Source organism: Lissotriton vulgaris, unplaced genomic scaffold (assembly GCF_964263255.1).
Source record: "Lissotriton vulgaris unplaced genomic scaffold, aLisVul1.2 SCAFFOLD_2196, whole genome shotgun sequence".
NCBI classification, from domain to species: Eukaryota; Metazoa; Chordata; class Amphibia; order Caudata; family Salamandridae; genus Lissotriton; species Lissotriton vulgaris.
The window spans coordinates 307,033-379,121 of record NW_028240745.1 but is presented as its reverse complement, the minus strand read 5'-3'; the positions used below and the strand labels follow the sequence as shown (position 1 = coordinate 379,121).

Genomic DNA, 72,089 nt, shown 5'->3' with positions numbered 1-72,089 from the left:
AGGAGACATAATAATGATGGGAGACTTCAACTGCGTAATGAACTACAAAAGGGACACTACCAAGACGAATCCATCTCAGCGTATGCGTAAAACCAGGGCAGCTATTTTTGAGCTATCGCGCATTCATAACTTAAAAGACGTATGGAGGAACCTACACCCGACACTTGCAGGTTATACATACTATTCTGCCCCTCACCAAATGTGCTCCTGTATTGATATGGCCTGGACGACAGATCAGGTTCTAGAGGGCAGTAAAATGGAGATCTGCCCAAAAGTAACATCGGACCATAATCCCATCATACAACGGTTTAACGTACTATCTCCCAAATCGGCTGCCAGGCTATTTTCTTTTCCAAGGTACCTGCTAATAGATACTTTCTTTGTTTCTCAACTGAAGAAACATATTAAAGAATTCTTAGAATTTAATTTAGACTCAGCACACCTTATCTATGTATGGGACGCATGCAAAGCGAGTATCAGAGGGTTTGCACAACAATTTATTATGAGGCAAAACAAAGAACGAAAAGATGAGACTTTGGAAATGACCTCTAGAATACGTGCACTGGAAGAACACTTGGCCGAGGCTATTTTACAAGAGAACTCAGGGGGGCGCACTTCGAAAAATAAACCTTTATTGGAAGTAAAACTAACCACCCTTCGGTCTAAAATTGAAACTTTCTTAAGAGGAAAAGTGAGTTTAAAACTACACAAATACAAACAGTCTCAATACGAAAGTGGCGATAGAGTTGGCAAAATTCTAGCTTATAAGGTTGCTGAAGACAGGGCTAATTCTACAATAAAAAATATTACTGGGGCGGATGGGATTAGCTACAATCAACCAGAACAGATACTACAACAGTTTGTAACATACTACAGCAAACTATACACACCTGAAACTACCCCTACAGAAGAGAACATGCAAAGATACTTAACTAAGAACTGGTCACTAGATAGGGAACCTGTCCTGATGGAACCACTTGAGGGACATTTTTCACTATCCGAAATGGCTATTTCTTCTCTCCCACAGGGGAAATCTGCTGGGGATGACACACTTCCAATGGAAATTTATAAATGCTGCAGCGAGGAACTTCTACCTATACTTTGCTTAGTGATCAACCAAATTGGAAACTCAGGCAAAATCCCTAAATCCTGGAAAACCGCTAAAATAATATTTTTTTTAAAGAAGGGTAAATCACCTGTAGAGTGCGGGTTTTACCGGCCCCTCCTTGATAAACGCTGACGCCAAGGTTTATTCAAAACTACTAGCTATGAGATTAGCCCCGCTAATGCCTAAATTAGTTAGCCAACACCTGCACGGCTTTGTGATGGGTAGAGACACAACAGCACATGTCAACACTGCCATTACTGCATTCGACGTTGCCAATACTAACACCTCCCCACTCGGTATGGTGCTATTAGATGCAGAAAAAGCCTTCGAACGAGTGGGGTGGGATTATCTCTGGGCTTTACTAAGGAGGATGGGCTTTGGGAAACGGTTTCTTACCAGCATTCAAGCCCTGTATGATTCACCTAATGCAAAAATAGGGTATGCTAATCTAATCTCCAATAGTTTCCTGGTTTTAAGAGGCACACGTCAAGGGTGCCCCTTGTCGCCCCTCTTGTTTGCTCTCGCAATGGAGCCTTTTATTAATTCAATACTGACCCAAAAATGCATTATTCCAATCACGCATGGCAATAACTCCCTCAAAATCACTGCTTAAGCAGACGATCTTGCAATCTATACTACTGATGTGCCTAAAGCCATAGCTGGGATCATCAAGGAAGCTGATGATTTCGGCTTGGTCTCGGGGTACAAACTAAATTTAAACAAAACGCAAATCGTTGTTAACCATAAGCTACCGGCTCCAGTTTTGGGGGTTTGCCACACTGCAAACTATTTGGGCATTAAAATAACATCCAACTTAAAAGAAATCATGACCCTAAACTGTGATACTCTATTGAAGGAGACAATAAGGACCCTCAAAAAATGGCATACGGTTCCCTTAAACTTAATAGGACGAATCAACCTTATAAAAATGAATATTTTGCCAACATTTTTGTATTTGTTCAGGTCCATCCCGCTATACGTCAACAACGTATTTTTTTAAAAACTGGATGGTACTCTAGGAAGCTACATATGGGGCTACAAGAAAAATCGCAAAGCTCTGTCTCTTCTCAAATTAACAGTTACTAAAGGTGGCCTAGATTTCCCTGAATTTAAATTCTATTTTTACGCTTCTTTCCTGGGTCGGATACGCAGCCTTTTTTCTTCTAACTATCCTTATTTTTATCACCAATTCATGTTAGGTGCAAATTCTGTACAATTTTTAGCTAGAAGCAACGACCCGAACTACTTTAAACAAGTGAAGTTTAAGACCGCGAAAGATGTAGTACATATTTGGTATACTATTATGGCTATTAATAAAACTACGTTCTTCCACCCAAATCTAAGCATATGGTATAATCCGGGTTTACCTGAGATTTTTAGCGATCCGACAGCTAGAGTATGGGCTAACCACTGTATCAACCACCTCTCCGATTTATACGGATCATCAGGCTTTTTAACATTTGATACCTTAAGAACACTTTATAAACTACCTGTAAATGCTTTCTTTAAATACACACAGATACGTGACTTCTTCATGAATAAAATGAAACTAAGGGAAATTTTAGACTCAGAAATATGGATTTACATTTACGGGGAAACAAATAGAGAACTAATTAGCTTGGGGTACAAATGTCTCTGTCTGTCTAAATCTGATGACTGTGTCAAAAGCGCACAGAAGTGGACAACTACTTTAGGACTGCCCATTTCTTCAAATAATATTTCCACTTTTCTTTATAACAGTAACTTTTTAACTAATTCTTCTAGTTTAAAACTTCAATCCTACAAGACTGTATGCCAGCTATACTATACGCCGTTTCACTTCTCTAAATGGTCAGGGAACAACTCATTACCCGAACGTATAAAATGCCCAAAATGTGATCTACTAGCAGCAGATATAGTACACATAATTCTTTCATGCCCTGCTCTACAAACATTATGAGATGAAATAGAAAAAGTGTTGAAACTGTATAAATAGTTTTTTGGTAAAATCTCCGCCGAGATGATAATTCTGGGAATACAACCAAATACTGTTACTTATAAGGACCTAATGTTTATTCTATTTTCTTGGGCAAGATTGATAATTGCTAGGGCTTGGATCTCTGATAAACCACCAGTGGTAGCCGAATGGTGGCTACTGGTAAACAAGATATGTGATATGGAACTTTCAACTGCAAAAATTCGAGGGATTGGTTCTTTGAAGAAAGTTGATAAAATTTGGGGCAACATGCTCCCTATTCACGATTTGTGAATAGCTCCGGATTTATTCTTTTCTTCGTATACTGTAGATTTCCGTGCCTATTCTTTATTTGACTAAGCTTTCAAGGAATTCATGTACCTTAATTTTCTTTTTTATTTTTACTATCGCTGTAAAATATTTTATTTTTGAAATGCAAGTTTGCTTGTGCTGCCAATAAAAATTTATTTAAAAAAAATAAAAAAAAATGTTTTTACAATGATTGAATTTTTAACACTCGGATTCATCCTAGAAACGATATTAACTGTTATAGTGTGTTCTCTATGTTTATGGATTGGTAACGCCCTTTTTTGTCAAATGTGCACAGTATTTAAACACTAGTATTGGTTCCTCGAGTCATGTCATCAAGGCTACTGTGACGTAGCTGAAACGCGTCATGCTGGCGACAAGGGGTCAATAAACCACCTTTGAATTTAATCAGAGCGCTGTGGAGTGGTCTGTACCTGTTTTTCTTCGTTGGAACCTATATCCGAGAGGGAGGTGCAGCAGGAGTTTGGATCGTATAAATATATATATGTATATGTATATATATATATATATCTATACTACTATAATAAAGGAAGAACTTTCAGCCTTTGAGGCGGGTAAGCTCGGAAACCACAGCACCAATCCACCCACCCGATACAACGTTGGAATCGTCAGGGTGTGTAGATGGTTATAGGCTATATACATTTTTAAAAAAACGTTATTTAAAAAATTTTCAGTAAAAAAAAGGTAGTCCTTCCAAAGTAGCTCTGGCCGCGACGTGCGTGCTCACGTCAGGAGCGCGGGGAGGAGCGGCGTCCAGGAGCGCGACAAGGAGCGGCGGACATGGCGCTGGGAGGAGCGGTGACGTGAGGAGCAGCGGACAGGCCAGCGGCGGTGCGAGCAGTGGACAGGCTGGAGGAGCGGCGGCTGAGGTAAGGGAGCGGCGGACATGGCACGGGGGAGGAGCGGTGACGTGAGGAGCAGCGGACAGGCCAGCGGCGGTGCGAGCAGCGGACAGGCAAGAGGAGCAACGGCTGAGGTAAGGGGACCCATGTCGGGGCAGGCGGGGGACGGGCTGGGCGGGGGCCCGGGCTGCTAGATAATGTCGGGGCGGGCGGGGGTCGGGGAAGCCTGTTGCTCCCGGACAAGGTCGGGACAGGCTGCTAGTATATATATATATATATATATATATATATATATAGATTAATCAAGCTTAATTGCTCTCGCAAAGGGCCAGATTATGAGAATCTGGCCCTTTGCAAGTGCAATTTTTGCATTTGGGATTCATCATCCCAAATGCAAAATGCGCTATTAAGGAATTCGCACATTTGCGAGGAATTGCATTTAAGAAATCTCTATTTGAGATTCCTTAAATGCAATTCATGAACCATTTTCAAATTGCTAAATCACAATTTTGGGTCGCTATTTACCGCGAGGTCAAACCTCGTGGTAAATAGCGAAACTTAGAAAAATGCATTTAAATGCATTTTTCTAAGTTGCATGTTACACACACATGTCCTTTGGACATGTGTGTGTGTAACACCAATGTAGATTACATTTCAGGGGTGCTACAGGGTGTCCTTTGGACACCCCTGGCACCCTTGAAATCACTTCCTACTTTGCGATTAGCTAATTGCTAATCGCAAATAAGGATTGACACCCCATTCATTCCTATGGGCCTAAGGCCCATAGGAATGAATGGGGAGTTATTCCTTATTTGCGATTAGCAATTAGCTAATCGCAAATAAGGAATCAGTGGGAATCGCAAATTCAATTGCGATTCCTACATGAATCCCGTTTTGCGAGTCCTTAATAGCGAATCCTTAAAATTCATTATTAAGGACTCGCAATTCCTTACCTTGATGAATCTGTCTCATATTTGCAGCCTGGAACATTTCCAAACTGGCAAATCTGCTGCAAAATTACATGAATTAGCGTACACACAGTTGTACTCTCCCAACCCCTAAGGAAGAGAGAGCGCAGTAAACATTTGCATACAACAATGTTTTATTGCCATAGGAAAACCTGTAATTGCAGGCATTCCCAGTAGGCTGCAGTAGAGTATAAATTATATATATATATATATTGCCACAGTATTTTAGGCCTTTTGGCTTAGGCTTATTCCTTTTATGATATATAACTTTTTATCGTATTTATTGGTTGTAATCTGAATATATTGATTTTATCTTTTGTCTTATGAACGGTAATGTATTTACTTTGATGATAAATTTTATCGAATAAAGTATTACAACAACAAGTATAAAGAAACAAAGAAAAACTGACACCTTGCCTTTAAGGCATTAGAGTAGGGGCACCGTGCCTGTAAGACCTGAAGGCGACCCCCTGCTCCCATGGTGCACCACAGGTGGCAGTTGGGTCAGTTCTTTTTTCCGGCTCCTTCTGTGAGGATCCTGGAGCTTGAGCTCTTCAGTCTTTAACTGAAATTGTGATTTTGTGAGATTTTTTCTCAGAAAATTCGAATTTTTCTGTTTGTTAAGACTTCTGCTACTGTTTCTGTGGAGATCCACTGAATTTTTAAGTCAGTATACCAGCTTTATTCAGAAAGTGTCCTTCTTGTGACAAGAAAATGGCCCTGGCAGATCCACACTCGGTGTGTATTGTGTGCCTTCCATCTTCACACAATCCTGACCAATGCCACTGTTGTCAGAAGTTCTCCAAACGGACCTTGCGTGATAGAGAACAAATAAAACTCCATGCTGTGCTGGAAAAGGATAAGAGACATCAGGTGGGTGGCCATGGTGGCCCCAGAACATCGTCTTCCAGAAAGCAAGGCCAAAAACGGCGACGCTCCACTTCTCCTGACGTCGCGGTGGTGTTCTTGAAGAGTGTCTGGGTCTCTTCGACAGCGACGTCCACGGTGAATCTCTTCTTCCTTTCCTCTTCCTGGAGTCAGGAGAAGTGGAGCCTCCAGACATTTTCAGTTTAATTCGCCAGGTAACAAGGGGAGGAAGTGTGCAAGGCTTTATGGGTGATACAAGCAGTTTTGTAAATAGATCTTGCCTCGATGGGAAGCCATCGAAGAGAAGACAGGATAGGAGTGATGTGGTCACTTCGTTTGGACCTTGAAATAATGCGAGCTGCTGAATGGAGGACGTATTTGAGGGGGAAGAGGTGGGATTTGGGAAGACCAGTCAGAAGAGAATTGCAGTAATCCAGTCTAGAGACAACTAGAGATTGGACCAAGGTTTTTTGGTCTTTCTCCGGGAAGAACCGACGAATCCCCCACAAAAGGTGCAGCTGATAACATGCGTTCTTAGCAATAGAGTTGATGTGGGCGTTAGGTTGAGTCTTTTGTCAAGTATGACACCCAGGGATTGGGCGCTGTCGGCAATGATGGGTTTGTTGTTGTGTAAGTTCAGCTGATCCATCCAGGATTGAACCGGAGGCGGGGAGAGAGAGGTAGAGAGGAGGAGGAATTCAGTTTTGGCGGGGTTGAGAATGAGTTGGTGAGCTATCATCCAGTTGTGAATAGAGTTGAGAGTAGAGTTGAGTAGTGAGAGATCGTGTGCGGAAGACTCCTTGAGGTAGATTTGGGTGTCATCCGATAGAGATGGGAGTGGATGCCAGATTTACTTAGGAGGTTCGCTTGTTCCTCCACCCAGGGGCTTGTGAATGAAGTTCAGTTCTTAGCTTTAAAAGCAATGGTTATAGACACACGTTTTGTCACTAGTGAAGGAAAGATAGAGTTCTGTGTTTGTGGGAATTGGAAAGGATTTGAGAGATTAAGGCAAGAGTGACATCTAGCGGTTACGTTTAGAAGTTCAGCTGCCTGCACACCTTGCTTCTACGTCACAGAGCAGAGTTCAGCAGATGCAGCTGCACCCTCTCACACATCTGGGGGGCTGTCAGGCTTGGCTGCTGTTGGCCGCTGTGCTGGGCTTCTGATGAGTGTGCCGTGTGCGATGCAGTGGAGATGCTTTGCCAGACAGCACAGAAGGCGCCTGCGGCCTGGGCTCGCTCCTGGAGCTGCCGCAATGAATCCCCCCCTGGACACATGTCAGAAGGACCCACACACTGCACTTCAGCACACATGCAGTGCACGAATCCATATAGAAATGAACACATTCCCCCTTGGTACTGGCAGCTTCAAGGAGCTGGGAAAACGTCCCTTTCCACACAAAACAGCTTTGTGCTGATAACTCAATATCAGTGTTTCGTGTTGCTTTGTGAAGACACAGTGTTCGTAAACCTGGGCGGTTATGTGTACCTGCATGACGCAGACTCGGTACTGCCTCCCGTCCCCTGCGCAGCGGCGTTCCATGCGAAGCCTGTGAGGATGACAACATACATGTTACTCTGAGGAGTCAGGCTTGTTTCGATGGATCTGTACAAGAGAGAAAACACCCTTTAGGTACATTCTGAAGCCCTGCTGCTTGTCACAGTGTTATACATCCCTCACTGCCAGAATCACACAGTTAGGGCTCCCGGTTTTATGGTATTTTAACATTTCCGTCTGTATTATCCATATTTATTTTTATGTCATTTTATCTGTATATATCCGCATTTATTTTTGTCGCAAGCAAAAAAAGGCGTTGCAGCTAGTATTTTTCAACATTTATTTAAATAGACTGGCAACACAGTTGTTATAGGTTTAGCCAGGCGCGCAACACCCATTGAACTCACCTAGCTTCAAACCCCCCCTCCCCCCCCATCCCCCACCCTCCCCCCTGTTGTGTGTGTCAGCCCGGGATGAGACAGATCCCAGGCACACACAGAGCCGCACCCGAACGTTTCACAGGTCTTTAAAAGACCATTTGAATGTTAATTAGGCCTTGCAGTTGTTTCACCCCTTCTAAGAGCCCCTGCTGCTCCACTCTGCCTACTGATTAAAAGGTTCAGCCCCCCCCCCCCCGAAATTTTTTCTCCCCCCCCCCCGAAATTTGGCTCTAGTTGCGTCTCTGGGTTTAGCTATATGTTTATATGCTCCAAATTAAGTAAACACAATACAGTCATCAGAATACTTTGCCATTGTAATACAAGTCATAGTGGTGTCAGAGATTACTTGCAGTAATACATGTGAGCTGTGTTACAATATTGAAAACACTGTCACTAGCAATGAATATTAGATGTAAAAACAATTTGAATGTATACGAGTGCATCTGAGCACTTTCAGTGATCTGGCCAAGACTGCATGAAAGAGCTGTCTGATTTCATGATAAATTAGAGATATTGGATGCCTCGTTCTCCTTATTGTCAGTTCCATCTCCTCCCTGCAGCATGCTCTGTAGTGCATTAGTCCTGCCGTGCACTATTTCCCTCGCATTTCTGAGGCCTAAAATATCCAACATCAACGTGAGCTGAAGCTTTTAATTCACACTTTTTGAAACTAAGACCTTTGCTAATGTAAAACACATTCGCGCAATAAACAGACCACGCAGTGTCAGCGTAAAAGGCCATTTTATTAGACCAGAACTGCGCATAACAATAAATCAACAATAACAGTAACAGCAAACCCCCATTCACACTTCCCCCCCCATTCGTTTCATTCACCCATGTCATCACTAAGCCCTAGCGGCTCCACACACCCTTCTCTTGTACGTCAATCACCGTCTTCCAGCCCCCAGTCATTGCAAACTTCCAATCAAACTTCGGTCCATCCTGTGCCAACTCCTCCCCCAAGGGATGGGTATGCCCGCTCTTGACCCCCTGTCCCTTCGAAACCTGCCTACCGCAGCTCTGGCCTAAACTGGCAACGCAACAGACCAACCCAAGAACCACCTCCAATTGCCGGGTGGGTGGCCGGCCTTTCGAGCTCCCTCCTGATGGTGCCAGGCGCAGAAAAGAGGAAGATCCCTTCCTCCCCCGCGCTTAAGTACCCACCCCCTAACTCCTCCCCTTCCCCTACCTGGCCTATCCCCTGTGCGAAAGACCCCGGGGAAAGACTAGTCTGCGACTCTGCTTTCCCCGGGGCCCGGCATTGTAGAGTAGAATAATCCTAGTTTCTCAAATCTCGGCCAAAGTGAAATACTTCAGGTTACCGAGGCTGGGAGTTTCAAACCCCCTCTGAACCTTTGCTCAGTTCCAGTTGACACGATACTTTTAACTTTTTTGTTTTTGAGTTATTGTACTTTTTATTTAATATTCTTTTTCATCATTTTCCTGGATAATGTTAACTTTTCGCTTTTTATAATTGGTACAGTTTAAAGAATGAAGTTGAAGCTAAATGGCACGATGATTTGAGAAAGCTTGAGCTTTGTGATAAAGGAACCGCTGGTCTTTCTGACCTTTTGGGTTCACACTCATTTTCACGCGCCTACCAAAGATTAATGGCCCAGCAGGTGTTAAAGTGACCCGGCATACACTGCAATTAGGAAGAGGGGCGAGGCGAGGCAACCACGGGCTGGAGCACAGATTGACAAATAATTCTGGAAATCTGATTAGGTCGTATTTTTCCGTTTCTATTTATAAATACAGACGGAAGAAAAATATTTTTCCGTCTGTATTTATATGTAAAAATCCGTTTAAACGGAAAACCGGGAGCCTTACACACAGTGTAACCCATGGGTACTCCAGATATGTTCCCAGGGGCCCCAACTATGGTCAATGGTGTCACTGAGGGCCGCATTGATGCCAGCGGGGTAGGAGTGATGCTTAGCGGGACCCAGGGTGTCGGTAAAGTGAGTGTTGGGAAAGCGAAGCCTGTACATGGTGTGGTCAGTGAGTTGCGAAGGTATTTTGAAGGTTTCATTCCATTCGACCTTACATAAACCCCTAGGCTCAAGAAGATTCATAGATTTGACAGTCGTGTGTTGTGTAGTATCTGAATCTCTGTCCCTCTCCCACACCTCGGGGGAAGCCGCCTTTACTTGCTATTACTACTACAAGAGAGAGTCAAGTGTGGAAAAAGGAAGTAACCTCATTGCTGAACTAGAAAGAAATAGAATTGCAGAATGAGAAACCAGGAAACATATGATCAGTCCCGGCTTCCCCACTTTAACAAATTGTGTGATGCCACGCAATTGTTTTTTTGACTTTGTTTCCCTTTTCTTCTTTATCACATGTTAACCCCTTGCATGCTTATGACGAGCTCAGCGGAGTGGAGCTGTACTCATGACGAGCTGAGCTCGTCATAACTGCCGCGGCCGGGCCACGCGCGGCTAATTCCCCGCCGGTGCAGGCGTTCTATTAGAGTGGGTGGAGTCATGACGAGCCCAGCTCGTCACGAGCACCACAGCGCCCTATGTGGAAGGGGTTAAAGAACCTTGAACTGTATGTGTTCGGGATATGCACTGTACAAAACCTTCTCTTGTGTTTGATTTAAAAAGCTATAATTTTGCTCACATTTAATAACCGCCCAGGCCACCCCGGAGGGGCCCACATGACTGCTGACTTGCCCCTTAGTTTACTACTGGCATTGTTGTCTGGGTGGGAGAAAGCATAAGTGTTTTTACGTACAGTTTTTGAAAACTATCACTTAACCACATCGCTGCTGTGGTTATTTTTCTCCTGTGCTGGATCTTCCCATTTCCCATTGTTCATGACGAGCTGGGCTCGTCATCAGTGTTTGAGGAGGCTACACCATGACGAGCCCAGCTCGTCATCAGCCTCGAAGGGGTTAATAAAAATACTTCTCAATGTAGTGATATTTGATGTACTAAAGTGAAACGCTTGTGCGTGTTAATTAAATACATGTTTTTGAATTTTGAAGAGATGTTGTCATTTTTGTACACGTTTTTTGCAAGAGATCTTAAAAAATGAATGAGTTCCTAAAGTCAGGTGGTGCTGGATACCTTTTTTGCTTCTTTTCCTTCAGTTGTCTTGTAAACAAATGCTTTCCCCTTTATTGAACATCTTTCTGAAAGTTAGATCTCTCTTAATTAAACAGCAACCCAATGCAGTTCTTCAGCCGAGGGCCACATGTGAAGGTCAGGAGGGCCGCAGGCGGCCGCCGGGCCATACTTTGAGCATCACTGGGATGAACTCCGGCCCTACTCCAAAGTGAAGGGGCAGGAACGCACCATATTTATGCAATACGGCGCAAGCCTGTCCTTTTCGCGGCACTGGCAGGGTTTCGTCAGCGTGGCGCCAATGCAGGCCCCCTTGCAGCTTGGTGCGAGGGTACCTCCATTGCATGCAGAATTGTTTCTGTGCAGGAAGGGGCTCCTTCCAGCACACAAAGAATCCTAAAAGGTTTTTTCTTCTCTCTAGGTGTGCTGCAGAAAACTGCACACTTAGAAAGAGGAAAAACAAGGAGAAATAAGAGTATTCCTTGCCTCACCTCGAGTGGCGTACGGATTCGGCACTTCCCCATGTTTACATGATTTTGTAAATCTGAGGCATCAAAAATTCAAGGGTGTTGCGTGGGAACATTCACCGCCACGCGGGATCTCTTTTGCAGGGCTGCAGCGCGCGTTCCGTGCTGCTGCTCGCTATCTTGCTGCCCACACCCCCTTCTCTCCATTTGTCAATGGCGTGCAGGCGTCATGCATCTTCCTGTGTTTAGCCCCCCGAGAGCAGGGACCAAAGTCTACTATCCACCCCCAGCCCCCATTTTAGAAAATGTTTTCAGAAGTACTTTTTGCTTTGTTTTGGAGCACTTTAAACATGTGCTCGTTTTTTCGCTAGTTCTGAGCTCCATTTCTGTAAATAGGGCTGTAAATATTGTTCTTATCTCGTCATAAATGTTGCACTAAATAATAAATATGTCCTAGTGTTTGTGGGTTTTTTTGTTTTTTTTAGCCAGGATTTGAACTTGTTTGTTTATAAACTTCCAACTAGAAACATCTTGAAGGTTCCGCTTGATGAAACGGAACGGACCGGTCTGAAAGCTATTCTGCATACCAGTGTATGCAAGGACTGTAGGAAGGTGGAATCTGAATACATGGTTGCCCCCACTTTTTCCCAGTGTTTTGATGGTTTTTGTCTTAGTCTGGCTGGGATCCTGCTATTCAGGGCCCCAGCCCGTCTGCTTTCTCTCTAAATTGATTCCAAGTACTTTCGGTACAATACAGTTTGGTTACTTAGGTACCCTTATAAGTCCCTAGTATATGGTATCCTATGTACCCAGGGCATAGGTGCCCCAGAGGCCTACTAGGGGCTGAAGCAAGTATTATTCCACCCCTGGGCAGCCTTCCAAAATGACACCACAGGTCAGCTACAGCAGCCTGGGTAAGGTGGTGCATGCACCCCTTACTTAGATATAGGTTCCCTATATCTACCTTATATCACTGCACACATAAATCTATCAGTAACCCCTATGGCAGGCCTTATCAATCTTGAAGGCAGGGTGCTGGGTTTTGTGTGAGAGGGAGCCCATGCATGACCAGTGCCCCTCTGCAGCCTTCGGAATCTATTCTCTGGGGCTGTTCTGTGATGCAGCCAGACCATATACTCCTAAGTGCATTATAACCTCGCGGTAAATGCTATATTTGAGATGGCTGCAAGGAAACATGTTGTGTTTGGTGTCAAACACCTTGGAATCATACTCCCCGCCAGTCCTGGCGGCAGGTGTAGAATTCCACCCTCCTAGAGGGAGAAATATGACTACACCAGTACACCCGGTACCAGCTTAACAGAACCCTGGCATCACAAAATGGATGCTGCCAGCCTCAGACACGTGTCTGCCCTCCTGCTGCTGGACCAAACTGTGGCAGGGAAGGCCTGGACAATAGGTTTCCTGTCACAGGGAGGTGTAACCACCTCCCAGACAGTCTTTAGTGTATTGGGGCTGGGCGGGTGCACTCTGAGAGTGCTTTGAAGTCAGTACTGCGGGCACATCTGGTGTCCCTGTGCATAGCCCAGTTCAAACCGGTTGCCGGGGCTACCAGCCCCTGCTCTAGTGCAAAACTGGACAAAGGAAATGGTTGTAGCCACCCCTCTTTCCAAACCCTCCTATAGGTGGGTCCCCAGAGTTTGTCCCACCCCTTACTTGGCTATAAGATAGGAACCCCGGACTACAGTACTTTAGATTACACCCGGATGAAACTCTGATACTGAATCCTGGAACTTTGACGATCTGCACAACGCTGGATAACTGAAGAATATCCCTTGGAGTAAAGGAGTTACTCCCCTGCGTGGCAGGCATCTAAGACACCTGACTGGTATACATCCTTGAAGCTCCCGCCAGTCTCCGAAGTATTTGCAACACAAAAGGTGGATTTCCAGACTTTCCAGAGGGCAACCCGAGTCCCCAGCAAAGCTGAGAACCGTAGACCTCGGGGGTACCGTGGAACCAGAACCCCTGGAAACCGTGCACATTTGCAAGTGCATTAGCTTCTCGACGTCCCTTGAGGCTGTGCATTGGGTTACTTGTATCCCAGAGTCCGAGCACCTTTTCCACCGAAGATTGCTGGCTTACACTCCACGAGGGTTCCATGAGCCGCCCCTTTGTGTTTTCACTCGAGGTAACTTCGCAATCCCTGGTCCGTCAACTGGTGGGTCCCTGAGAAGGAAACTTTGACTTTCCTTGGGCTTCCCTGGTTGCTCCAGATGTGCCCTGACTTTCCACCACTTGGGGAGTCCCCTTGATCTTGTTGGTACACAACAAAACATTTTTTCTCTTTCTGCGTGGGTTGCTGTTGCCAAGGCTTGTTGGGTCCAATCCGGGCACCGTCACTGCAGCACTCGACATCCTTTGTGGGATAGCTCCAATCCAGCTCCTGTTTCATCATCGACACCTCCTGGTTCTCGTGGCTGCAGAGTCAAGCTTCACCTCTTTGCACCTGAAACATCCGACATTGGTTGCCATTCGTCCACCGAGCCCCTGGTCACTGGCAAGTGATCCAGACTCTGTCCCCTCTGCTTTCAGATTCTTCACATCTTTGATCCAGGCTTGGATCCACCCGGACACTTTTCCTCTTCGTGGCAGCAGCACTTTGCAGCAGATCGCCATTGAAAACAACGACGATTCCCGACACCATTTACCACCTTTGCACCCAGCTTCCCTGGGTGAGGTAACTCGAGTACTCCGGTGCTCCCGTGGGTGATGATCCTAGAACCCCCTAAGTCTAAAGGGGTTTGCTCAAAGCCTTTTCCTAAGTGTCCTAAATCTTCAAAATTCCAACCGCGACTTTCCCCATAAAGCTAACGGCGTCTCGCAGCTGTGTTCTCACACTGCACGTGTCTCCCGTTGGTCCCCTCTGTCACTACCTTGGGTGGTTCCTTGGGGTCCCAGCGATTCTACGTGCTCTAGGCACTGTGTCTAGTCAAGTCGTGGTTCTTATACCACTTTCTTAATATATGGTTTGGTTCCCCCCCTGGGGCCCAGTGTATATTGTGCTATTTACTGAAGTCCTATTACATTTTAATTGTGTACTTTGCTCTGTATATATACACCTGGTGTGGTTCTGCTTTCATTTGGCCATTCACAAGATTATAGACTGGTAAAACAAGCTGCTTTACACTCCTTCAAGACTTAGCCTGAAGGCTGCTCTCCGCAGCTATCGCTAGGATAGCTTTCTATAAAGTTTGTCTTAAACCTATCATCAATAAGGGTCGTTTGGACTGGTGCAAGGTGCCTACTATAACTAGTGGACAGCATATGCCAGGCCAACTTCTCACAAGGACATCCCGTAGAAAATCGCAAAGCGTGTATTTAAAAATGCAATATCAGTTGTAATGTATGTCATGTTAATGCATTAATAGAATTGTTGGAACTCTGAAAACGCCCACTTAATGTTGCTGCTTGTAATCCTCTTTGTTTCTGCGGCAGGAGAAAGATGTGCGTGCATTTTTAATGTGGGCCTCCTTGGAGCTGTTTCACGTAGCAGGAGTTGCACAGATGAGGCTGGTTGGGTAATTCACGTTTCCAGACCTGGTGATTTGCATACAGTATCGGGAAAACGTTGCTGCTTCCGGGTGAGGCTGTTCGATTCTTATTGATTCTATTCTTAACGTTAGTGAAGGTGTTAGATTGCCATTTACCCTTAAGTAACGAGGAGAAATGTTTCCTTTCTTCTTGTTTTTGCTGTTTTCATGTGTGCTGTGACGTGCAGCAAAAAGGCAGTGTCTTGTTTATGTGCAGGAAGGTTCCCCTTCTTGCACACAAACAAGATTTTTTTTCAAATACTGTCTTGCAACTTCCATGTGTGCTGCATTAAGCATCACACATAGAAGTTACAAAACGGCATTTAAAGACTGTTTATGTGAAGGAAGGGGGACCTTCCTGCACATAAACAACCCTTCCCTGCACGCAGACATCCTTGCACTAGGGTGGGCTAGATTTTTATTATACATGGAGCTAACATTTCGTCTGTTAATTCAAACCAACGGGGCATATCAGCAAGGGCCGGAGTTAAAATTATCTCCGCTTTAGCATCCGTTTTCGGACGAAAAGCGGCGATAATTTTAACACCCTATTAGCAAGGACACGCTAACGCGTGAATCCATGCTTCTTCGCACTTTACTTTAACGCCCAGCTTTGCATCTCTAATGAGATGCAAAGTGGGCGTTCTTTCCCAGAATAACGGGAGAAATGTCGCTAAGCGACATTTCTCCTATCATCAAGCCTCACTCAAAGCAGCAGAGCCACAAGAAAAGTAGCGATAACCTCCGTTATCGCTAAGTTCCTTACACCTGCTTTGAAACTGACTTAGCCATGATATCCTATGTAAGGTGAATATCATGGCTAAGTATGTGTGGCCCTATCAGCAAGCTATCGCCAAAAGTTGTGCGACTATCGCTGGGTTTCCAGCGATAATCGCACAGTTGGCAGCTTGCGCTCTGAATTTTAGTCTGAACACGATGTGCAAGGTCGATAATCAATGTAAATGTAAATGTAAATGTATAGGCATTTATATAGCGCACTACTTACCCGTAGGGTCCCAAGGCGCTTCGACCGCTGTGAAACCCTTCCTGGCTTCCCTGAGAGATGGTCCCTTAATGGGTATCTCCAGGGTGAGACCAGGCATCCCCGGCGGTCTGGTGGGGCCGTTAGTGAAGATGAGGCAAGCTAATGCCCAGAGTTGCCGAGTGTGATCGCTGATCAGAGTGGGCACCGAGGCGAGAGAATTATCGAGTCCGCTGACCCTGGTCCAGAAACCTGCCGCGCCGGGAATCGAACCCTGGTCCCGGGCCGTCCTCTGCTCTCGGGTCTGCCGCCTCTAACCAGTGAGCCACACTACTTCACATGCCCCTTGTTATTCTGTTCTGGTCAGTCCCTAGCACCTAGACATACCATGCTAGACACAGCTGCAGTACTGAAGACTCGTGCTTTGATATCACGGGTTGCATGTTGTTTTAACTAGCTTGGAGAGAGCCCTTTCCATGGAGAAGAGCTATGCTGTTCCTATGATGTAAACCTTATTTATTTATTTTATTTATAAAGTTCCAGGCTTTAAGGTATGGCGTCTGCTGTCAAAGCCCAGAGATTGTCCTTTATATAAATTAACTTCATCCAGGCAAGGGGAGGGTGGTTAGGCCTTATAGTCCTTTTTTTACTGTATTTATAAAATGATGCCCCCTTTGTACTCTATGGAATTGTAACAATGCTAATTGTTCTGAGTTTATGCATTTTGCTGCTGGTAGTGGCTCGTATACTGTGTTGTAGAGCACAATAGTTGAAAGAAACATTTTAAACTATTAGAGTGACTCTCCCAAATCTTTTTGTGGACAAGTACGAGTGAGTGAGCGAAAGAGTATGTCTTGCTACTGCGATTCCTAAGAGAGTCGGAAATGTTGGGTTGTCTAATCATTTGTAGCTTTGTGATTTTTGGAGGAGAACGAATGAGACACTATAGCTAGTCGGTTTGGGGATTTTGGGTACTAAAGTGATTGATTGGTAGACCTGCACATAATTCTCTGTAGCTACAGAATCCCTGCAACAGCAACTCCTCCCACTACTCTGTAGCTACAGAATCCCTGCAACAGCAACTCCTCCCACTACTCTGAATGCAGCCCAGGTCTATTCAGCCCAATCAGGACACACTTCAACACCCCTCGTCCTCCCCCCCCCCGGTAGCCGACTGATGTCTGAGTTAATGCACCTTCCCAGCCCCTGTTACTCAAAAGCCAGACAGTCAATAGACAAACCAGCAGAGGCACATGGAAGGCTAAGCAAGAAAATACCTACTTTCTAAAATTGGTATTTTCAAACACACAATATAAAAATCCTCTTTACTACAATGTGCATCTTTATGTTCTGAGTTCAGGCATACTAAACTTTACTTTCCTATCTAGTCCCAATGGGAAGTTATATTTATAAGATGTTATAAATAAACTCCCATTCTACCATAATGGACAGATATCCTTTCCATATTGAAAAACGAAATGCACTGTAATTCACTACCAGGGTATGTCAAACACACCAGTACATGTCCTAACTTTAACATGCACATCACCCTGCCCACAGAGGTACCTTAGGGGTGACTTATATGTAAGAAAAGGGAAGATGAGGGCCTGGAAAGTGGGTGCACTTGCTAAGTGGACATGGCAGTCACAAACTGCGCACAGACACTGCAGTGGCAGGTCTGAGCTACCTTTACTGGGCTACTTCTCTGGGTGGCACAATCAGTGCTGCAGGCCCACTAGCAGCATTTGATTTACAGGCACTGGCACTCTCAGTGTACTTTAATAGGGACTTACTAGTAAATCAAATATGACAATCATTGAAACACCAATCCATAACACAATTCACACAGAGAGCATATGCACTTTAGCACTGATCAGCAGTGGTAGAGTGTCCTGATTCCTAAAACCAACAAAGCCAGGATAAAACAGGAGGAAGAAGCAAAAACTTTAGGAATAACCCTGCAAAAAAGAGCCATTTCCAACACTCTCATATTTGATAATGAAGAAAAAGGCAACTCGATGAAATGAAAAATGTGTCTAGGATCAAACAATTTGAAACCAGTGCATGGATCAAACGCATTACAGTTAGGTCAAGTTGATTATTCAAGCCACTAGACGTGCAGCTCGGGTAACTTTTTTATGATTTTTCAAATCCTGACTCACCACTGGCTCATGACCTATAGTTCGGGAAACTCTGCTTAGACAAAAGTCCCTCCGTCTATTCTCCTCCCCCCAGGGCTGCAGAACAGGCTCTTCCAAGGAGATGGGATTAATTCAGCCACTCACCAGTGTTCATAATGTTGATTCCTGCACATTGCACAAGAGCCCTTGATGGTGTGAGTGCTTGACTCTGAGCCTGAAAGTGACACTTCATTCACCTTCCCTCTGTGGGGCTGTAAGCTTCTAATCGGTTTGAAGCCAGCCTTGACTGCTTGCAGAATGTCTTTGAAGCTAGACTAGAAGTACTTTGAGGATGTGTGTGAGACCAGCCATGCACTGCATGGATGATGCTTTATGAGACCAGCCATGCCCTGCTCTGAGGATACATTTGAGGCCAGACTTGCCCCACTTTGAGGAGGTCTTTGAGGCCAGCGTGCAGTGCTTGACACCAGCTTGGCACTCTGTGAGTGTTGCGCTGAGCCGGACCTGCCATCTTCTGGCATCCGGCTTGAGGCTCTCCGTGGAGGAGGCCAGCCCAGCATCTTTCACAGTCTCCCCTTCTCAGGAGATCTGCTGTGCAGTGTGAGACTCACCTAATGCACCTCCGTGTCCTCAAAGAGGCGCCTTCACCGCACTCACTGGAGCAGGCACTCCAGCTGCCCCAGGTGGCCCACTGCCCAGGTGCCGCAGGACGCAGGGGGTGTTGAGAAACGAGTCCGAGCCCTGGTGGGTGCGGGTTACGCAATAGAGACAGTCCTTGGGTCCTGCCATCGGTCCCCTGTTAAAAAAGAGAGAGAGGGGAGACAAGCATTAGGGCTGCCTTAGCCTTACTGGGGGCTTGTTGAGTTCCCAAAAACTGTGATGTATTCTCTTACCAAGTATTTCACTGCATTAGCTTACACCGACCTCTGCCATGTCACAAATAGCCTTACACCAACATGCGTACGGCCACACAGAGCATAAGACCAGTGCCAGCACACATAGGTACTTAACCAACCTTGACAGGGCTTACAGACCTTCCTCAACCACATCCACAAGGCCACAGAGAGCCTCTGAACCCACCTCTGCCACAGAGAGACTCTGAGCCCACCTCTGCCAGGACACAGAGAGCCTCTGAACCCACCTCTGCCACAGAGAGCCTCTGAGCCCACCTCTGCCAGGACACAGAGAGCCTCTGAACCCACCTCTGCCAGGACACAGAGAGCCCCTGAGCCCACCTCTGCCAGGCCACAGAGAGCCTCTGAGCCCACCTCTGCCAGGACACAGAGAGCCTCTGAGCCCACCTCTGCCAGGACACAGAGAGCCTCTGAGCCCACCTCTGCCACAGAGAGCCTCTGAACCCACCTCTGCCACAGAGAGCCTCTGAACTCACCTCTGCCACAGAGAGCCTCTGAGCCCACCTCTGCCAGGCCACAGAGGGCCTCTGAGCCCACCTCTGCCACAGAGAGCCTCTGAGCCCACCTCTGCCACAGAGAGCCTCTGAACCCACCTCTGCCACAGAGAGCCTCTTAACCCACCTCTGCCACAGAGAGCCTCTGAGCCCACCTCTGCCAGGCCACAGAGGGCCTCTGAGCCCACCTCTGCCACAGAGATCCTCTGAGCCCACCTCTGCCAGGACACAGAGAGCCTCTGAGCCCACCTCTGCCAGGACACAGAGAGCCTCTGAGCCCACCTCTGCCAGGACACAGAGAGCCCCTGAGCCCACCTCTGCCAGGCCACAGAGAGCCTCTGAGCCCACCTCTGCCAGGCCACAGGGAGCATCTGAACCCACCTCTGCCAGGCCACAGAGAGCCTCTGAGCCCACCTCTGCCACAGAGAGCCTCTGAGCCCACCTCTGCCACAGAGAGCCTCTGAACCCACCTCTGCCAGGACACAGAGAGCCTCTGAGCCCACCTCTGCCAGGCCACAGAGAGCCTCTGAACCCACCTTTGCCAGGCCACAGAGAGCCTCTGAGCCCACCTCTGCCAGGACTCAGAGAGCCTCTGAGCCCACCTCTGCCAGGACACAGAGAGCCTCTGAACCCACCTCTGCCAGGACACAGAGAGCCCCTGAGCCCACCTCTGCCAGGCCACAGAGAGCCTCTGAGCCCACCTCTGCCAGGCCACAGGGAGCATCTGAACCCACCTCTGCCAGGCCACAGAGAGCCTCTGAGCCCACCTCTGCCAGGACACAGAGAGCCTCTGAGCCCACCTCTGCCAGGACACAGAGAGCCTCTGAGCCCACCTCTGCCAGGACACAGAGAGCCTCTGAGCCCACCTCTGCCAGGCCACAGGGAGCATCTGAACCCACCTCTGCCAGGCCACAGAGAGCCTCTGAGCCCACCTCTGCCAGGACACAGAGAGCCTCTGAACCCACCTCTGCCACAGAGAGCCTCTGAACCCACCTCTGCCACAGAGAGCCTCCGAGCCCACCTCTGCCAGGCCACAGAGAGCCTCCGAGCCCACCTCTGCCAGGACACAGAGAGCCTCTGAGCCCACCTCTGCCACAGAGAGCCTCCGAGCCCACCTCTGCCAGGCCACAGAGAGCCTCCGAGCCCACCTCTGCCAGGCCACCGAGAGCCTCTGAGCCCACCTCTGCCAGGACACAGGGAGCATCTGAGCCCACCTCGGCCAGGCCACAGAGAGGCTTACATTAACCACTAAGGCCTTACAGTCTGACCGCTATTCGGCCACACAGACCATTCTAGACCACCCTTGCCATGTCATACACAGCCTTACACTGACCCCTGACAGGCCACACAGATCCTTAAACCGGCCCCTGCCTGGTCACGTAGACTCCTATGCAGACCTTTGCCTGGCAGCACAGAGTTTTAGACATGCCCCTGCCAGGGCCAACCGATCATTAAACGGACCCCTGCCAGGGTGCACAGAGTGTTAGACATATCCTTGCCAGGCCGCATAGTGATAGACTGACCCCTGCAGGGCCACTCATGGTGCTAGACTGACCCCTGCCTGGCGGCATAGAGTGTTAAACACAACCCTTATGAAACAAAAAGTGTCAGAGGGTCTAAAATAACATGAATAAGAATGCTAGATGTGCGTCTCCGGAGATTTACACAACCATGTTGGATATGGAAATAGTGAAAAAAGGGGTCACCCTTACATGACAACCCTGCCAGGGTGAACTGACCCTTAGACCGACCCCTGTCAGGTCATGCAGACTCCAACGCTGACCCCTGCCAGGGTGCACAAATCCTTGGACTGACCCCTGCCAGGGCGCACAGAGTGTTAGAGTGACTCCAGCCTGGCCGCACAGAGGGGCATATTAGCAAGAACCTCGTTAAAATTATCGCCGTTTTATCGGCAGGAAACTGCTGCTAAAACGGCAATAATGGGCTTGATAATATGCTTTATAGAATTCCAATAGACCCCAGGTTAGATGCGCAGGACATCTAACCTGGGCTTCTATTGGAAAAATGGCGATAATTTTAACGAAGTTCTTTCTAATATGCCCCAAGATCTGCTCATCTCAAATATCTGCTTTTCTAAGTCTTTAAGCATAGGACTAGCACAGTGCTGTTCATGCTGAGCTGTAAAATGACAAAAGCCATTTACCACTCCAGGCACAGTATTACAGCTTTAAATCGGTAAAATACCAACTCAAGCCAACCTGAAATGAATAAAAGCAACCCCTGACAAAGTATTTAGCTCTAGTTAGAACTCTTCAGAGAGGTGTAGCGTTGCCCAGACACCAGGCAGCACCCAGTATAAGTCAAAACAATACCCTTTCAGGAATAGAGTGACGCAAAAATTGTGCAAAAAGAAGCAAAGAACTCTGGGTAGTTCTCAAGTTTAGATGGAAATCTCCTCCTTTATAAAGCACTCTCAACACCAGCGACACTCTAGATTTGCTCACCTCAAATGTCAGCTTTTCTATCAAAGCCTTTAAGCGTAGGATTAGCACAGTGCCATCCATGCCAAGCCATTTACCACTCCAGGCACAATATTACAGCTTTGAATTGGTAAAATAACAACCAAGTCAACCTGAGATGAATAAAATCAACCCCTGACACAGGGTTTCTCTCTACTTAGAGCTCTACCGAGAAGTATAGCTTTGTCCAGACACAAGGGAGCACCCAGTATAAGTCAAAACAACACCCTTTCAGGGATGGAGTGACGCATAAATTATGCAACAAAGAAGCAAAGCACTCTGGGTAGTTCTCACGTTTAGGTGGAAGGCAGCTCCAAGATAGAGCACTCTCAACACCAGCGACACTCTAGATCTGCTCACCACAAATTTCTGCTTTTCTATCAAAGTCTTTAAGCGTAGGACTAGCACAGTGCCATCCACGCCGAGATAGAAAGGGACAAAGTCTTTTGCCATTTCTACAGCAAAGTCTTCAAGCATAGGACTAGCACAGAGCTGTCCACACAGAGCTGTAAAATGACAAAACTCAATTACCACTCCAAGCACAATATTACAGCTTTGAATCGGTAAAATGCCAACCAAGCCAACCTGAAATGAATAAAAGCAACCCCTGACACAGGGTTTCTCTCTACTTAGAGCCTTTCAAAGCAGTATAGCTTTGTCCAGACACAAGGGATCACCCAGTATAAGTCTAAACAACACCCTTTCAGGCATAGAGTGACGCATAAATTATGCAAAAAAGAAGCAAACAACTCTGGGTAGTTCTCAAGTTTAAGTGGAAAGCAGCTCCTTTATAGAGCACTCTCAACACCAGCGACACTCTAGATCTGCTCATCTCAAATGTCTGCTTTTCTATCAAAGTCTTTAAGCGGCACCTCAAGTCACTTCTTGACTCCGTTTTTGTGACTTTTGTCAATCGACTCCTGGTGCACGGAGGGATCGGACCGGTTTCAAAGCTTGTGACTCCTGTCACAAATTGATGTTGGTCACGGACCCGCACCTCCTGTGCTTTTGGTGCCTGGAGCACGACCCGAAGTGGTGCTCCGACTGCCGGGCCATGAACCCGAAGTCTTTGCAGGGGCGGTCCTGAAAGCCCAACAGTCGGCCTGATCGAGAGGGAGGTCGCGGGACCGGTCGTGGAGCCACGACCACCACTTGTCATTGAAGTCTTCATCTTCGAAGCACAAGAAGAAGGCGAAGAAGCATCGTCGCTTTTCGCGTTCTCACCGTCCGTCGGCTGACGCGACATGGAAAGTGGAAGGTAGTCATCCGGCCCGCCTGCGGAGCCTGTTGGGTCGACTCCGGCCTTCCCTCCCTTTCCGGGAGCCGGGGAGACCCCTGCCCAGCTTTGAAACTTTTACAAAGTGTGGCACTCCATCTTCAGGCAGCCTGATTCCGCCGGCGCGCCCTCAGGCTCCGCAGACTCGGCTGGGGGCTCTGGTCCTTCGATGCCCTCGACTTCGTGGCACCTCCTCCGGCGCCGAATCCAGTGACGACACCCTCACTGCCTCAGACACCGGTTGTGTCCCCAGCCTCCCCCTCGTTGAGGTCACGGAGTCGGGACCGACGCCGACCCATACTTTCGTACCCCTGTTCTCGCCTGATATTTCCTACCACCAGGAGAGGGGGAGGAGGACTGGGAGGGGTCTGTGGACCCTTTTGCAGACCAGTTAGAAGAACAGGACAGGAGAGAGGAGCTGGGTGACATCTGTGGTCTGGACACCTCCCCAGACCGTAACATGCTTTCTCCCCCTACTGTGACTATGGAAGAGGGTGCGTCTTACGCAGTGGTGTTGCATGGGACAGCCAAGGCCTTAAACCTCGAGCTTCCTATGGTGGTGGTCAGGACTATCCTCCTGAAGGAGGTGCTGCAGACGGTAGCTGCCTCTTCGGAGCCCCTGCTGCCGCTCAATGAGGCCCTTCCGGACATCCTTTTAGGCACTTGGTCCAAGCCCAACACAGGGGCTCCTGTGGACAGGATGATTGCCCGACGCCACTGCCCGACTCCAGGTGACCCCATTTTCCTCTCTTCCCATCCCACCCCAGAGAGCTTGGTAGTCCAAGCCTCAACCTCCAAAGGCGCATTCCCTAATGCACCACCTGATAGGGAATCCAAGAAGCTGGACCACCTTGGGAAGAAGATGTTTTTTTCCTACAGCGTGGGACTGTTGTCGGTAAACGCTGTATGTCTATTGGGCCGTTACTCCCACTCAGTGTAGGACATAGTTGCGCAGGTGCTGCAGGGAGGCCCGGGCCATGCAGACGCTGAGAAGTTTGCCATCCGTTGTGGGCTGGACACCGCCTACTCACTGGGCAGCACGATTTCCACGTCGGTAGCACTGAAACGCTACGCCTCGTGGAGGTTCACTGGCTTCTCGGGTGATGTTCAAGCAACGCTTTTGGACATGCCCTTTGATGGCCGTCCCCTCTTTGGCGACAAGGCAGACAACTCGCACGAGTGCTTTAAGGATTCTAGAGCTATGGCCAGATCCTTAGGTCTCGCTTCCACCTCCCACCCAGCGCAGTCTGCTTTTCGCCCCTTTCGTGGCTAAGGATGGAGTGCCCCGCCACGTTCCGCCCAGAGCCACAGGCCTGCGCAAGCTGTACAGCCTCTACGTGGCCGGGGACGTGGATACCCCCGCCGTGGGTCAGGGGTCCAACGGGCGGGCCAGTCCACCAGCACCTACTCTGCAGCAGCCTCTAAACCCTTCTAGTCGAGCCTTTCAGGCTCATCAATCGCCACTAGTGGCTAGACATCACATTGGACAAGTGGGTTTTGCAGATAGTCCGAAGTGGTTACTCCCTCCCCTTCGAGACTACCTCTCTGTTCATGCCGCCTCAATTCCATCGCATGTCGGAGGATCACCTGGCCCTTCTTCAACAGGAAGTTACGGCACTCTTGGCCAAGGGGACCATCAAGCGAGTTCCTGTCCCAGAAGCAGGTCGTGGTTGCTATTCCCACTACTTTCTGGTGCCCAAGAAGGACAAAGGCCTGCATCTTATCTTGGATCTCAGGAACGTCAACCGCTTCCTCCGGAAGTAGAAGTTCAAAATGTTGACACTGGCTCAGGTCCGGTCTGCCCTCGACCCCGGAGACTGGATGGTAATGTTGGACATGCAGGACGCCTATTTTCACATGCCCGTCCTGCCGTAACACCAGCGATACCTACGGTTCACAGTGGGCCATAACCACTTTCAGTTTACCGTGCTCCCCTTTGGCATTACCAGCTCGGGTGTTCACGAAAGTGATGGTGGTGGTAGCAGCAAATCTGAGCAGATCTGGGGTTACAGTCTTCCCCTATCTCGACGACTTTTGAAGGTGGGCTCGCCCCAGGTGCTGAAGTCACACCTGATTCCCTCTCAGAAGCTCATTTTCATCAGTGCAGTTCTGGACACGACACAGTTTTGGGTTTATCCTCCCAAACAGCGAGTATGGGATATTCGGGCTATGATTCCGATCTTTCATCCTCTATCCCGGGTGTCGGTCAGAATGACCCTGAGGCTGCTGGGCAATTTGGCCTCCTGCATCCTGCTGATCGATCATGCCAGGTGACATATGTGGGCTCTGCAGTGGGACCTGAAGTTCCAATGGGCGCAGCATCATGGGAATCTGTCCGATTGCATCCAGATCTTCGAGGGCACTGCACGACAATTGCAGTGGTGGCTCAGGAACCAGGATTGGTTCAACGGCAGATCCCTCTCCCTTACCCAACCAGAAAACACAGTGGTGACGGGCGCATCCCCTTAGGGATAGGGCGGCCACATGGGAGAGGCGGAGATCAGAGGCCTCTGGTCTCTGGTGGAGTCCGAGCTCCATATCACCCTTCTGGAGCTCAGGGCGATTCGTCTGGCACTCAAGGCATTACTTCCGTCTGTCCGTAGAAGAGTAGTGCAGGTATTTACAGACAACACCAATGCCATGTGGTACTGCAACAAACAGGGCAGGTGGTGTCCTATGTCAGGAGGCCTTCCGCCTCTGGACATGGCTGGAACTTCAAGGCATATCCCTGGTGGTTCAACACCTGGCAGGTTCACTGAACGCCAGGGCCGACAAACTCAGCCGCAGGTGCATGATGGATCACAAATGGCGTCTTCACTCTGAGGTGGTGCAAGGTATCAGTCAGTCAAGAGGTCTTTATTCGATTTGCATCATAAAAGACAAAATACATTAAAAAAACAGTTCATACAATTTTACATATAAGATAATAAATAGGTTACATTTTAAAACCATGTTAAAAAAGTATTAAATTTAGACAATGATGTACAAAGGACCCTGTGGTGATCTGTAATGTGTACTGCTTGTTATCATTCCATAATTGAACCCTGTGATGTCATCCATGGGGTTTCCATGTACTGAAGATTCCTCCCCAGTGTTCCCTGTTTGGCAGTTGCAGCTGCTGTGTCTTCCCTTCAAGCTGGACGGCTCTCTTCTCCTGAATAAATCCCCAACTACAATCTCCTGCCTCCGCCTCATCTTTACATTGGCGACGAGGATGGTCAGCTGCTCTTCAGCTGTCTTTTCAACCTTCACAACAACTTCTTCACGCAAAGCGTTTTGAATTTCAGGACATTTTCTTTCTTTACGAACAACATTCATGTGAGTACCTTTACAAACTGTTTTATCCGCTGTACATATTGAGAGCCGTCGCAGCCACAGGACTTCCGTCCGTTTTTTTTTAACCTGTTTTGTTACAATTCCTGCCGATTAAGCCCCCACTGCGCGTTACCAATTTGCGCGTTACCAAGCTGCATGTGACTTTTCCCTGTGCCAGCCCACATTACTTCAACAAGGACCAGGAAGTATTTGGAAGTGTTGGGAAGAACATGAAATGGACCTAGAATGTCCAGACCAATTTTTTGCCAAGCTCTAACAGGTGGAGGAACAACGGAATCACAAACACCTTCTAAGATAAGGACTTTGTCACTGGTGTTGCAACGTGTACAAAGTTTGATGGCTTCCACAATTTGATTGTCCATTTTTGGCCACCAAAAATTCGATCTGACATTTCTCTTGGTGATGGTGGCTCCTAGATGTCCAGAATGGGCATCAGCAATAATTTTCGCTCGATAAACAGAAGTGGGAATGAATTTATCACCCCTAACAATTTTGCCATTTTCCAAAGAAAGCTCTGAGTTAATTTTCCAATAGATCTGAAGTTCGGGAGAAAGAGATTTTTCTTTGGGCCAACCTTTTTGTATGAAGGAAGTTACATCCTTGAGAACAGCATCATTTTCAACTGCTTTAATCCAATCACTTTCAGCGAAAGAAATGGAATTTTGGGAAATGTTGGCCACAAAACATTCCTCAATCTCAGTTTCCCAATCATTTTCGTCAGGTTCTTGTATGGGTAACCTGGACAAACAGTCTGCCCGTTTGTTTTTACCACCAGGGATGTAGATAACTTTGAAGTTGAATTCCAATAATTTGGTGGAAAGTCTAGCCAACCGTGCGGTTGTGCGCTTGATATTTCTACCTGACAAAATGTCGACAAGAGGTCGGTGGTCGGTTTGAAGAATGAACGGTCTACCCCATAAGTAAGATTTGAATTTCTCAACACTCCAAGCGCAAGCTAGCAGTTCTTTCTCTATGACTGAATATTTCCTTTCAACAGGACGGAGAGTCCTGGAGGCAAACCCCAAGGTAAATTCCTTACCGTAAGCCAATTGTGAGAGAACAGCTCCTAAGCCATATTCACAGGCATCAACAGTGACTACAGTTTCTCTATTACCATTAAAAGGCTGAAGAGCAGGAGCATTAGTGATGTGCTCTTTAATGAGCTGAAAGCCCTTTTCACACTCATCAGACCAGCTGAAGGTGGCACCCTTTTTTAGTAAAAGTCTAAAACATTCAGTGGTCTTGGCATAGTCTCTCATGAATTTTGAGTAAAACTCACAAAGACCAAGAAAGGACAAAAGTTGTTCTTTGTTAGAAGTGGCAGGAGCTTCAATGATGCTTTTGACCAGACCTGGTCTGGGCTTGATGCCACTCTCAGAAATGGTATGACCAAGATATTCTACCTCTCTGGTTTTGAAAACACACTTACTCTTCTGTAGAGTTACAATGATCACCTTTCTAGGTGGGTTCAAGTTGAACCTATCAATGTTCCCAACTCTAAGAGTGTCATTGATTGCTTAAGCAAAATCTTCCTGAGGGAGGGTTGTCCGGAAGAAATCCTCACCGACAACGGGGTACAATTCATCTCTAAAGAAATGGGTGTTTTTTTGAATAATTGCTGTATTAAACATACCAGAACTCCGTTGTACCATCCCCAGAGCAATGGCAAAACCGAGAGGTTTAATAGAGTTATTGTTGAATGTGTGCAAGCTGCTTTCAGGTCAAATAACTGTATCTTCCAAGCTGTAAAAGATCTTATATGGTCTTATCGGATTTCCCCCCATGTTGCCACGGGCTTCTCTCCTTTCGAACTGATGAGAGGAAGGAAAGCTTGCCCCCAGGCTTTTCCCTTTTGGATGGTCAAAAGTCTCCACCGGGGCTGTGACTTGGAAGAGGTGTGGGAATGTGCTAATAAAAAATCTTCCAGTTCACTGCCTTGCAATGTGGAATTAGGAAAGAAGTCTTTTCACAGTATTCATGCTGGCGATTGGGTCAGAATTAAGAATCCTGTCACTGTTAAGAAAGGTTTTTCAAAATTTCTTGATTCTCAGCAAGTTGTGGAAGTTCGCAAGAATGCTGTCAAATTGTCAAATGGCAATTGTTGGAGCACTTCTCGTGTTGCTAAAGATCCTTCCCGTGCAACTGCTCCTTCACCCAATGTCAATGTTGGTAATGACTTAAGGAAAAGCTCAAGAGCAACTGTTAGGCCTAACAAATTTCGTGATTATATCTGATTTGCTTTTCATTGTGATTTTACTGTTTTTAGGACTGTTTTTTTTTTCTTCCTGTTTTTTTTTCTCTTTAAAAAAAGGGGGGAGGTGTGTGGTGATCTGTAATGTGTACTGCTTGTTATCATTCCATCACTCAACCCTGTGATGTCATCCATGGGGTTTCCATGTACTGAAGATTCCTCCCCAGTGTTCCCTGTTTGGCAGTTGCAGCTGCTGTGTCTTCCCTTCAAGCTGGACGGCTCTCTTCTCCTGAATAAATCCCCAACTACAATCTCCTGCCTCCGCCTCATCTTTACAGACCCCTGACTACATAAGAGCAATACTAAGTTGCAACTAAAAACTCATAAAAACATATGCAATGGGAACTTCATTTACCAAGGTCGCGAATGCGGAGTGACCAAGCCCAACTCACAAATTTTGCTACACCAATGGCGATAGGGGCAGAAGTATCAGTTTTTAGAATACTAGTCGCTGCAACAGCAGATCTAGTACCTAATAAGCGGCAAACTGGTAAAAGCCAAACTTTTCTGGGTAACGAATACATAGGGCAGCAGAAGAAAAAGTGTTCAATATTCTCTTCTGCTGTTACACAGAAAGGACACTGATCGCTGCCACCAGTCGACCAGGAGTGCGTAAGCCCCCGCACGGGTAACGAGCCTACTCGTAATTGATGATACAGTTTACGATCATTTGGCTTGGTTATTAAGTCCCAGTAAGCTTCGTATTTAGGGACATCCTTAACAACCAAAAATTCCAGTGACATAGAAGGACCAACAACCGTGGTAGATCTCCTCTCAGCGATCCAGTGCCAATAAATATCTTTGAGTGCCTTTTTTGATAGAAAGGTAGCACATGCTGGATCAACCCAAAGTGCCTCCAGGCTCAGATTTTTCAAAAGCATCCTGAGACGAGAGAACCAGGGTACCCTATGGGCCCCTTCAAGCCCCCTCACCTCAACGATGGCCTCAGCAAACAGGGTTAATTCGGGAGCAAACAGGGTTAATTCGGGAGCAAACAGGGTTAATTCGGGGATCTTTCGTCAGTGGGGAGAGCCTTGGTTAGATCTATTCGTCACAGAAGAGAACTTGCAGTGTCAGCAATTCAGCACGTTGCAATTTCCAAGGCGGCCCTCGCTAGGCGATGCTCTGCTCTGGGCATATCAAGGCCTATATCTCACTCATTTCTGCCTTCCTTCGGCTTCCAGATCAGCCTTCTCTTTTCAAGTCCCCATGTTATCAATTGTTTCTTGAAAGGCATAACTCATCTCTTTCCTCCTATTCCTTTCGTTATTCCTCAGTGGGACTTGAATCTGGTTTTATCTTATTTAATGTGCGCTCCCTTCAAGCCGCTTCACAACTGTCCTTTGAGACTTCTGACACTTAAAACTACATTCCTGGTTGCCATTACATCTGCCAGAAGAGTGAGTGGCGGGAAGAATGGACGAGTCCTGAGAACAACCTTGTCCAGATGGAGAGACAGGAAAGGAGGCTTAGAGGAAAGAGCCTGGAGCTCCTTCAAAAGAGGAAGAGAAGCTCCACGGTCTGGCCCTGAAACGTGCGCTTTCTTTTATCTGTATCGCACCAAACAGTTCCGGGTGGATGACCAGCTCTTTTTTGGGTACGGGGCACCAAGAAAGGTTGGGCCGTACACAAGCGGACTATCTCCTGATCGGTCGTTTTGTATATCAAAGCCTGCTATTCTCTGGCGAAGAAGGAGCCTCCAGTGGGGTTGCGCACCCATTCCACAAGGGCGACGGCAGCAACCAATGCTTTGGGTCGAGGCGTTCCTCTGAATGGCATCTGTCAGGCAGCTACATGGGCTTCATTGCACACATTTACGAAACACTACTGTCTTGACAGTCAAGTCCGGAGAGATGGCTTCTTTGGGCGTTCTGCTCTCCAGGACTTTCTGGTGTGATCTTGGTTTGCAGACCCTCCACCGGGGTTGGTATTGCTGGGATATATATTCTAAGGTAAGGAATCTATAACTAACGTGTTTCTTTCAGATGAACAATATACTTACCTTCGGTAACGATATATCTGTAATAGACATTATTTATAGATTCCTTACCGCACCACCCATCCTCCACGTTTTGTGAACTGATTTCTATGGTTAAGGATATTCTTTCAGGGCCCTAGTTTTGTGCACCAGTGATCAGTGTCTTGCATGGCTCTGTGTTTCTGGCGCAGAAAGTCGTGTACAGAACTAACGTCAGCACGCGAGGGCGGCCTCTAAGTAGCTACTGCGACGTCATCCCGGCGACACAACGCCAATGATGAACGAGGAGCTGACCGACGCCACCTTGCGACGCGCAGAGGTACTGCTGACGAAAAACTTTCCAGATCCAGTCTGACGGCTGGGGATATTCTAGGGTAAGGAATCTATTACTAACTAATGTCTCTAACAGATATATCGTTTCAGAAGGTAAGTAACTTGTTCAGCAGGACCATGGCGGTCCCGCCAAGCATATTGCAGCCTTTGACCATGGCTCCTACGCCAGGGAATGGCGGTTCCCTCACAGAGCCGGCTGACCGACTGCCTGAGTGTAATAGGGCGGTCAGACCTCCGGTGTGGCGATGGCTGAATCCGCCACTGCCGCACCAATACGAGTCTGGCGTTCCTCGGACCACCAGACTCGTAGGAGGGCCCATAAAGATAATTGTGGGTTTTTTTACTACTATATTAGTGGAAATTATATTAACAGCAACAATATATTTAACAGCGATATTACTTACTTGAATAAAAATCTATATTCTTGACAATATTTCTGCATCACAATATCTTTGTATCACAATGTTTTTTTCCGATATTTCTATCTCCCATATTTACAACTCAATTTTGTCTAAATACCCATCTATTCTGCTCTCCCCTGACACCTGTGTGCTGCTCTCCCCTGACACCCGTGTGCTGCTCTTCCTGGCTGTACCCGTGTGCTGCTCTTCCTGGCTCTACCCGTGTGCTGCTCTTCCTGGCTGTACCCGTGTGCTGCTCTTCCTGGCTGTACCCGTGTGCTGCTCTTCCTGGCTGTACCCGTGTGCTGCTCTTCCTGGCTGTACCTGTGTGCTGCTCTCCCCTGACACCCGTGTGCTGCTCTTCCTGGCTGTACCCGTGTGCTGCTCTTCCTGGCTGTACCTGTGTGCTGCTCTCCCCTGACACCTGTGTGCTGCTCTCCCCTGACACCTGTGTGCTGCTCTCCCCTGACACCCGTGTGCTGCTCTCCCCTGACACCCGTGTGCTGCTCTTCCTGGCTGTACCCGTGTGCTGCTCTTCCTGGCTGTACCCGTGTGCTGCTCTTCCTGGCTGTACCCGTGTGCTGCTCTCCCCTGACACCTGTGTGCTGCTCTTCCTGGCTGTACCCGTGTGCTGCTCTTCCTGGCTGTACCTGTGTGCTGCTCTCCCCTGACACTTGTGTGCTGCTCTCCCCTGACACCTGTGTGCTGCTCTCCCCTGACACCCGTGTGCTGCTCTCCTCTGACACCCGTGTGCTGCTCTTCCTGGCTGTACCCATGTGCTGCTCTTCCTGGCTGTACCCGTGTGCTGCTCTTCCTGGCTGTACCCGTGTGCTGCTCTTCCTGGCTGTACCCTTGTGCTGCTCTTCCTGGCTGTACCTGTGTGCTTCTCTCCCCTGACACCCGTGTGCTGCTCTTCCTGGCTGTACCCGTGTGCTGCTCTTCCTGGCTGTACCCGTGTGCTGCTCTTCCTGGCTGTACCCGTGTGCTGCTCTTCCTAGCTGTACCCGTGTGCTGCTCTTCCTGGCTGTACCCGTGTGCTGCTCTTCCTGGCTGTACCTGTGTGCTGCTCTCCCCTGACACCTGTGTGCTGCTCTCCCCTGACACCTGTGTGCTGCTCTCCCCTGACACCCGTGTGCTGCTCTCCCCTGACACCCGTGTGCTGCTCTTCCTGGCTGTACCCGTGTGCTGCTCTTCCTGGCTGTACCCGTGTGCTGCTCTTCCTGGCTGTACCCGTGTGCTGCTCTTCCTGGCTGTACCCGTGTGCTGCTCTTCCTGGCTGTACCTGTGTGCTGCTCTCCCCTGACACCTGTGTGCTGCTCTCCCCTGACACCTGTGTGCTGCTCTCCCCTGACACCCGTGTGCTGCTCTCCCCTGACACCCGTGTGCTGCTCTTCCTGGCTGTACCCGTGTGCTGCTCTTCCTGGCTGTACCCGTGTGCTGCTCTTCCTGGCTGTACCCGTGTGCTGCTCTTCCTGGCTGTACCTGTGTGCTGCTCTTCCTGGCTGTACCTGTGTGCTGCTCTCCCCTGACACCCGTGTGCTGCTCTTCCTGGCTGTACCCATGTGCTGCTCTTCCTGGCTGTACCCGTGTGCTGCTCTTCCTGGCTGTACCCGTGTGCTGCTCTTCCTGGTTGTGCCTGTGTGCTGCTCTCCCCTGACACCTGTGTGCTGCTCTTCCTGGCTGTACCCGTGTGCTGCTCTTCCTGGCTGTACCCGTGTGCTGCTCTTCCTGGCTGTACCCGTGTGCTGCTCTTCCTGGTTGTACCTGTGTGCTGCTCTCCCCTGACACCTGTGTGCTGCTCTTCCTGGCTGTACCCGTGTGCTGCTCTTCCTGGCTGTACCTGTGTGCTGCTCTCCCCTGACACCTGTGTGCTGCTCTCCCCTGACACCCGTGTGCTGCTCTCCCCAGCCACCCGTGTGCTGCTCTTCCTGGCTGTACCCGTGTGCTGCTCTTCCTGGCTGTACCCGTGTGCTGCTCTTCCTGGCTGTAGCCGTGTGCTGCTCTTCCTGGCTGTACTCGTGTGCTGCTCTTCCTGGCTGTACCCGTGTGCTGCTCTTCTTGGCTGTACCCGTGTGCTGCTCTTCCTGGCTGTACCTGTGTGCTGCTCTCCCCTGACACCCGTGTGCTACTCTTCCTGGCTGTACCCGTGTGCTGCTCTTCCTGGCTGTACCCGTGTGCTGCTCTTCCTGGCTGTACCTGTGTGCTCCTCTCCCCTGACACCCGTGTGCTGCTCTTCCTGGCTGTACCTGTGTGCTGCTCTTCCTGGCTGTACCTGTGTGCTGCTCTCCCCTGACACCTATGTGCTGCTCTCCCCTGACACCTGTGCGCTGCTCTCCCCTGACACCCGTGTGCTGCTCTCCCCTGACACCTGTGTGCTGCTCTCCCCTGGCACCTGTGTGCTGCTCTCCCCTGACACCTGTGTGCTGCTCTCCCCTGACACCCGTGTGCTGCTCTTCCTGGCTGTACCCGTGTGCTGCTCTTCCTGGCTGTACCCGTGTGCTGCTCTTCCTGGCTGTACCTGTGTGCTGCTCTCCCCTGACACCCGTGTGCTGCTCTTCCTGGCTGTACCCGTGTGCTGCTCTTCCTGGCTGTACCCGTGTGCTGCTCTTCCTGGCTGTACCCGTGTGCTGCTCTTCCTGGCTGTACCTGTGTGCTGCTCTTCCTGGCTGTACCTGTGTGCTGCTCTCCCCTGACACCCGTGTGCTGCTCTTCCTGGCTGTACCCGTGTGCTGCTCTTCCTGGCTGTACCCGTGTGCTGCTCTTCCTGGCTGTACCTGTGTGCTGCTCTCCCCAGACACCTGTGTGCTGCTCTCCCCTGGCTGTACCTGTGTGCTGCTCTCCCCAGACACCTGTGTGCTGCTCTCCCCTGGCACCTGTGTGCTGCTCTCCCCTGACACCTGTGTGCTGCCCTCCCCTGACACCTGTGTGCTGCTTTTCCTGGCTGTACCCGTGTGCTGCTCTTCCTGGCTGTACCCGTGTGCTGCTCTTCCTGGCTGTACCTGTGTGCTGCTCTCCCCTGACACCCGTGTGCTGCTCTCCCCGACACCCGTGTGCTGCTCTTCCTGGCTGTACCTGTGTGCTGCTCTCCCCTGACACCTGTGTGCTGCTCTCCCCAGACACCTGTGTGCTGCTCTCCCCTGTGCTGCTCTTCCTGGCTGTACCCGTGTGCTGCTCTTCCTGGCTGTACCTGTGTGCTGCTCTCCCCTGACACCTGTGTGCTGCTCTCCCCAGACACCTGTGTGCTGCTCTCCCCAGACACCTGTGTGCTGCTCTCCCCTGACACCTGTGTGCTGCTCTCCCCAGACACCTGTGTGCTGCTCTCCCCTGACACCTGTGTGCTGCTCTCCCCTGACACCTGTGTGCTGCTCTCCCCTGACACCTGTGTGCTGCTCTCCCCAGACACCTGTGTGCTGCTCTCCCCAGACACCTGTGTGCTGCTCTCCCCTGACACCTGTGTGCTGCTCTCCCCAGACACCTGTGTGCTGCTCTCCCCTGACACCTGTGTGCTGCTCTCCCCAGACACCTGTGTGCTGCTCTCCCCTGGCTGTACCTGTGTGCTGCTCTCCCCTGGCTGTACCTGTGTGCTGCTCTCCCCTGGCACCTGTGTGCTGCTCTCCCCTGACACATGTGTGCTGCTCTCCCCTGACACCTGTGTGCTGCTCTCCCCAGACACCTGTGTGCTGCTCTCCCCAGACACCTGTGTGCTGCTCTCCCCTGACACCTGTGTGCTGCTCTCCCCAGACACCTGTGTGCTGCTCTCCCCTGACACCTGTGTGCTGCTCTCCCCAGACACCTGTGTGCTGCTCTCCCCTGGCTGTACCTGTGTGCTGCTCTCCCCTGGCTGTACCTGTGTGCTGCTCTCCCCTGGCACCTGTGTGCTGCTCTCCCCTGACACATGTGTGCTGCTCTCCCCTGACACCTGTGTGCTGCTCTCCCCAGACACCCGTGTGCTGCTCTCCCCTGACACCTGTGTGCTGCTCTCCCCTGGCACCCGTGTGCTGCTCTCCCCTGACACCTGTGTGCTGCTCTCCCCTGACACCTGTGTGCTGCTCTCCCCTGGTTGTACCTGTGCACTGTTCACTTCTCCAACACTAACACTCCAGCAGACCAGAAGCAGGATTCTCCCATGGTGACTCGACCTGCATGGAAGCACAAAGAGGAAAGTTAGTAATGGGGCGTTGTGATGCCTGCCCTGGTATTTCCTTACCGTGCTCCCTCCTTATATGTCCCGCCCCAAAACAGACCCGTTGGTTCTATGATTCAAAGCAGATATGTTTCCACAGGCTTGGTCTCCACTCACTATCAGAGAAGACCTCAGTAACTCTCTCACTACAGGCGCCGCTACAACCAGCACATGCTTGAAAGCCCGCCACTATGAAACCTTTAATAACGCAGCAATGACCAGCGGCAATGGAGCAGCAGCTCGGCCCGCAGCGCCTCTTTTAGTGACGTGTTCTCTAGCGCCGCCAATACAGCAGCAGCGCAGTCTATCAGGGCGGTGCCACCGACACCAATAACAGATCCATATTCAATACCTCGGCTGCTTCCAGTGAAATACTGTAGTAACTCAGCCCCTCTCGCTGTCAGCGTTACCGCTGAAAGTCTTAGGCGCTCATTACGAGCCGGCGGTCCACAGACCCTCAGACTCCTGGGGGCGTGGGGGCGGTGGTCTTCTGACCGCCCTATTATGACTAGGGCGGTTGGGTCACCCTTAGACCACCGCAACGGCCACGGACCAGAGATCCCAGGGGCGTAACAAACACCCCCGCAGCCCCCGCAGTGCGGGGGGGCACTCTCTTCAGTAAATGAAGGGGGCCCGGGCCACTCAGCACCTCAGAGAGCTGTGAGATCTCTCCCTCTAAAGCAGGTGCATCCTGTCTGCAGCCCCCTCCGAGCCCCTCGCCCCCTCCCTCTGACTGAAGAGAAACAAAGTAACAAGTTGCAATGTTTCTCTTCAGTCAGAGCTAGCCAGGCCCGAATGGAGGATGGGGTGGGTGGGGGCCCCGAGCAGGAGGCAGCGCAGAGCAATTAGGACGCAGAACAAGTCACGAGGTCAGGTCTACCTAGTTGTGAGAGGGGAAATGGAGATGGGGTTCTTCTGGCAGGCACATACCACACTCATGACCAGAGTATGGATGCAAATATGCATGCTATTCATGAACTGTTTGCCATTTCCTAAGGAAGAATGGGTGGATGGGTAACACGCTGTCCCACACACTTGCAAGACTATGTTTGAATTCGTGGTTTCAAGATCCCATCTTCTCAATGTTGTCAAATATTGTAGTACTATTTCACATCTTTGGCTCTCATGTAACACCGCACCTTTAGCTGCAGCTCTCCACTGTGAAGTATTTTAAACAATAGCTTCATTCCTATTGGAAATCTTTGGGTTGGATATTTTCGAGCTTTCTGGTGAGGGTGGTGTGGAAAGTTTGTCTTCTTTAGTGAATTTGCCTCTGTAACATCAGTCTATTGTTTCTCTGAATTGAAACTGTGAGAAAGATGGAGCATGTCTTGAGTCGGTATCCCCTTTGGGAGTGGGGGCCCTCAGAGTCAGACTGTCAGCATTCTCCAGGGCAAAGTTCATATGTGAAGGGAAGAGGCAGCAAAATGGTGCCCTCAGGTAAGCACTCTTGTTAGAAGCACCATGTGGGCGTCCGCAGGGGGGTTCGTAAGGGGGGGGGCCGAGAAGGGTGCAAGGTAGAGAGGAGATGAGTGCAAGGCAGAGAGGAGATGGGTGCAAGGCGGAGGGGAGAAGGGTGCAAGGCAGAGAGGAGAAGGGTGCAACGGGGAGGCGGAGAAGGGTGTAAGGCAGAAGGAGAAGGGTGCAAGGTAGATGGGAGAAGGGTGCAAGGGGAGGGGAGAAGGGTGCAAGGCAGAGGGGAGAAGGGTGCAAGGTAGAGGGGAGAAGGGTGCAAGGCAAAGGGGAGAAGGGTGCAAGGCAGAGAGAGAAGGGTGCAAGGTAGATGGGAGAAGGGTGCAAGGGGAGGGGAGAAGGCTGCAAGGCAGAGGGAGAAGGGTGCAAGGTAGAGAGGAGATGAGTGCAAGGCAGAGAGGAGATGGGTGCAAGGCGGAGGGGAGAAGGGTGCAAGGCAGATGGGAGAAGGGTGCAAGGCAGATGGGAGAAGGGTGCAAGGCAGATGGGAGAAGGCTGCAAGGCAGAGAGGAGAAGGGTGCAAGGCAGAGGGGAGAAGAGTGCAAGGGGAGGGGAGAAGGGTGAAAGGCATAGGGGAGAAGGGTGCAAGGTCGAGAGGAGAAGGGTGCAAGGCAGAGGAGAGAAGAGTGCAAGGAGGAGGGGAGAAGGGTGCAAGGCAGATGGGAGAAGGGTGCAAGGCAGATGGGAGAAGGGTGCAAGGCAGATGGGAGAAGGGTGCAAGGCAGAGGGGAGAAGGGTGCAAGGCAGATGGGAGAAGGGTGCAAGGCAGATTGGAGAAGGGTGCAAGGCAGAGGGGAGAAGGGTGCAAGGCAGATGGGAGAAGGGTGCAAGGCAGATGGGAGAAGGGTGCAAGGCAGAGAGGAGAAGGGTGCAAGGCAGCGGGGAAAACGGTGCAAGGCAGCGGGGAAAAGGGTGCAAAGCAGAGAGGAGAAGGGCACAAGGCAGAGAGGAGAAGGGTGCAAGGTAGAGAGGAGAAGGGTGCAAGGCAGAGGGGAGAAGGGTGCAAGGCAGAGGGAGAAGGGTGCAAGGTAGAGAGGAGAAGGATGCAAGGCAGAGGGGAGAAGGGTGCAAGGCAGAGGGAGAAGGGTGCAAGGTAGATGGGAGAAGGGTGCAAGGTAGAGAGGAGAAGGGTGCAAGGCAGAGGGGAGAAGAGTGCAAGGGGAGGGGAGAAGGGTACAAGGCAGGGGGGAGAAGTGTGCAAGGCAGAGAGGAGAAGGGTGCAAGGCAGAGGGGAGAAGGGTGCAAGGCAGAGGGAGAAGGGTGCAAGGTAGATGGGAGAAGGGTGCAAGGTAGAGAGGAGAAGGGTGCAAGGCAGAGGGGAGAAGAGTGCAAGGGGAGGGGAGAAGGGTACAAGGCAGGGGGGAGAAGTGTGCAAGGCAGAGAGGAGAAGGGTGCAAGGCAGAGGGGAGAAGGGTGCAAGGCAGAGGGAGAAGGGTGCAAGGTAGAGAGGAGAAGGGTGCAAGGCAGAGGGGAGAAGAGTGCAAGGGGAGGGGAGAAGGGTACAAGGCAGGGGGGAGAAGTGTGCATGGCAGAGGGGAGAATGGTGCAAGGCAGAGGGGAGAATGGTGCAAGGTTGAAAAGGGTTCAAGGCGGAGGGGGAAAAGGGTGCAAGGGGAAGGGGGAGAAGGGTGCAAGGCAGAGGGGAGAAGTGTGCAAGGGGGATGGTGATGAAGTTAAAAATGTGCCCCCCCCCCCCCAGAAATATTTCTGCGTACGCCCATGGCAACACACACTACTTTGTGAGATAGAGTGGGAGAGAGAGTGGAGTGAGAGAGATGGTTGAGAGAGAGTGGAGAGAGAGAGTGTGGAGAGAGATAGGGTGTAGAGAGAGTGGAGAGAGACAGTGGAGAGAGAGACAGTGGAGAGAGAGAGTGTAGGGAGACAGTGGAGAGAGAGTGGAAAGAGAGAGAGTAGAGAGAGAGTAGAGAAAGATACAGTGGAGAGAGAGTGGTGAGAGAGTAGAAAGAGAGTGGAGGGAGAGAGTGGAGAGAGTGTGGGGAGAGTAGAGAGAGACAGTGGAGAGAGAGAGTGGAGGGAGAGAGAGTGAATAGAGAGTGGAGAGATAGAGTGGAGGGAGACAGTGGAGAGAGAGAATAGAGAGTGGAGAGAGAGTGAGGGGAGACAGTGGAGAGAGAGTGGAGAGAGGGAGAGTGAGAGAGTGGAGAGAGAATAGAGAGAGATAAAGTGGAGAGAGAGAGAGTGGAGAGAGGTAGAGACTGACTGACTCAGAGACTGAAGACTGACTGACTGAGAGACTGACTGGCTGAGAAACTGACAGAGAGAGAGAGAGAGAGAGAGAGAGAGACTGACTGGCTGACAGACTGACAGAAAGAGAAAGAGACTGGCAGACTGACTGACTGACAGACTGACTGACTGAGAGAGACTGACTGACTGAGAGACTGACTGACTGAGAGAGAGAGACTGACTCACAGAGAGAGACTGTGATGGAATTGGGGTCACAGTGAGTATGAAGCTATGCAATGCCTCTTCAGATTGCTATGCTCTACTAATAAAAATGTATTATCAACATGTGCTCTTTGTAGTTACATCTACTTTTGAAATACTGCATTGTCACTTTGTCTAATGTTTTAAAACGGAAATGAAAAGGAGTAGTGGATGCACTTTTGTCAAAACTGAACGATGAGTGGGCCCGACGTTGTATATCATGACAGGAGTCTGCATCAGGAAACCCACCTAAACTTGGGCAAACTTCCCCGGCGTACTGATGGCAGAGACCCTGTAAGAAGTGGACCACCACCTATGATAGCCTGCTGGCAGACTAAGCCCAACCTTTAACTCCACCATCCAGTGTCGCTTATAACGGCTGGATTAGTTACAGTGGTGTAACAATAACCCCGCATCCCCCGCAGTATGGCGGGTCGCTGGCCTGAGAGCTCTAGACTGGCACGGAGGATGGGAGGGGCCATGTAGTTTGCAGGGGGGACCCTCATGTTTCGTTACGCCACTGGATGACGCTGCGGCCCCGCCAAGCATAATACAAGTTTCCTCACACTGGACTAAAAGCGCAACTGTGAGGAAACAGCCCCTTGGTGCCTCTGCGCCATGGGGTGAATGCAGGGGGCACATAGTGTGCCCCCCTGTGTGCATGTACCCCCATGTTCCTACATGAAACAGAATGCACAACATTGTGCATTCCAGGCCATGCAGGAACATGCTTTGGCGCTCCCATTGTGGCGCCTGTTTCAAGGCACTGCTGAGGGAACGCCAACGAACTGCCCCCAGCAACTTAAAAAGTCATATCTGGCGGGTGTTCTGTCGTGGCTTTGGCGATGTGAGAGCGGGCAGCAGCGTGGTGGCCCCGCCCCCACACAGCCAAAGTCATAATAAAGCCCTAAGTAACGGAGGGCCTCCTTCATGAGAGGCTTGTGTGATGTTTGCACCACACACAGTGGTACATACGTGACGCAAACTCGATGTCAGATTTTTCAAACCGTGCAAAGCCGCTTTGTGAGGCTTCAAAAATCTTCAATAACTCAATGTAGCAGAAATGGCTGCACTGCGTTACCCGCTCTTGGAAGGCGTTCCCTGGGCGGGGTGTGGGTGTCCCCATGCCACTCCCATGGATTTAGACGCATCGCCAGATGTACAAGAACGTGTAAACCTAAGGATGTGCCAAACACATCCACCTCCCCAAGGGAGGCAAAAGGAGGAGAAATATCTCCAGCTGTCATTGTTTCTTCCTCTTTCGATGCGCGCTGCACTCCCAGGAGGTGCCCCTTCCTGCACAAAAACAATCCCGCACCCTTGGACCATGCGAAGGGACAGGAATGTGCGCACTGCTTAAAATACGGCACTTGCCTGCCCTTTGCTTCGCACGCAGTGCAGCTCAGCAAAGGAACGTACTGTGCTTCACTGCGTGACTTCCTCATGAATGAGGCTTTCAGTCACTATCAGTGTGAACGCAAACAGGGAATGTTTCGGTCAGTGCCGGCTACTAACGTAACTCAGCACCATCCGTGGAAGCATCGCTGATATCAGATCGACAGTACAAGCCTTCATACCATAGCAAAAAACAACTAGGGGCTGGCTCCAATCAGTAAGGCTGAGCCTAAATCATTATAGAACCAAGAGAAGCGCCAGTACTGATATGAGTGGATTTAAGTGAACCAATGATCATCCGGAACTCGAAGAGACGTTCAAGAACGGGGATTGCTAGTTAATAGCTTTTTCTTTTAACAAAATTTTGGAAAAGAACATTTCAAGCAGTTTTTTCAATTCATCATACAAAAGGGAATTATCTCAAAAAGGACACATAAGACATTAGAAAAATAACTATACATCAATCATTCATTCATAGTTACATGCATATCACAACCAAACAATACCACTCAACCAATTGAAGAAAAAACACAAAGCATATAATACAATATACAATACAATACAGAAAATTGGAAAGGGAGAATGCCACAGTCTGCAAAAGATTTTTCAATGATATTAGGAAAAATAATTTATGCTTAGTACATTCGTATATATCAAACCAAGTGATCAAAACTCATTGGAATTATTAATCCTAGGTAATGTACAACATGGAGCTGCAGGGGAAGTTCATTCAATAGCCAGCGGCTCTCATCCCATGGTCTTTGACACATTTCCAGATTTAGAAAACCAAGTAAACCTGGGCTTGGGTCTGGAAGAAGGAGTCAGGACCCAGCAGTGACCCTGCAGTCAACCCCGGCGGGCTGACGGTCGCTGGGATTGCAGAAGTGAACAGGGTCGGCCTCTGGCCCTCACCGTGAGCTCAGCTTGATTCGTGGTCGGGACGGAGGACAGTCCGGTAGCAAGGAAGCGGCGGGCGCTGCTCCCTCAAGCTTCTCAGAGGGGTCTGGAGAGGTAAGTTGAGTTGGCGTTGCTGCGGTAGGGCATCGTAGGACAGCTTTTGCAGGGATTTTCAGTGAAAGGTGATCCCAAGCCCGGGAGCCTCTTCCGTGTGTGACCTTCCGACGGCCATTTTAAGAATCAGTCAGAATCAGGTGTTAAGGTGAGTGAAGTTAGTAGCCAATGGGTTACTTACCCTTGGGGTCACTACAACCCCTATATGGCCACTTCCTGTTGTGACTGGCCATAATTCTGTCCCAGAATACCTATTTCCAGTTCACTGACAAAATATCGAAACCACAAATATTGTGGCACAAAAATATTGTGTCAAAAATATTTAGGACAAAAATATTGTTATCCTATATTTATAATGTAAATCCCAAAAATGTAGATAAAAAAATATCATTATATACTAATATCGAACCCAAAAACAGTGCTTTTTAATATAAACGTAGTAAACATGAAATATATTAACATTAACCAGTAATGTAATGTAATTTAACTATGTTTAAATAATTTAAAATTATACATAAGTGTTATACTTATTTAAAAAAACATAAATATGTGTGTATGTTTATTTGAATATATATTTTAAACTATTAAAACAATTATTACCATTTATATTATAATTTACAAAATTTTTGTAAATGTTTTTAAAAAAGAACAGTTATATATATATAAAACGTGTATTCAGACTTGTAATGTATAGTATGTTTTCTGTTTTCATTTACATGTACTGACCAATCACGATGCACTGTACAATTTAAATAATGGAGAAAACCTCACAATCACTACCAGCGAGCAAGGCGTCAGGCACGCCGAAACGCGTTTGGTTAGGCACGGTAATGCACTTTACATAATTGAAAAAATAAAGAACCTCAGCGGCTGCTGAAACTAAAAAGAGTCCGTCTCTCTCGTTTTTTGTGGATGCCGTATGGATGCCGGCGTTGAGAGTGGAATCAGGAGATATATATATATATATATATATTTTTTTTTTTTATTACACATACACAATACATTACAAACTGTAACATATACATTTGAACAAATTCTAAAAAAACATACCAATTTAATACACACAAAAAGTTCAAATTAAATATTAGATTTTACTAAAAATATATTACCTATTACAAACATTAATAAACAAAAATAATATAATCTCAAATTCACAGAAACATCATAATAATATGCTTTTAAACATTTTAAACAAAACCATACAATTTTAGGAATAATAGATATACTATTCCCACTCCAGTATCTGCAACTGTATGGAAATCGTTGGATTCAGGAGAGGTAAAATGTACTTTTCCCAGTACACTCAATGCAACAACAGGGAAAGTGTTGGACTCAGGAGGGATAAAATGTTCCCGCACCACTCTATGCAACAGTAGGGAAAGTGTTAGATTGTGAAGGGGCTAGATTTACTATTCCCCCTCCAGTCGGTGCAATAGTAGGGAAAGCGTTGGACTCAGGAGAAGTAAATGAACAATTCCCACTCTGTTCTGTGAAACAGTAGGGAAAGTGTTGGATTGCGGAGGAATAAAATGTACTATTCCCCCTCTAGTCAGTGCAACGGTAGGGAAAGGGTTGCACTCAGGAGGGATTATATTTACTCTTCTCACTCCAGACTGTGCAACAGTTGAGAGAGAGAGACGTTCACTTCAAACAAATAAAATATTTTAACAACTACATTAAATAACAACAAATATAAGTATTTAAATTAAAAAAAATATGTCTTTTTTAACTGAATTAAATGTACATATTTATTACAATGTTTAATGAATGTTTGAAATAAAAACAAATAATAATATAGTTCAAATACCACACTATATTTACACAATTGTAACAACCAACAAATATAATGTTATTTTAAATTAAAAATCATAACAACGTTAACACATAATAGCACATTTTTAAAATAATAAATAATTATCTTTACGTTTATTATTACAGAAATAACTTCATACCCTATACCCCTACAATATAAACAACACACACCTAAAATATATCTTGCAATTATCATAAATACAAATTGTACATACTTATCAATTAAACAAATAAAAGCAATGAACTCTTAATATATAAATTATATTCAATTAACTTCCCTCCCTTTATTCCTAGAGGCCCAACAATGTGCACCTAATATATATTAAAAAAATCTTAATTACATAATTTGCAAGATTATCAACTAAACAATTAATAGGAAAAACCTAATTATAAATTAACAATATTTAACAAACTTCCCACCCTAAACCCCTACAAATACCTCATATATAACTTACAATATTTCTTAATCACCCAATTTACATAACTGTCAATTAAATAATTATGAATTATTAACCTGCATTATTATCACTAATTTCCTTCACAGCCTTTACCCCTTCAAAAACTGCAAGCCACACCAAAAATATTAATAGCATATTAAATCATTTACACAATTACATAATTAATTATCAATTAAATAATTAAGAATTAATTATTAAACAATTATAGTTAAATTACTTCCCACCCTATACCCCTACGAACCCCACAACCCGCACCTAGATCTTAACATAATTTAAAAATAATAATTGCACAATTAGCATAATGTATTATCAATTAAATATTTAATATGAATTAATTATTATAATTAATGTACTTCTCACCTTGTACCCGTATAAACTCCATAATCCACTACGACACTAAAAATACAAATAAACTATCAAATTAAATGTAAAAAAACAAAAAATGTACAACCTATATTAAAAAATATTTACAATAATTATACAATTTATAACATGTAGACATTAAATATATACTTAAATACATAGAAATTATTTTAAAATGACATTATTAACATCAATATTTTTGTAAATGATATTAAACCCTTCGTGCTGGGGACGGCCCCCGGCCGTCCCACATGCCGGTGGGTGTGTGCCCAGGACAGCCGGGGGCGTCCGAACTCCGCCCACTGATTAGAATGCCTGCACCGCGGGGGAATTCGCACCGCGGTCAACAGGTCAACAAAATAGATATTTTTTAACATTGATGTTAACAACACAAATATTTTTAACATTGATATTACTTATTTTAAAATCGATATTCTTGTCCACAATATTTGTGCATCGCGATATAATTCAAACTCGATATTTCTGCTCTTTGATATTTGTATTCTGATATTTTGTCAGAATTCCCCGATTTCCACCAAAATCAAAATGGTGGACCCCTCGTTTTGTGGGGCTCGTCAGGCAGCCCCCCTAGGAGTGTGTCTGGTTTAGCAGTGCTCCGCGCCTCCGAGCACAGCTAATGTCCCGCCTGTCCTGTTGCCAACTGTGCCTCGTGCAGGGTGTGGCATCTCCCCGGTCTGGGGGGTTGCATATCGAAGGGGGCGCGGGCTTTAAAGCCCCTGGCCTTGGGATGCAGGTTCACTATCCGTGCTGCTGGAGGCGGCATTGCTTCTGGCCTCAGCGAGGGGGGCTCTCACCTGCAGGGGGTCAGACACTTGTCTGTGGCGGCAGGCTGGACGATAGCAGTCAGCCAGCACAGTAAGAGGCTGGTAGGTTTTCAGGGGCGCCTCCACGGTGCCCTCTGGGTGAATGTTTTAATAAATCCACTACTGGCATCAGTTTGGAATTATTAAGTCAAGGCCTTTGATACCAAACACTTTAGGTTTCAGTGAAGCCGTCATGTAGCTGGGGAGCTCGTAATTGTGGTGAGGGTGTGTGGGTAGGCCTAAGCGACCAGCATGGCCACGTGCGCAGGGGTGGAAGCGCGGAGCGTCAGCCAGTAAACCACACACTCGTCTCATTCGGAAGTGACGTGCCCGAGCGCGCGTCCTTCTTTTATTGGACCCCGCAGGCCACGCCTGGCCTGCGGATGCGTGGATGTGTACGTGCGTCTGCTAGAGTGCTAACCGCACTACATCTCTATCCAACTCTCAACAATTTCAAAACGTTCAACAAACTGTTCATGAAAAGAATACACAATGATGGAGTGGTACTTGCGTGCTCCCTGGTTGCTGAGTTCAGGAGCTTAGGTGACAGACATAGTCATTGAGTCTCTGGTTGGGGCGAGGGTTGGGCCTCAGACTGTAACGGGGCGTGCGGCCCGAGCCTCGATCCCCATGGTGGGCCTGACTCCGGACAGGGGTGGAGTGTGTTGGTGCTTCAAGTTCCGGTGTTGGGCCCCCAACGTCTGCTGAAGAGCTACTCGCCGTTTCTGGTGCTGTTGCTCCAGGTGTTTCGGAGGTTTCCTCCTGGGCTTCGGCGCTTGCATTGCCGGCCGGAGTGATTATTTTAAACCATGACGAGTTCCTTGACACTTCTTCTCCCTCTTTGTTGGCGGTCACCATTGTGCCCTTCGTGTTGGTGACTGTCCACGGCCCTGGTTCACAGAAGGTCTGAAACTTCCCTCCGGGGCGTCGATTTTTGATAACAACCCGGTCCCCTCGGTGTAGTTGCCTTGGAGTGGCCCTGCGGCGGTGGCTCGTACGCATGTTGTTCATGCGCCGACGTCTTTGTGCGAGCTCCTGCATCTCATTCGTTTCCTCATCTTCCAGCCTTGGCCCCGGCGGCATGGGGAGGAAATCCCTACGTTGGCCTTGAAACATTAACGACCACGGGCTTCTCAGCGTGGTGCAATGGGGCGTCCTGCGGTATTCCCTCAGGAATTCGTGCAGTCTCTGTTCGGGGTCGGCCTCTTCGACTACTGCGATCCTGAACATTTTGTTAAGTGTTCGCATAAATCTCTCCACCTCCCCGTTGGCTTGTGGCCACTGGGGAGTGATGCGCCGATGGGTAATGCCTCGCGTCGTCATGAAGGTGGCAAACTCCGCTCCCTGGAAGGGCGGGCCGTTGTCGCTTTTGAGTTCACCGGGCAGGCCGAATAGGGAGAACATCTTTTCAAGTGCTGGCCCCACGTGGGCAAAGGCCGTGGATGGTATTTTCTCCACGAGGGGGTATTTGGAATAAGAATCTATGACTACCAGAGTATGTCCCTCACCGGGGAAGCTTCCAAAGTCCACACTGACCTTTTCCCATGGAGCTGTGCAGGCTTCCTCCGTGATGAATGGGACTGGCCGTTCCGGGTCGCTGGTCAACTGACAGGACATGCAATTCTTGACATACTCGTCCACAGTGCTTTCTAGTGCGGGGAACCACACCTTTTCGCGCATGCGCGCCTTCATCTTGGTGACCCCCTGGTGACCCCCGTGGGCAAGTTGGGTGGCCCGATGTCTGAGTCGCCTTGGTATCACGAGGCGCGTCCCTCTTAAGAGTATGCCCTCCTCCGTGGCGCTGAGCTCATGGCGGATCTGCCAATACTTTGTGAGGGTTGACTTGTCCGCCGCCGTCCAGCTCGTGGGGGCCCGGAGGTAATCCGTCCAGGATCCTTCTTGCACCGCCTGCAGTGACCGCATGTAGGGGAGGTCTTCTGTTGCTGCCTCCTTGATTTCATCTAGAGTCATACACTGGGGGCAGGATGTGAGAGCCACCCAATGAACATAGCCATCACACTCCTCATTAGTGGCTGCCGGTTCTCGGGGTAGTGGGTGCCGTGACAAATAGTCGGCTGGGTTTTTGGCTCCGGGTCTGTAGATGACCTCCATGTCATAAGTTTGGAGCTGGATCACCCATCTTTCGATGCGTGGCGGTGGATGGGGGGCAGTGCCCTTGAAGAGTGGCACCAGGGGTTGATGATCTGTGACCATGACAAACGATTGTCCGTGCAAGTAAAGGTGAAAGTGTCCACAGGCCCATTTGATGGCCAACGCTTCGCGTTCTATCTGAGCATATCTGGCCTCGGTGGGAGTTAGGGCTTTGCTCGCGAATGCTAAGGCTGTCCATTTCCCTGGTTCATGTTCTTGTGTCAGGACTGCCCCAAGTCCCACGGGGCTGGCATCCACGACTACCTCGGTCCGCTTGGTTGGATCGAAGTATGAGAGGGTGGCGTTCTCTAGAAGTGCCTCTTTTATGCTCCGGAAGGCATCCTGTTCTTTGGGGCCCCAGGTCCAGGCGGCATCTGCCTTCGTCAACGCTCGGAGAGGCTCGCTGCGTGTGGCCAGGCCTGGGATGAAGCGGCCGCAATACGTGGCCATTCCGAGGAAGCTCCTCACTTCCGTGGGCGATTGTGGTGCTGGGGCATCTTTGATGGACTTTGACTTCCGCGGGTCGATCTGGACTCCCTCCTGGTTGAACACATAGCCGAAGAACTCAATCGAGGGCTGAAAGAATTGGCATTTCTCCTTGTGGAGTGTTGCTCCATGTGCACTGAGTCTCTTCAGCACATCCCGCAAGTGCTTGTAGTGTTCGGAGGCCGTGGCGGAATGAATAAGGATATCGTCGCTCACATTGATGACTCCCGGCAGTCCCGAAAGCAGCTCCCTGATGGTGTTCTGAAACACCTCAGCGGCCGAGGATATTCCGAAGTTGAGGCGCTTGTACCTCCGGAGGCCCAGGTGGGTGCTGAACGTGGTTATGAAGCGGCACTCTTCAGCGAGTGGCAGTTGGTGGTATCCTGCATTGAGGTCGATCTTGGAAAACCACTTCGAGCCGTTCACATCTGCTATGATGTCATCCATCGTCGGGGTCAGATGTCTCTCCCGCTTGATTGCCGCGTTCGGCAGTCTCATATCTATGCATAGCCGGACCTCGCCCGGCTGCTTGGGTTTTTCGACGATGACCATGGGCGACACCCACGGGGTGGGCCCGGTTACCTTTTCGATGACCCCCAATTTCTCGAGTTTCGCCAGTTCCTTCTCCACCAGTGGCCGCAGGTGGAAGGGGATTCTCCGATGGCGGAGGGCGGTAGGGGTGACGGTTTTGTCGATGTGCAGTTTGATCGGTGCGCATTTGATGCACCCGAGACCTTTGAACAGCTCGGGGAAGCGCTCCAGGAGTTCTTCTACCTGATGGTTCCGTATGTGGTTGGCAAAAGCAATAAGCTTCAGGTCCTCCGCCGTGTGGCTGCTTATTAGCGTGTCAGCCTCTCGATCAATGATGTGGATTGTTGCGGTTACTTCCACTTCGTCAGCCCGTATGGGTATGACTATTTTCCCTTTCAGAGGGAGTGGGGTGTCGGCGCCATACGCAAATATCTTGGTCTTGGAGTTTAAGACTTCCGGGCGAGGGCGCAGCTTGTTGAATTCTTGTAGGCCCATGACATTGACGGTGGCCCCTGTGTCAATGACGGCCTTCACTTCGCTCTCACCTACATGGATCACACATGTCGGTTGCGGCCGTCGTCTGATCTTTAGTTCCCTGGCGAAAGAGACTACATACGCCTCCTCCTCGTCCTCAGAGTCTGATTCAACCTGCGACGTTGGTAGGAATTTATCTGTCCTCCCCGGAGGTGATTCTGCTATGGATAGTTGGCGGACCGCTTTGGTGGTTGTCCATGATTTCTGCGGGTTTGTTCCTCCGGCGGCAAACCGCTGCAAAATGATTTGGGATTCCGCAGTTCCCGCAGACTTGGCCTTGGGCAGGACAGTCTCTGGCCGCATGGGGTTCGTGTCCACAGTATCCACACCGGCCCTGTGGTGTGTCTCGCCGGGCTCCTTTTCTTCCTGGGCCACGTGGTCGTGCCCGTACCGCGTCAGCCCGCTCACTCCTGGTCGTTTCCGGTTTGGCGGGAATCTTATGCAGTGCTTGCTCCATGGCCGTGGCCCTGGCATCTGACAGTTCATGAGCTCTGGCCAGGACAAGGATGTCCTCGAGCGAGATCCCGGGCTTTCTTAGGATGTGGCCCCTCAGCGTTTTGTCCCGACACCCTTGTATCAGTTGGCGCCTGATGGCCTTGGGCTGGTCTTCGTCCGTGGAACTGCCCAGTTCCCGGACCCGAGTGTGGAATTGATCCATGGATTCGCCCTCTCGTTGGCGGGCTTGTCCCAGCTTGAAGACCTCAAAGTCTACATTCAGTTGAGGGTCAAAGTGGTTGTTCAGGGCGGTGACCGCAGCAGCATACGTGGTTACCCCCGCCGAATTGGGTAGGTGTTTGAAGAGTCGGAAGACTTCGTCCCCCGCGTAGTGAAGAAGCAGTGATCGTTTCACCGCGTCGTCCGTTTCTCTGTGACGACGAAGTAGTTTTCAAGTCTCTCTAGCCACACCTTCCACCGGGGTGATGCTGTAGATGGGTCACTCGCTTCACTGAAGGGCGGCAGCACTCCAGCAGCGGCGTGCTGGAACGGGATGTTGATGACCGGTGCCGCTGCCTCGTCCACCATGGCGGAGGTACCCGAATATTGGCGGGTCGACGAGCCGCGGTGTTGCGGTGTCTGTATATACCTCGGCGTGTGTCAGGTGGTACCACCCGATGAAGGGAGCGAGGGTCAGTATCCCACCTTCGTCGCCAATGTGGTGAGGGTGTGTGGGTAGGCCTAAGCGACCAGCATGGCCACGTGCGCTGGGGTGGAAGCGCGGAGCGTCAGCCAGTAAACCACACACTCGTCTCATTCGGAAGTGACGTGCCCGAGCACGCGTCCTTCTTTTATTGGACCCCGCAGGCCACGCCTGGCCTGAGGATGCGTGGATGCGTACGTGCGTCTGCTAGAGTGCTAACCGCACTACAGTAATGACCCGTGCCCAGTACGAGCTCATGAAATGGCCGCCTGCTCGCTTGCAATGACCCCGGTGGCGCTGGGCAGGTCTGCTCGTGCGGGTGTGCCCTCACATGGAATATACTGCACCCTGCCTCAGGGCTCTAAGGCCTGCTGCAGGGGTGACTTACATACAGTGTATGTGTGTTTGAGCCTTGCACACGGAGTGTTTCCAGCGTCATGTTTTCACTATTGTCTGCACCATTTCACGCGCCCTGCAGTGGCGGTCTGTGTGCAGATTGAGGGTGGGGCCATTGGGGTGGCATCATATATGCCGGGGCCCTTAGAGACCCTCTTTAGTGCCCATGCCCTCGATGCCAGGGATACCATTCACTAAGGACTTATATGGGTGCGAACAATCTTCCAATTGGTCAACAATTGCACATACTTTGTTTAGGGAAGGAAGCCTGGCAGGGGGGGGGGGGGCTGGCGAGCAGGACCCCGCGCACCTCAGTCAGAGTGGCATGAAAAACCAGGGAAAATAATAATCCACATCTGTAAAGCGCACAATCACCCGTAAGGGTCTCTAGGCGCTGGGGCCGTCGGGAAGATTAAGCAAGCTATTGCCCAGAGTCACATGGTGCTGGGCTGACCTGCCGCCAGAGCCGGGGATCGAACCGTGAACCCCAGATTCCAGCGTCAGTCGCCCTGGCCGTTGCGCCACATCTCTTCCCTTGGCACCGTCAAACAGTTGACTTTAATAATTAGAATATATATTTTACCCAAACAAACCTTTTTTTTATCAACATCAGGATGATAACAGACTGGAAAAAAGCACCCCCTTTCTCACCTGCGCCAGGCGCTCCCAGGCAGCTCTTCGGTGGCCGTCTATAGCTCGCTGTGCGACATTACGAATGTGACTTATCAACTGCACAGGGACAACAAACCTCTGTGACAAGAGCAGTGACCCACTGAGCTATGCACATCAAGGACAGCTCTGTGGTCTGCACAGTGCACATTCTCTGCTGCAGGCACGTTAACCTTCTGCGCTGCCTTAGATGAGTCAAAGCAGGCCCCATCTCTCTCCACAGGTGCATGAACCGCCAGAGCTTCTATTGTTGTGGGAAGTTCACGGAGCTTTGCAGGGCTTTGAAACCTGCGCCCCCCCCCCCCCCCCCGCCCCTCCAGCCCGGGGAGCGCCCGGCGCCCTGTGCGCCCGCCCGGCCTCGGTGATTATGAGGCGCCCTATGGGGAGGGGTCCAGCCGGTGCTGGGCACTGGTGCTGAGGATAGAAGGGCTCACCTGTGCAACGGCTCCATCCCGGCCCTGAGGGGGGGTCCGCGTGCCCCGGGGGATGGGGGGTCTGGGCGGATCCACCACCGGGGGCGCCCTGAGCCGCTCTCCGCTCCCCCTTCGGAAGGAATTCTAATGCATCCAGCGGCGGAGATCCTCCCCCTCTCTACAGTGGACCCGTCCGATTCAACTGAGGGGGCCTTTAACCAGGGACGAGTGCGCCCGGGGGCCCAGAGGCGGGCGGGCAGGGTCTGGACTCAGTGGGACAGAGTCATGAGAGGGACAGAGCAGGGGGGCAAAGGGTGCTGCGAGGACAGGGCTCAGGGGGTGGAGCTGTGAGGGGCAGTGCTCAGAAGCAGTGCCTGTTAGGGCAGGGCTCGGAGGGAGGGGCCGTGAGGGCAGGGCTCGGAGGGAGGGCCGTGAGGGCAGGGCAGTGAAGCAAAGGGTGGACTGCGGGCAGGGCTCAGAGGGATAGAGAGGGTGAGGGGAGGATGCTGCTAGGACAGAGCAGGTTAGAGGTGGATGCTGCTAGGACAGAGCACGTTAGAGGTGGATGCTGCTAGGACAGATGCTGCTAGGACAGAGCAGGTTAGAGGTGGATGCTGCTAGGACAGAGCAGTGGAGGGGAGGATGCTGCTAGGACAGAGCAGGTTAGAGGTGGATGCTGCTAGGACAGAGCAGTGGAGGGGAGGAAGCTGCTAGGACAGAGCAGTGGAGGGGAGGATGCTGCTAGGACAGAGCAGGTTAGAGGTGGATGCTGCTAGGACAGAGCAGGTTAGAGGTGGATGCTGCTAGGACAGATGCTGCTAGGACAGAGCAGGTTAGAGGTGGATGCTGCTAGGACAGAGCAGTGGAGGGGAGGATGCTGCTAGGACAGAGCAGGTTAGAGGTGGATGCTGCTAGGACAGAGCAGTGGAGGGGAGGAAGCTGCTAGGACAGAGCAGTGGAGGGGAGGATGCTGCTAGGACAGAGCAGGTTAGAGGTGGATGCTGCTAGGACAGAGCAGTGGAGGGGAGGATGCTGCTAGGACAGAGCTGTGGAGGGGAGGAAGCTGCTTGGACAGAGCTGTGGAAGGGAGGATGCTGTTAGGACAGAGCAGGTTAGAGGTAGATGCTGCTAGGACAGAGCAGTGAAGGGGAGGATGCTGCTAGGACAGAGCTGTGGAGGGGTGGATGCTGCTAGGACAGAGCAGTGGAGGGGAGGATGCTGCCAGGACAGAGCTGTGGAGGCGAGGATGCTGCTAGGACAGAGCTGTGGAGGGGAGGATGATGCTAGGACAGAGCAGGTTAGAGGTGGATGCTGCTAGGACAGAGCAGTGGAGGGGAGGATGCTGCTAGGACAGAGCAGGTTAGAGGTGGATGCTGCTAGGACAGAGCAGTGGAGGGGAGGATGCTGTTAGGACAGAGCAGTGGAGGGGATGCTGCTGCTAGGACAGAGCAGGTTAGAGGTGGATGCTGCTAGGACAGAGCAGTGGAGGGGAGGATGCTGCTAGGACAGAGCAGTGGAGGGGAGGATGCTGCTAGGACAGAGCTGTGGAGGGGAGGATGATGCTAGGACAGAGCAGGTTAGAGGTGGATGCTGCTAGGACAGATCAGGTTAGAGGTGGATGCTGCTAGGACAGAGCAGTGGAAGGGAGGATGCTGCTAGGACAGAGCAGGTTAGAGGTGGATGCTGCTAGGACAGAGCAGTGGAGGGGAGGATGCTGTTAGGACAGAGCAGTGGAGGGGAGGAGGCTGCTAGGACAGAGCAGGTTAGAGGTGGATGCTGCTAGGACAGAGCAGTGGAGGGGAGGATGCTGCTAGGACAGAGCTGTGGAGGGGAGGATGCTGCTAGGACAGTGCTCTCTTGGGCAGTCTCACCCTCAGCTGCAGAGGCCGCTCCTCCCTCCAGCTCCTCGCGGTGGCGCTGCTTGAACTCAGAAAAAAACACTTGTTACTCTGTCCCTCCTTCTTGTGTTATTTCACATGGGATCTGAGCCCCTCCCTCTGACGAGCCCCTCCAAGGATGCTTGTTTACAGTCCAGGGAGGGCTTGGCAGTTCGGGCTGGACTGTTCCCATGAGGCCCAGGGTCAAGGCTGATTTGCATATAGCCATGTCTGAACTGGAAAGGCATGGAGAGCAAAAAAAACATGGCTTTAGGCCCAGATCTCTCTACTGGGGTGAATGTATGACATTGTTCTGCATTCTGTCCATCAACTGTTGTTTTTACATTTGTCACCCCGAGTGGGATGGGTATGCTCAGAAGTGAGTCCCATTCTCTCCACACCACTGGAGTCAAGATATCCTGGCTGAAGAGGGGTGAAACCCTCCCGTCCTAGGATGCTTGTTTCCAGTCCAGGAAAGACTTGGCTTGGCAGTTTGGGCTGGACTGTTCCCTTGAGGCACAGGGTCAAGGCTGATTTGCATATGGCTGGGTCTGAAATGGAAAGGCATGGAGAGCAAAAGAACCATGGAATTAGGCCCAGATCTCTGTACTGGGGTGAATGTATGACATTATTCAGTATACTGTCCATCAATGATGCTTTTTTCACAATTCACTCTACATCATTTTACTAACAACCAATGCACCCAACGGCACTGTATCTACTCCAACTACTTTGCACCACTGCGCTATACCGTTGCATGCTATGCCGCTCTACACCAATGCACTCTACATCCAATAGAGACATCTTGCCGCAAATTATGTTTACTTACCTCCGTTTATCCATATTCTGGTGCTTATTACCCCCCACCCTGCCCCTCCCTCGATCCACCCCGCCTCACCGCCCCACGGAACTCCCTCCACAGACCGCTACTGGCCCTCTGTCACTTTTTGACAGGATTTTTTGATATTTTGTCAACCCCTTTTTGGTGTGTTAAGGGTTTCAGACAGGAGAGATACAGCAAAGTTCGCCATTTGTTGTGGTCCTGACAAGACCGACTCGCTGGACAGAGAGATTTCATCGACGGTGGCTGTTTGATGCCACGCCTAGTTTCAAACATCTGGCTTTCAAGGGATGCCCAGGCCTTGCTAAAGGACATACCTTTTGATGGCACTCGTCTTTTCGGAGACAAAGCAGACAGGGTGCTGGAGCGCCTCAAGGACTCACGGGCTACGGCCAAGTCCTTGGGCTTCTCAGTGGCCACACGTCCCCATTCTGCCTCTAGCCCCTTTTGTGGGTGCGGAATGGGCTTTCACCCTTGTCTACCATATCCCAGTGACAAGGCAATGCAAGTTTAGCAACCTGCGCTTGCCGCGGGCGCAGCTCGTTCTAACCCGAGGGTGGTGCAGCCTGAAGTCCAGTCAGACCCCCCTGCAGCCTCAGCCTCCGAACCCTCCTAGACTTGCCCTTCTAGGGCATGGGCGACCGGTTGGGGGCAGGATCAGTCATCACCTCCAACACTGGCAGAACATCACCACAGACAGGTGGATCCTCCGAATAGTCCGAAGGGGCTACTCTCTACCCTCTCTACCCCTCGAGACGACCCTCCCTCAGTGCCTCCAACTTACGGCCGGCTGACAGAGGATCATCAGCTGACTTTGCTTCAAAGGAAGCCATGACTCTCTTGGCCAAGGGAGCCTTAGAGAAGTCGGCTGTTGTTGCTATTCCGGCTACTTTCTGATCCCGAAAAAGGACAAGAGTCGTTGCCCTATTCTAGATCTATGAGGCCTCAACTACTTCCTCAAAAAGGAAAAGTTCAGGATGCTCGCGCGACCTCCCTGTCTGCCCTGGACCCTGGAGACTGGATGGTAGTGCTGCACTTGCAGGACGCCTATTTCCACATCCCGGTCCTACCTGCTCATGGGCACTACCTGCGGTTCACGGTAGGCCACGAGATTTTAAGTTCCCCTTTGTCCTTACCATCGCCTCTCGGGTGTTCACCAAGGAGATGGCTGTGGTCGCAGCTCATCTGCGTAGATCAGGGGTGCCAGCCTTCCCATATCTCGATGTCTGGTTGTTGAAGGCGAGCTCGCCCCGGGCTGTCGTCTCCCACCTCCAGACTACGGCGGACCTCCTGCATTCGGTGGGATTCACTATTGTTGGACCTGGGCCTCTTGGCAGGGTCATCCCTAAACTTTTTGCCTTCCTCCAATACTCTCTCTGACCTGTTTTTGTTGGTTTAATGACTCTGGGCACTTTACCACTGCTGACCAGTGCTAAAGTGCATATGCTCTCCCTATGAAAAGTGTAACTGTATTTGGTATACCTGATTGGTTCATTGGATTTACTGTCAATCCCCAGTAAAGTGCACCAAGAGTGCCAGGGCTTGTAAATGCCAATACTGCTAGTGGGCCTGCAGCGCTGGTTGCGCCACCCACAGAAGCAGCCTTAAAATGTGTCTAGGGTCTGCCATTGCAGAACCTGCGTGCAGTCTGGTACTGTCATGCTGGCTGGGCAAGTGCACACACTTGCCAGCCCCTAAACCTTCCCTTAACTTCATATTAGTCACCCCTATGGTAGGCCCTAGGGTAGGGTGCATTGTAAGTGTAAGGTAGGACAAGCCCTGATGTGTGTGGCATGTCCTAATAGTGAATTACAGCCAAATTCGTTTTTCACTATTGCAAGGCTACCTGCTCCCCTTAGGCCAGAATGGGCTGCTGGAATTATTACACTCTATAATCCCAGCAGGCTCAGAGAACATGGTAGAGAGTCATGTTTAGTATGCCTGAACTCAGAATAATAAAATACTTCTTTTAATAAAGTTTATTTTAATATCCTGGGTTTGCAAATGCTACTTTTAGAAAGTTAGCATTTGCTTGTCTAACCATTTCAGCCCGCCTCTGCTCTTGTGTGTATCTGACTGTCTGGGTGTGTGAGTGACAGGGCTGGGAGTTGACAGGTTGTGAATAGCAGGATGACACCTTAGTGGGTGGTGGGAGTTTCCCCTGAGTGATGCATCAGGCTGTGCTCTGCCTCCACAATGCTGGCTCCGCCCCCCTGGGGAGCGACTGATGACTCAGCCTGCACCTGGCCCAGGAAGGGCGAAGCCCCATCATCAAGGTACTCCTGGCTGCCCCTGTCCGCACAATGCTGGCTCCACCCCCCTGGGGAGCGGCTGATGTGCCTGCCCTCACACTGAATGCAGAAGCAGAAGTACCCACCACAAGTGCTCAGGAGCTGAGAGCAGTTAGGCAAAGGCCCCCCTGGCCTGTGAGAACAAAAGAAACTGTGTATAAAAGTAGGAGCCCTGCTCCTTGTAAATCAGAATCCTGTTTCACCACGAAGGACCTCTGCCCGCCTAGAAGGAGAAGAGCCGCTGGGAGAACTGGCCTGCTGCTTGCCTTGCTGAGAAAGAAGAGGAAAAGACTTGATAGGAAAAGACTTTGCTGCTTTGTGCTTAAACATTCTCCAAGGGCTTGAGTGAGCTTGCCCCCTGACCTGAGCCACAGGATCATCTGGCTCAACCTGCCCTCTGCTCGTCTGCCGGTAACTAACCGGGATATCTACTACTGCCGGAGCTGTGACCTTGGTGCCCCCCAGCCCCTCCTCGAGGCCGTGCTCGCCGGTTTCCCCGTCCCTGCCGAGGGAGAGCTCCGCTCTGCTGAGCCGCTCCCCCTCCGCCGAGGGAAACCACTGAAATCACCGCCCACGGAGGCTCGCTGTTGTGCCTCACCCTCCCGCCAGAAATCCCCACCGGACGTAAACAGACCCAGGGGACAGACCTCCGCCGGACGGACGCCTCGGGTGCCAGCCTCGCTCTGCCTGAGCCGCTGGGCACCTCGCATCTGTCCCCGGAGAAAAGCCGCCACCGAGACTATCATCGGTAACGGGGCCCGCAACGTTTGTTTCCCCCCTTAGTTTTGGGGTTGCCAGCCTGCCTGCAAGTGCCAAGGTATTGTTAATATCCCCCGCGGTGCGAGCCGCCCCTTTTCCGCTGACTCGCACCGCTCTGTGTGCCTCTGCCTGCAGCGCCGCTCTGCTCTGTGAGCGCGCTCCGGCCCCTCCCGCTGGAATCCTCTGAACGTCGGGAAGCTGCAGGCTGCAATCCGAGCCCCTGCACGACTGACCGGGGCTGCGCTGGGTTCTTTGGCCTTCTCCCCCCCTTGGCAGCTCTGAGGTCGGCGCTCTCCCCCGCGGGGGTCCCGCAGACCAGGGGGGGCCGTACGCTCCCAGAGACCCGGCCGGGCCGACCGCGTCCCACGCGGGAAGCGTGAGACTTGGAAGGGGGTCGGGATTTCCCCTGTCAGAAACGCCGCGAAGCGCTACAAAGTGCAGGACCGAGTCCCTAAGGTCCTAGAGGGGTGAAAAAGTGCACAATCTGGTCAGAAACGACCAAGGAACTAGGAGAACTGTGCAGAAGGGGAAAGAACTATTGTGGGAACATATAACAAGGATATTTTCATTTGAAACCGCAACTAAGAAGAAAAGTGCCTATTTACAATCTGTGGTGCTACAAAAACGTTATTTGATCTTGTGATAAGTCTGTTCTAAAGAGTATATATATAATTTTTACATAAAGAAGCGTATTTTTATATACTCACAGCCTGGTGTCCATTTGTGGGGGGATTAGTGTATTTACTGTGTGTGTGATTACAAATGCTTAACTAAACAACGCCTGGAGAATAGCCTTGTCTGCTCACGCCACGCACCTAGAGGGTGAGTAAGGGTCATTCTAAAGGGGTCATCCTTCGCCCTGACTTAGAGGAGAGGGTCCCTGCTTGTCACAAGTGCATACTTGCGCCAACCAGAGACCCCCAATTCTAACAACTATCAATACACCAAAGTCACACCGGACTCCCTCTCAGATGCTCCCTTTCCTCTGAGCTGATTTGGACACAGTGCAGTTTCGAACCTCTCCTCTCGAGCTGCGAGTCCAGGATATTCGGGCCATTCTGCATTGGTCTGCAGCATTTTTAGTTCCTTGTAGGCATCGGATGAGTTAGCCACCTTGGTACCCTTTTTGTGCAGTTGCTTGGCTCCACCTCTCGCTACTAAGCGCCATCTTGGAAGGGTCCCTGCCCTATTTTATTCATTTAATGTTTTACATTTTCCCCAAATTGAAGTCGTATTAATTATTTCCAAGGGCTTTCCCTCATGGGGAGCCCGTGCAGGACAAGCGGGCTGCTGGGCCCTCGGGCTGCTCTCTTTTTACTTTGTCAAACTATATTAGACTCACTCTCCAGGCCGGCATGTAGTCACGCCCACCCTCTTATGGAGGGTTATTCAATATGGGGATTAGCACATTTGCGCAGCGGGTGCGCCAAAGCAAAGCCTGTCTCCGCCCATCCGCACCCGGATTGCGCCGAGCCCCGGAACCCCTGCTGGTTTATCCTCCGCTCTTAGAAGAAAAATCGATAAGGAACTCCTAGCCCTCAAGGGACCTCACTTTGGTCTGGCAACAGCTCGTGCTGTAAGTTTTGCGGATTCTGTCTCCCGGCACCTTCCCCACCACCAAGCCTTCTCACTCGGCACAGTAACCTTCACTCACAGAAGCAGCCTTCCTAATATCACGGTGCCTTCATTAATGTGTGATCATTAGTACAACACCAATGGAAATGGACAATGTAATTGACTCAAAACAACATCTTTATCACGGAAACCTGGGCAAAGAGTGCCTCAACCCCAGATCTCCTTACAGCTATCCCATGGGGATATACCATGCATAGACTGGATGCCCACTTAAAAGGGGAGGGGGGCTTGGAAATGTATATATAGGGAGGATATCTGGGCTAGGTATGTAGATAGGTCTAATGAAGGCAGCAAAGCCGAATGCTTCCGGTTCCCCAAAGATAAATCCTTTAGAGGAACCCTTGTTTATCGCCCGCCTGGCCCCAGAAGATGCTTCCTTAATACCATGGGATGAAATCTGTCACACAGACATTACAGTCCTTGTAGATCGAAAATTCTACTTAAAATCTCAAAAAGATAAGGATGCCAGAGCATTTGTAGAGCCCCCGGAAATGAATTTGGTCTCTCTCAGCTTTTGCAAAAAGCCACTCACACTGCCGGCCATGAACTACAGGCCACTTTCTCTCATACCAGCTTCATCACTGAGCTCAATCTTCTACCGCTCTCCTGGTCAGACCACACCGCCATCTATTTGGATTTAAAACGCACAAATCCAGTCGTAGATCTAAACAATAAGCCAGACACGACCTCCTATAGAGCAAGGGCAAAAATAGATAACAATCAGTTGCCCCAGTATTGGTAACTTTCATCGATTCCCATGCTTTTGTATCATTCCCTGCCGTCAGAATGGGAGCCTCGGTAACAAAAAGTAACATAGCAGTAGGTACAAAAGAGAAAGGAAAGACCTAGGCCTCATTCCCTTTTGTAGCATGTCCGCCTCTTTTTGTAAAAAAGACCAAACTAATCATCAGCCAATCAGAAGAGCCTCACCCCTTAGAACCCTCCTGAAGGAACCTCAGAGCCTCAGATTTTCTATCGGCACGTTGTGCTTAGGGAGTCTCCTTTGAGCTCTGCTCAATCTCTACTCTTTCAAGTGTTTTCTACTTGATTTCTCTTCAGGATTGTTGGCTGTCCCTTCCAGGATGTCTGATAAGGAGAAGTAGAAGGCCCTTTTCAAGCCATGTTCCACCTGCGGCAGGAAAAGATTATTTGTTGAGGACAGGCATAAAGATTGTATGTATTGCCTGTATCCTGATCATAAGGCTGCGGACTGCAAAATCTGCTGCACCTTTTCTACCAAGACCCTCCGGGACCGTGAGGTTAGGCTTCTCACCTGGCTCCAGAAACTGAAGCCCAAAAAAGACACAGTCTCCAGCGACAGTGAAGAGTCTTCTTCAGCCTCATCTTCAAAAAGGTCATTCAAAGGGGTAGTCCCCTTCACCTTCTGTGGAGCGTCAATCTAAGGCCTCAAAAAAGACCCCCAGATAGTCTGAGAGCCAGGGTCCGGTCGAATCTCCTCACCACGGTGTAAAGGAGAGGGAGGGACCATCTACACCGTCTTCTGGGATGAAGACTGCTCCAGCCTTCAAAAAAACCATCTTCTCAGTCTTCTGAGAAGTTAGACAGGAGTTCCAAGCAAGTCTTCGACGACACAGCTGAAGGCTCCGTCGACGAAGGCATTGAAGCCCAAAGTTAAAGTGGTACCGTTGACAGGCTCGACGACGCCGTCGATGGAGTCGTCGACGATGGTGACAGCAACGTCGACGAGGATGTCGACGGGAACGTCGGCTACGACAGCGACGACGAAGGTTTTGACGACGGCGGCGACGACGAGGGTTTCGTCGACAGTGGTGACGACAATGGTGTCGTCGACGAGTTCTTCGACGACGACAACACTGACGACGACGACATCAGGAGTGTCGACGGTCTCGTCGTCGACGACACTCATCTCGTCGTCGATAGTTCGTTCGTCGACGGTGTCTACTCCGTCGATGACGCCGACGACGGCAGCATTACCAGTAACAACTCCATAGTCGACAGGATAGTCGGCGATACTGTCATCGACGGAAAGGATCACAATATCTATGAGACGGATTACACCAGACATGACGTCTCCAAGGAGGGTTACCCCCTGCCTCCAGCTCTGCTTTTAGAGGAGGATGATGACAACTCAGATGATGAGGATTAGGACTCATATGGATATGCACACAGTCCATCCCAACTTCTAGTAAAATGTCAAGAGACTGATTCCGAAGGAGAGTACCTGCAGTAATGTGCGTATCAACATTCTGCTCAGCCACATGAGTATACGAGGCAAGAGATGGTATCTGTTCCATCTTCTCTCTTGCAGGATCTCCATAACATGCTGCAGGATTACAAATCCAGATGTTCACAACCTGCTTCTATTCCGACCACTCAAGCCCTGCCTGTCCCTACGACCCCTTGTGATGGTCTCTCCAGAGTTGCCGACTCAGGTGATGTCTCAGCCGCAAACACCGGTTACGCAAGTACCTTCAATACCACTGGACATTCACAATGATTCCTCAGATGAGGATCAAAACTTTGATGGCAGGCCTAATCAAGGCTTAGAATGGGACGAGTATGTCATCTTGGACCCGGCTTCACCATGTCCTGATCCGGTGGACTCCCCTCCGGAGGATATTGGGGGGTTGCATAGGTTGATGGAAAGGGCGTCTAGCAGATTCAAGCTACCAATGCCTTCTGTTGCCACCGAGTGTTTTTTATATGACTTTAAAGAGCCATATAAGAAGGTTACTAGATCTATCCCTATTGTTCAGCATGTTTGGGAGGAAGGCCTCAAAGCAATGAAGAACCCAGCTACGGTGGTACCTGTCCTACCGTGCCTGGAAAAGAAATATAAGGCGCCCGAGGATAGTCAGGCGTATTTGACGGGACACCCAAAACCGGACTCGGTGATTTCACAGGCTGCACAGAGGAAGTCACGCAATCCGTCAGCTCCTTTGACTACTCCTCCAGATAAGGAAGGCAGGAGGTTAGACAACGCTGGGAAGAGGTCCTCTTCAATGGCTAGTCTTTTGGTGCGGGCAGCAAAGGCCTTGGCGATATTGGGCAGGTACGATCGCCAACTTTGGTGTGACACTTCGCCTCATTTGGATCAACTGCCTCAAAAAACAAAAGGTGTTGCGAAGAAAATTTTACAAGAAGGGGACGCAACGTCAATGGAGATAATCGATTGTGCCATGGACATCTCCACAACAGCCTTTCGATCGCTAGCTGGTGCAGCAGTTCTTCGTCGCCAGGGATACCTCAGGGCGACTTGGTTTAGACCTGAAATCCAGAATAAGATCCTGGATCTACCTTTCGATGGAGAGGCGTTGTTTGGGAAGCATATCGATGACACTCTCCAAGATATCAAGAAGGATACAGAGACGGCTAAGTCTCTGGGTACACTTCAGTACCGAAAAGCTCAGTTCAGAGGTGCAAGGGGTAAGAGTACCACGTACACAGGCTCATACTAGCAGCAACGGTACTCATCGTAGATCAGGGTCACAGCAATACCGCCAGCCTTATCAGCGAAGACAAGGCAGACCTCAAATTTCTCTTGATAGAATAATAGAGGAAAACAGAATCGCCAAGGATGTGATACGTCCAAGAGACAATAGCGGCATCCCGGCTCTTCCTACTGTGCCCACCTCCACAAGATCATCGGTCGGAGGCAGGGTATCTCAATACCTTCAGAACTGGTCCAAGATAACATCAGACCGTTGGGTGCAAAACATAATTCGAAAGGGCCATACTTTGGAATTCACACAAATCCCACCATCCAATCCCCCGGCCGCCATCCCATCAAAACAGCTGCATCTCCTGCGGCTTGAAGTTCATCAGATGCTCCTGAAAGGTGCTGTAGAGCCGGTCTCCTCCTCTCAAAGAGGGGAAGGATTCTATTCCAGGTTCTTCCTGGTGAGGAAGACGCTAGAGAAATGGCGCCCCATTTTAGATCTCAGGGAGCTCAACACCTATCTCATTTCCCTATCCTTCCGGATGGCCTCGCTTCAAGACATACTACGTCTCATCAATTCAGGGGATTTCATGGCCGCGCTCGATCTCGAAGATGCGTATTTTCACATACCTATTCACCTTGCTCACAGAAGGTTTCTACGGTTTACAGAAGCCAAAAGCCACTTTCAATTCGGGGTTTTACCCTTTGGGCTTCGCTCAGCCCCAAGAATCTTCACCAAGGTGCTGGCACTGGTGGCAGTGTTTCTGCGGAAGAATCACTTACAGGTCTTCCCTTACCTGGATGACTAGTTGCTGAACGCTCCGTCCAGGGAGGTTGCGAGGGAAACAGTCAATGCGTGTACAAACCTTTTTCAGAATCTGGGTCTTACTCTCAACAAGGAGAAGTCATCTCTGGTTCCGTCCAGGGCTGCACACTTCCTGGGGGCCATCTTGGACTCAAATCTGATCAAAGCTTTCCCAACCTTAGAAAGACAGGAAAAACTGCGAACCATGGTAATGGCATTAAGAAAAAGAAGGTATCTTTGAGTACGCCGTTACAAATCCCTTCTTGGAGTGATCTCCTGATGCATCCCTCTGATTCCTCACTGCAGATTGAGGGTGCGTCCTCTTCAGGAACAGCAAGACAATCAGTGGAAGTAGATTCACGGTTCATTCGACTAAAAAGTGACGATCACCTCGGCAATGAAAAAAGCAGCCTTGTGGTGGACGAAGCAGGAAAACTTATCCCAAGGTCTATCCTTCGTAAGGGATCCGTCTCCTCAGGTTGTGACGACGGATGCGTCATTGGACGGCTGGGGTGCAGTACTGCAGGATCTTCATGTCAGCGGACATTGGTCACCTCAGCACCGTCTTCTTCACATCAATCTCCTAGAACTCAGGGCTATCAAGCTTGCTTTTCAAGCATTTCTCTCTCGACTGAGAGTCAAGTCAAGTCAAGTCAGAGAATTTATATAGCGCACTACATACCCAGAGGGTCTCAAGGCGCTTAAGGAGGGGTGGGGAATTATTTGTCAAATATCCACGTTTTAAGTTGCTTTCGGAATGCTAGGTGGTTCTGGGTACGGCGAAGGTAAGTGGGAAGTGAGTTCCAGGTTTTAGCTGCCAGGTAGGAGAAGGATCTACCTCCCATGGTGGTCTTGTTGATGCGAGGTACATTGGCCAGGGCTTGGTTGGAAGATCAAAGCTGGCGGGAGGGGGTGTAGAAGGACAGTCGTGTGTTGAGGCATTCTGGTCCGATTTCGTAGAGTGCTTTGTGTGCGTGGGTTAGGAGCCGGAAAGTGATCCTCTTATTGACGGGAAGCCAGTGGAGGTTTTTCAGGTGATCAGAGATATGTTCTTTACGCGGGATGTCTAATATGAGCCTGGCTGAGGCGTTTTGGATTCGTTGGAGTTTTTTCTGGAGTTTAGCGGTAGTCCCGGCGTAGAGGGTGTTTCCATAGTCCAGTCGGCTCGTGACCAGAGCGTGGGTGACCGTTTTCCTAGTTTCGGTGGGGATCCAACGAAATGGTTTTTTGAGCATGCGAAGAATGTTGAAGCAGGATGAGGAGACGGCGTTGACTTGTCTGTTCATTGAAAGTGAGGAATCCAGAATGACGCCCAGGTTCCGTGCGTGGTCTGTCGGGATGGGTGCTTTTCCAGGGGGTTCTGGCCACCAAGAGTCGTCCCATGCGGAGGGGGAGGTACCTAAGATGAGGACTTCTGTTTTATCTGAGTTCAGTTTCAGACGGCTGTGTTTCATCCATTCGGCTACTTCTTTCATTCCTTCGTGTAGATTAGTTTTGGCGGTGTTAGGGTCATTGGTGAGTGATAGGATCAGTTGAGTGTCATCCGCGTAGGAGATGATGTTGAGGTTGTGATGGCGGGCGATGGCCGCGAGGGGGCTCATGTATACGTTGAAAAGGGTGGGGCTGAGTGAGGATCCTTTTGGTACGCCGCAGATGACTTCAGTGGCCTCTGACTTGAATGGTGGGAGGCGGACTTTCTGGGTTCTTCCGGTGAGGAACGAGGTGATCCATTCCAGTGCTTTTCCTTGGATTCCGATGTTTCTGAGGCGCTGTAGAAGGGTGCTATGGCAGACTGTGTCGAAGGCTGCGGAGAGGTCGAGGAGGATGAGGGCGACTGTGTCTCCATTGTCCAGTAGAGTCCGAATGTCGTCTGTTGCTGCGATGAGGGCGGTTTCAGTGCTGTGCTTGGCTCGGAAGCCGGACTGTGAGGAGTCGAGGGATTTGTTGGTTTCGAGGAAGGCGGCGAGCTGGTTGTTGACAGCTTTCTCGATGACTTTGGCCGGGAATGGAAGGAGCGAGATGGGGCGGTAATTTTTGAGGTCGGTGGGGTCCGCTGTGGGTTTCTTCAGAAGGGCGCTGAGTTCAGCGTGTTTCCAGCTTTCCGGGAAGGTGGCGGATTTGAAGGAGTAGTTGATGACGTCTCGGAGGTGCGGTGCTATGATGGAGTCTGCTTTGTTGAAGATGTGGTGAGGGCATGGGTCAGTGGGGGATCCTGAGTGGATGGAGTTCATCAGGCGGATGGTGTCCTCAGTGGAGATTGGGTTCCAGTCATTAAGGATGTTCGGGGGGGGTGAAGGTCCAGCAGATGGTTGGGTGGGTTGGTCTCCGGGTTGTTTGTCAAAGCTGTTGTGGATGTCAGCAATTTTGTTGTGGAAGAATGAGGCTAGGGAGTCGCAGAGGGCTTGAGAGGGGGTGATGTCGTTAGAGTTGGCCGAGGGATTGGTAAATTCCTTGACGATGTTGAAAAGTTCCTTGCTGTTGTGGGCGTTGTTATCTAGTCGTTCCTTGAAGGCGGTTTTCTTGGCCTTTCGGATCAGTTGGTGGTGTATGCGGGTGGCGTTTTTGAAGGCGTCCTTGGTGCTGGTGGTTGGGTCTTTTTTCCAGGCTTTCTCAAGGGAGCGGCAGAGTTTCTTGGATTTCTTAAGATCATCGTTGAACCATGAAGCCTTCTTGCTGCCAAGTTTGTTTTGTCGTTTTTTCGGTGGTGCTAGGATGTCGGCGCTGTTGGAAAGCCATAGGGTGAGGTTGGTGGCGGCTTGGTCAGGGTTTGAGGAGTGGGCTGGGGGGTTTAGAAGAAGCGATGAGGAGATCTGGTCGATGGTGATTTTGTTCCAGTTTCTTTGCAGAGTTGGTTGGGGGTGGTTGTTGGGTTTGTGCTTGTTGTAGGTAAAGTGAACGCAGCTGTGGTCAGTCCAAAGGAGATTCGTGGTATGGCTGAAGGAGACATGATTGCTGGAGGTGAAGATAGGGTCGAGAGTGTGACCTGCGATGTGGGTGGGGGAAGTGACCAGTTGTTTAAGTCCGAGGTTGGCGAGGTTGTCCAAGAGGGTGGTGGAGTTGCGGTCGTTGTACTTTTCAAGGTGAAAGTTGAGGTCTCCCAGAAGGATGTAATCTTTGGAGGGGAGCGCGTGTGGAGTGATGAAATCCGTGATGTCCTCACTAAATTGAGCGTGGGGTCCTGGTGGCCTGTAAAGGAGGGTGTCTCTGAGTGTGGTCTTGGGGTCGATGTGGATCTGGAAGTGAAGGTGTTCGGAGTTGGCGAGGTTGACGTCAGAGCTGGTTGAGATGTGGATGGATTTCTTATGGACGATAGCGATTCCTCCTCCTGTGTGGCCGGTACGGTCCTTGCGTATGATCTTATAATCTTCTGGGATGGCAATGGTGATGTCTGGGGCGGAGGAGGCGTTCATCCATGTTTCAGTAAGGAAGGCGACGTCCGGAGAGATGGTGTCTAGTAGATTCCATAGGTCAATGGCGTGCCAGTGGACCGATCGGGTGTTGAGCAGGATGCATTGTAGGTGGTTGGTGTCGGGAATCTGAGGTGTGATCGTAGCGGAGTTGTTGACGGTGCCGAAGAATTTGCAGGAGTAGCAGGAGAAAGGTCCATGGGTGTGTCCGGGAGCAGCTTGGACGCAGTTGGGGGGACGGCCGGGGTTAAGGGCTAGGAGGGTGGTGGCATCGTAGGTAATGCGGGAGGGCTCGGCAGTGCGAGGGACAGGGGGTATGGTGCTGGGCGCGGTCCAGGCGCGGACGGGCGTAGACGGGCTTACCTTTGGCGCACCTTCGGCGTGTACGTAGCGCGTGGACGCTGCGCATGGGGGCATTGGCCATAAATGGATGGTGGAGGGGGCGGAGCGTGGGAGGGTGAGCTGGGAGGCGTTAGCGAAGGGGGAGGGACGGGCTGCAGGAACAACAAAATGGAGGGCTTCCAAACAAACAACACGACGCAATGCGAGGCCAAAGTAAATGCACAATAGCAGATGCGATCTGTGAAAACGGCAGCGCTATGCACACAGGTAATAAACAATATAAGAAATCCTGAGATTAATAATTGCAGTGACAGCACAATACGCCTAATACAAACACTGTAGAACTGCTATGAACTACGCATATGCGGAGCGCTACGCTGGGGACTGGGCGCTTAAGCACGAGTGGGAAATGCCAATAAGGAAGATATTGCCAGTGTCAGAAAGTCAGCGCTACGATACCCCAATGGCGCTTGTAGGTCGGGAGGTGATCAAGGAGCAACCGCTTCACTGGGAAGGTTCTCATCCGGACGGACAACACCACGGCCATGCATTACATAAACAAAGAAGGAGGAACCAGGTCTCTCCCGTTGTTTCAGGAAGCTTAAGAAATCTGGAAATGGGCTATCCTTCACGAGATCTCGCTGCAAGCGGAACATCTGCCGGGGATCCTAAACGAAAATGCCGACAGACTAAGCAGGCTATCCTCTGTCAGTCAGGAGTGGGAACTCAACCAAATGGTTCTGGACGTGATTTTCCAACAGTGAGGCAAACCTTTGATAGATCTATTTGCCAAGAAATGCCAGTCTTATGCAAGCAGGCTTCACCATCAAGGATCATTGGGGAATGCGCTTTCGATAGCCTGGTCAGGGGCATTTGTTTACACCTTTCCCCCCATTCCAATGATCCCGAGGCTTATCAGGAAGATCAAAGCGGAACCATGCAAGATGATCTTGATACCTCCTGCTTGGCCGAGACAGTTCTGGTTCACGGAACTCCATCTGTTGTCGCTTGTTCCTCTTCTTCCCTTGCGGGCCATTCCGGACCTTCTCACGATGTCCATGGGGCAGATTTGGCATCCGGATCCAGCTTCATTGCACCTGACTGCATGGCCCCTGAGCAGTGAGAATTCATGAACCTTCCCATCTCGAATGAAATAAAACAGGTCTCTCCCAGGCTAGAGCCCCTTCTACGAATAAAACGTGCCGTCTTAAATGGGGAAGATTTTGCATTTGGTGCAGGAAGGAAGGCGTTGATCCTTGCTCTTCTCATCCTCATCAACTTCTGCCTTATCTTTTGTCCTTAGCTAAGACGGGGCTGGCCCGTTCATCCATAAATGTTCACTTAGCGGCAATTTCTAGATACAGACGTTCAGCATCGGGACCTTCTCTCTGGTCTTCCAGAATAATTAAACAGTTTCTCAAAGGATTGTTTTGAGTCTATCCCCCTGTGAGGCCTCCGCCTCCTACTTGGCAGCTGAATCTGGTTCTCACTACTTAGGAAGGACCCATTTGAGCCTATACATCGGACGGACATGAAATTCCTTTCATGGAAATTGGCTCTCCCTCTTGCCCTCACATCGGCGAGATGCATTGGGGAGCTACAGGCTCGCACGATTCAGGAGCCGTTTCTCCAATTCAAGAGGAATACTGTAATCTTAAGAACTAATATGAGGTTCATTCCTAAGGTACCTTCGGACTTTCACCTGAATGAACCAGTGATTCTTAAATCTTTCTTTCCTCACCTTTCCTCACCAGCAGCGAGGTCACTGCATTCTCTGGACGTACAAAGGTGCTTGAAATTTTATTTGGATCGCACCAAGGAATTTATTTAGTAAATCTTCACAAATATTCATTGCTTTTGGTGGTCCTCGTAAGGGCCTCCCTCTTTCAAAACAAAGTATTGCGAGATGGATCTCCTGTGCCATTCTCTATTGCCATTCGATGGCGGGTAAGCCGCTGACCAGCAGAATTAGAGCACATTCCACAAGATCTGTGGCTTCTTCGACAGCTCTCTTCGCGGGAGTGCACATCAGAGACATTTGCAGGGCTGCGACTTGGAGCAGCGTGCACACCTTTACAAAGCATTACTGCTGGGAATCCTTGACGCAAGAGGACACGGCTGTGGGCCAGGCAGTCCTGAGGAACCTCTTCAGATAATTGGTGAGATTTCCTTACTATCCCTCCTTTCTTTTTTCTTATGTACATTTTGTATCTTTGACGTACTGATGGCTATTTCAATGCATGTTTATGCCACAAAATGTGCTTTATTGCATACTGCTTGCTACTCTGATACAAAGCATGGGAATCTATGAAAGTTCGAATACTGGGGCAAGAAAACAAGTTACTTACCTGTAACTTTGGTTCCCCAGTATTGGTAACTTTCATAGATTCCCATCCGCCCACCCACCTCCCTGAGGAAAGCTCAGCCTTCAGCAGATGGGGTGACTGTTACACAACGGCTGCGAAAATCTGAGGCTCCGAGGTTCCTTCAGGAGGGTTCTATGGGGTGAGGCTCCTCTGATTGGCTGAGGCTTAGTTTGGTCTCTTTTACAAAAAGAGGCGGATATGCTACAAAAGGGAATGAGGCCTGGGCCTTTCCTTTCTCTTTTGTACCTACTGCTATGTTATTTTTTGTTACAAAGACTCCCATTCCGACGACGGGGAATGATACAAAAGCATGGGAATCGATGAAACACTGGGGAACCAAAGTTACAGGTAAGTAACTTGTTTTCTTTGAGCTACTAATCTTAGACCCGCTCCCTTTACCCGTGGATGATCCTGAGCTGGCCACGCAGGACGCTGCCCTCTGCCGAACAGTTCCCACAAAAAGATCAAACAAGGCTGGAGAAAGCCCTCAGCCCCTTGGTATTCAAGACCCTGGGACTAGAAAAACAATGCTGTGGGCGTCAAGAGAGGAAATGGAAAATCAATAATGAACCCCATGAAAAAGAAGCACGCAGACTTTCTTTAGCCAAATGCAAAGCCCTTTTGATCGAAGAAAGACAAGTATTTTTGTTTTACAGATCGAATCTGCAAAAAACTCTGCCAGGGAACTACTCCAGGTAGTAAACGGTCTCACCAGGCAACCAGAGATCAAAGGAACCTGTAATAGCCAAACCTTTTGCGACAGCGTTGCCCAACATTTCAGAAATAAAGCTGATTAAATATAAAACGTATTCCACCATCCTAAGAACCTTACATCACACATGGGCAGTGATATTGGAGAGAGCCATAAGACTAACAATACCCCTTGGCCCACCCTGACCAACTTCACTCCAGTTACAGCGACACAGACTGAGAGCCACATTCAGACCACCAGATCAGGGTCTCCGGAAGATCCCTGTCCCCGTCTGTGCTAAAACTAATTCCAGATCTCCTAGCCAAGGTGCTAAAAATATATTTTCAACTCTATGTTTAGTACAGGTGTATTTCCTACTCCCTGGAAGAGGGCTTCCATTCTCCCTCTTTCAGAACAAAAACACTCTCGACCCGGAAGACCCATCTAACTACCAACCTATTTCCAGACTCTTCCTTCCAACAAAAAAGAATTGAAAAAGTTAACTGGCTCAATTTATCAAAGAGAACTCTACTCTGCAACACTGCATGCACTCTACCCAGCACCACTCCACTCTTTGCCATTTCACTCTACGTCACTCTACTCTGCAACACTACTCTCTCCGCCACTAAACTCCATGTCACTCTACTCTGCATTGCTCCACTTTGTGCCTTTGCACTCTACATCAATCCACTGTAAGCCACTCTATTTGACTCTGCGCCTCTGCACCCAACAGCACTCTACTGTACACCACTGCATTCTACTCCACTTCACTCTGCTCTGAAACAACCTACTGTATGCCATTGCAGTCTATGCCACTCTGCGCTACTCCAAACTATGGTGCTCTGTTTTACACCCCTGCACTCTATGCCACTGTACTCTACGCCATTGCTCTCTGTACCACTTTACGCAAAACCAATACACTTGACGTCACTACAATCTATGCCAATCTACTCCGCACCTCTGCACGGTACGGCACTATACTCTACGTGACTGCAGCCGACGCAACTCTACATCATTGCACTGTCACTTAGTCTGCACCACTCTATGCCATTGTACTCTACTCCAATGTACTGTCACTGCACTCTTCAGTGCACTCTATGCCACTCGACTCTATGCCTCTTTATCTGCACCACTTTACTTTGTGTCACTTTACTCTACGCCACTGCACTCTTCACTGAACCACTCTACTGCACTCTGCATCACTACACTCTACACCACTCTAATCTATTTTGCACCACTCCACTCTTTGACACTGGACTCTGCGCCACTTAACTCTACGCCGCTCTTCTCTACTCTGAACCGCTCTACTGTACTCTACACCACTCCAGTCTTGGTCACTCCCCTCTGTATCACTCCACTCTGCAACACTGCACTCTACACTAGTGCACATCTCACTCTACCCTCCACCACTCCACTCTGCACCACTGAGCTCGACTCTGAAATAATGCACTCTACGCCATTGCATTCTATGCCACTGTACTCTACACTACTCTAGTCTGCCCCACTCCACTCTACACCCCTGCAATCAACGCTGCACCACTACCAACCAAAGTTTATTATGTTTCGGCTCTCAATGAGGGCCACATAAAATAAAGCATACAATATACATCACATAAAAAAGTCAACAAAATAACACCTTACAGTCTAGAAAAAGCAATGTAGAACATACAGTCATTAGTCTCGCAGTCCTC

General features: G+C 49.8%; 1 long non-coding RNA gene across 1 annotated transcript; it reads right to left on the bottom strand.

The window, feature by feature from the left end:
- Positions 1 to 18,834: 18,834 nt before the first annotated feature.
- On the bottom strand, positions 18,835 to 52,165 carry LOC147672887 (uncharacterized). The gene is made up of 3 exons (XR_015303478.1): positions 51,985 to 52,165; positions 35,748 to 35,820; positions 18,835 to 19,014 (listed from the first exon to the last, which is right to left on the bottom strand). It is a non-coding gene; the product is annotated as an uncharacterized LOC147672887 (long non-coding RNA).
- Between the last annotated feature and the right edge of the window lie 19,924 nt (positions 52,166 to 72,089).